Source organism: Chrysoperla carnea, chromosome 4, assembly GCF_905475395.1.
Source record: "Chrysoperla carnea chromosome 4, inChrCarn1.1, whole genome shotgun sequence".
Taxonomy (NCBI): Eukaryota; Metazoa; Arthropoda; class Insecta; order Neuroptera; family Chrysopidae; genus Chrysoperla; species Chrysoperla carnea.
Window position 1 is genome coordinate 5,257,425 of NC_058340.1, and position 72,089 is coordinate 5,329,513.

At 27.5% G+C, this 72,089-nt stretch overlaps 1 protein-coding gene across 1 annotated transcript; it reads right to left on the bottom strand.

Annotated features, from left to right (window-relative positions):
- Positions 1–1,452: 1,452 nt before the first annotated feature.
- LOC123297486 (transcription factor Sox-12-like) lies at positions 1,453–42,107 on the bottom strand. The gene is made up of 2 exons (XM_044879159.1): positions 41,929–42,107; positions 1,453–2,547 (listed from the first exon to the last, which is right to left on the bottom strand). The coding sequence occupies exons 1-2, from the start codon at positions 42,049–42,051 to the stop codon at positions 1,582–1,584; spliced, it is 1,089 nt and encodes a 362-aa protein (XP_044735094.1). The 5' UTR covers positions 42,052–42,107; the 3' UTR covers positions 1,453–1,581.
- Between the last annotated feature and the right edge of the window lie 29,982 nt (positions 42,108–72,089).

A 72,089-nucleotide genomic window follows, 5' to 3' on the forward strand; every position in this document is an offset into this window, starting at 1 on the left:
TTTTTTTGTGGTTTTTTTGTATTACTTACGGTTATTTAGAGAAATCGACGGCAAAATATGGACTGCAATTCTTAAGTAAAATATTTTTTTTTATTAATTATTTAAAATTCTATCGGACATTTTATTTAAAATAAAAATATTTGTTCACCAGAGTAGTGAATCACAGCCTGATTTTGTTTACATTTGTAATTTTTAAAAAAAAAAACTTTTTGCTTTTCATAGAATATTTTGTGAAATGAAAACATATTTTTCTTTTTTTTGGTGGACAAAATATTCTTGAAATTGCAAAGAAATTATTTTGAAATTGGTATTTTGTTAGAATATATAATATTTTTTTTACTGAATCTTTGGGCCCATCTATAAAAAGAGGATTTTTAAACGGATAATTTAGTAAAAATTCAAAACCAAAATATATGGTCTTCTAGGCACTGTACTCTATTATCGATTTGCACACAATTGATGCCTTGATCACATTTGACTTCAAAAGGTTAAAAATATAAAAATCAACCTCTCACCTTGTTATTGACTTGTTCAGATGATATCAGTTGTTTCCCATAATACCGAAGACTACTTTTGTTGCATCCAAGCACCACCAATTCAAGTAAAATGTAATCAAACAACGATTGAATGCAAATGAAGGTAGGACCGACCAATGTATCGTCATTGAAAAAAAAAAACTTAACCAAAAAACAAACAAAAAATACCAAAAATTTCTAGAATATAATTATTACAAAGGGAACAATAAAAAAAAATTAAAAAATTAAATGAGATCAATATTTACGTTGGTTATTTCAAAAAATTTACATTCGTACAACCATATCAAAAAAAAACTAAAAAATAACAATCTTAAATCTTTGAGCTTTTTTTTTTATTAAAACTTTTTTATGGTCCAAAAACTCACCATAGTAAACTCTCTCTGATAACACAAAAATTTAATTTATTTTGTCTTCTTAAATAAGTATAAGGTTTTATAGGTTTTGATAGTGAGACCAAATCCTAAAATAATTTTTAATAGATTGTTCCTAAAATATTAAAATTCATATTTGGAAGGTAATATCAACTTTTCGAACTTTTAGGACTTTGCCTATTTCTAGGTAACTTGTACCTTTTTAAATAGTCTACAGACAATAAAGAATAAATAAAATTGAATTTGAATGTTGTCAGGGAGGATTTACTTTAATGAGCTGTCCAATTATTACTTTTAATATGTTTGTACAAAAATTATCTTCATCTTCAAACTCATTTTTATAATTATGATAAAAAAAAGAACTATTTACATTTTACGTAACAAATTAATTAATTATTTAATTAATATTTAGAAAAGAAACTGTTCATTATTTTATTCTCACAGAGGTAATAATTCAAAATTATGCCCAAAAAACTGAAATGATTATTACTTCATATATAAAACAAAATGAAAATTTGAACATAACAACGTCATTTTAAAAAAATATCACTGGGCAAACAGAGCACATCTTCAACATTTTATCTCACAAATATATTTCTCTTTTTTTCTTTGTACACACTGTAGTAAATAAAGGTAATATATATAATAATAGATATTAGTTTAGTTGCTTAAAGTCAAACATTTATTGTTGATAAATTATTTGCATAACCAATATCTAATAACATGTCAGAGACATCTGGTGTACATGAGAATGAAAAATGTGAACCAGAACTGGACGAGGCAGTTTCAAAATTATCGATATCTGTGAAGGCATCCATATCTAAATTGTAATCGGGTACAAATAGATCATCCAAATTTGTTAAATCGGCGAAAGATGGTAAACCTACTACATCATTACTGGATGGTGGGACAGCTGGTAAACGGACATCATTTAAACTTGGTGGTCGACTCGTCTCATCTTTGATGAGTGTTGGTTCGGTTTTAAGACTACTTAAATGTTGGTCAAAGTCTTGAATACTTGTGTGCATGCTGGGTACTCGATTTAATTCTGTTAATGAATCATCGACAATCATCATCATCGATGTATCATCATAAAAACTGGCACTTTCTGGAGATGCGGGTGTATCACACGATGGACTTGATGGAACTTTAGCTGTAACCGTTGGCATTGGATACGGTGATCCAATACTCGATGGTGTTGTTTTAATATTCTCACTTTTAATACTCAACAAAACTTTACCACGTGTTAAATTTAATTCAGATAATCTACGTACAGTTGTACCATTCTGTTGGCTATTATTGTTCGAATCATTTCGAATAACTATATTTAATTTTGATTTCTTCTGTTTTTTAACCATTGTGGGTGTTGTTTTTGGTACAGGTTTTGTTGTCTTTTTTCTTGGACGATATTTATAATCCGGATATTCTTGCATATGCAATTGTCGTAAACGTTCTGCTTCATCGATAAATGGTTGACGTTCAACTTCTTTGAGCGTCTTCCAACGACGACCTAAACGTTTACTGATTTCTGCATTATGCATATCTGGATGTTGTTCGCAAATCTTCCTACGTTCAATTTGTGACCATACCATAAACGCATTCATTGGACGTTTAATATGGTTTGGATTGTTCTTTTTTGTCTGTAACAAGCAGAGAAAAAAACAAGGTTAGATTTATATGAAATAATACAAATTGGTTCGTAAAAACAATTCATTCACTCACACACATTACCGCAAGGTCAAAAATAGTCTCTTGATTTATGCATTTTAAGGTAAGATTTTATTGCCAGAAATGTTACAATTATTCAGAATAGTTGGGTAAGTTTACCGGATTTTAATAATGAATTAACGGATTGAGACGAATAAAACAAAGAATTGTTTGTTAAGAATTTCTGCGTGCTATCGAATCCTGAACATTGCGAAATAACCTCATAATTTCAAGAAAGCTGCTGTAATATCATATTTTCAACTTTTTAATACGTTACATCTTTTTTCAGAAGTTCAACTCAATTCCTTCATTTTTCGAAAAGTTATCAGAGAAAGTTGAAAATGTGAGGATACAATGGGTTTAGGGTTTACATCAGGGTTAAGCTCCTATATCAAATGCTTTCATGTGAAAAGAGGTCAATACCGCTCATCTTATAGGTTTTGCAAATAATTATTGAGAGGGTAAAGACACAAAGAAATTAAGCAAAAACAAAAAATATACTGAAAGAAAACGAACGACTTGCAAATATGAATGTTCTAGAATGGTTTAATTAGAGTTGAGCCACATGGCTATAAAATAAAATATTATTATCCGATTTAGAAAAAAATAATGATTCCATTGAAAAACATATCTACATATTATTAAATGGTAAGTTAAAATTAAAAAGAGAGAAAGTAAATATGTATATAAATTTTATGATATATTCAAGGTATATTGAAGGACAAGAATAATAAGAACATACAATTGAATAGTAACCATTTCCGTAATAGATTTAATAAAACAGATAACAAAAATTCTGTCATCATTATATGTTATAAAACTATGATATTATTTCTTAGGAAATCGAAAACCCGTTGAAAAATTAACCCGTTAAAATTATTATTGTTTTAAGTGCTTAAGAATTTTAGAAAAAATCAGAAAACACGATATTTTGGAACTATGTTCTTTATCGCACGATATTTGTTTCCTCGTTGAGTAGTGAAAGTTATCAGAAGTTAAAGAAAACAGAGATAATTTAAAGTAAGTACAATGCAAGTTTTATGTACTCACATATTGGATTCATTACTAAACCAGAAGTATGTCGTTTTTAAACTTATACTACAATTGTTTCATACATTAAAAACTAAAAGTAACTATAAAATTAAAATAATCAAACAAGTATTTGAAAAAAAAAATTAATACCTTCAATTTTCAGAAAAATATCTTGTAATTAAAAAAAGTAAGCGCTACATTTACAATGAACCATGGTACGAAAGAAATATAGTTCCTACCGAGTGCCTACGACATATCTCGATTTTTTTTGTAAGCATAGTTTTTAAGGTATATAACTACATTCGACGTTGTACATCGGACAAAACATGAAATAGATATCATTTTTAAGTGTGGTTTAATATGATGTCTGCCTGTCAGTTCATTAACACTCAACACAAGGAGCGGACATGATTTTAATCTTAAATCATCACCATCAGGGTTAAATTTTTTTGTTTTGTTTTAATATTTCAATAATTAATATAATCTTTGTTTAAATTACTTACACACCAATCAAAATAATATTTAAATTAGATGATTTTTTTTTTGTCAGTTGCTTCTGTGATGACGACATTCTCAGATGTCCTTCGAAATTCTCAATAAAAAAAACTTAATTTTCAATTTAATATCGAACGAAACAAGTTCAAAGACACCTGAGGGTTTGAGGGGATTAAATCAATATTTAGGATCTTATCAGTTATCAACTGTAATTTATTTGAAATTTAACTTCAAGATCATAGAAGAACAAAATTAAATTTATTTTGAAAAATGACTAAAAATTTATTTTTTTAAATAAAAATTTCATTATAAGTTATGAAAAACTTTAAACAGACGTATAATTAAAAAATTAACAATTGAATTAATTGGTCTATCGACCTTATAAACTTATAAAGGCTTGTACGCGATGCGATATATATTTTTCTATGCAGTTAGTTGAGCGACCTGGGCCGGTGGTGTTATTTTAATAAAAAACAATATATTATTATTCTGATAAAAATCGTCGCAAGCATCTAATTAACGATCATTACTACACATTTTTCATTTACTAATTTGCCATAAATTATATATTTTTTTTAAAGCTTGTATGTAATAATTGTGTTAATTATTCGATGTGTTCTGTCCAGTATTATCTCAATTTTACGTTTCCGGTTTAAAATCTAAAGAGGTACAAGCACCAAGGCAATTTTAAATTTAGAGTTAAAATAATTTGTACCTTATTTTCAACTTTGATGAAGAATTTTGTTATAACTTCATAAATGTAGGCATGAAATCGAAAGCTAAATAATTAAACAATATTTCAATTTTCGATATTTTGAAAATTACTTTAGATATCGCACAATTTTATTCTTACTTTTTGTCTTATTTTGTAAATTTATTATATAAATCCCACTACCGTGCTCATACATCCTTTATTAATCGGGCACAACGGTTTTAAATAGTTTTTTTTCTAACTTCCACCGACTAGTTTTGGAGAAATCTATTGAAACATATCATCCATCTACCGTTTTACCATAAAAGCAATGCTAATTATTCCTACTTTTGAAGCCATTTGTTTATTTAAATAATTGGACAACCCTCGATAAAATTTTCAGAATTGATTAAGACTTAGCAAAACTCCATATTTTAAAAAAAATTAAGCTTTTATTTCAAATTGCCTTGGTGCTCGAACATCCTTAGAGAGCCCTTATTTGCAAATGGAATAAGAAACACTTTTCATTAGATACCATAATTTTTTATAATAAGATAGACTGATAAATCAGTGATCTCTAGTTATTAGAGAGATCTAAGATTCAGATTAAAGAATGTAAGAGATCAGTATCTTACAAATATGTCTGTATTTCAAATGTAGTCCCTAATAGAATAATATTTGCAGTTAATATGAATGTCAATGCAGATGATACTTTGATTTGATTGGTCGATTTTTCTTTTTATTTTAATGTTTTTTTCCTTCTTCTACAGGGTGGCAAGAAACGATTTCAACTTTAAGACCATCTAATTTTGATCTGATAGAGATTTGGATACATAACTGACTTTCTATTGATATCTCCAACTTGATATAGATTTGTAAATAAATTTTTGAAGTGAAAACTTCTTTAGCGGCGTTGTACACTTTTTTTGTAATGGGTAAAAAATGTTAAACTCGCGTCAGGACACGTGACCTGATCGAAAAAGCGTAAGACTATGTCACAGTCAGTACATCGGCTCTCGTCCGATCACTGAAGTTAAGTAACATTATGTACAGTCAGTACTTGGATGGGTGACCGCTTGAGAACACTGTGTGCGGATGTCTTTTTATTAAAAATATAATTTTTTTTGGTTTTGGTTTTTTTTTAAGTGATCATTCATGAAATTGTCATGTTTGTGTACGATAGCGCAATAAATAAATATTGTTTTCTACCGAATAAATGATAGTACTTTTATACTGATAATTAAAGCAATTCGTGCAAAATTATTCCCTGGCCATTCCAAAATATCAAAAATGCACAACGTTAATATTCAAGTTTTTACTTCTGCTGGTACTCCCGGAGTACAACCCGTCATTTTTTTTTTTGTGAATCTTTGTTGTTTGTAATAAGAGTTGATCTAGAATTGAGAAATGCAAAAAACAGTCCATAAATTTTTCAACGAGTTATGTGTTATATTATTATTGTAGCTTGTAGTAGCTTGTTTATTTCTCATATAAAAACATTGATATTAATTTTATGTAAAATAACAATATCTTGATTTAAAACGATAGTTAATTATGCAAAGCATAATAATATGTAAGTACGTACGCTTACTAAATTACATAAAAAGTACTTTGTAGCATAAAACATCAATTAAAAACTATACAATTTAAAATGGTTCAGTAAATCGACGATAAATTGTTCGTATCAAATTTTGATCATATAACGTAGGCCTAGGTGTAACACACCACACTGAGTACCAAAAAATGATTTTAATTTATGTAAAAGGTTCTTTTTTTTTTTGAATGTACAATATATTTCCAAGAATTAACGACAATGAAAATAAATACAAAAAAAAAGTATTATATTATTATTATTATTACGGGATTTCCGTTTAATTTGTGATTATTTTGTTATTTGTATTGTATTTTTTTTTGTTGAAATGATACAGATCAAATATTTATTATGTGGTTAAAATTCTTGTACTTCTGGGTAAAAAATGTTTTGAAAAATTGGTTCGTATAATTGCAGTAAATACATTGTTTTGCTATCAATTATTTTTGCATTAAATCTTAAGTTATTTGTTTAGTTTGGCCAAAAGTGGTAACACCCAAATGGTTTATTTTGCCATTTTCTGTTCATAGAAAACGAACACGATAGATTTTCGTGCGATCAAGAAATACATCAAAGTTAATAATTTGTTTGATATTTTCAAAAATTTTTGGATTATATGCGTATTAAGGATGTATGAGCATGACAACAATGTTTGATTTAAAGGCTCAAAATTTGTTTGTAGGTAGTCTTTTACTCAAAGAATATGTGGTTAAAATTTCAGCTTAGGTATCCGTGCAAATTTTTAAGAAAAAAGTCATTAAAAATCGATATAAAATACATTGGTTCTTATGGAGGAATCTCAAAAAACGACATATTTTGGCAGTTTTTGATAATTTTCATTTGGAATGAATGAAAACAAATTTAAAAAAAACTTTTTAATAGAAAGTAAACATATTAGCAATCAATTAGAAAAGAAAAAAACTAAGTGTCACCGTCCATATAAGGGATGTAAGAGCAGGGTAGATTAAGGGTTGAAATTATTTTTATCTTATTTTCAACTTTGATGATGAATTTTGTTATAACTTCATGAATGTAGACGAAAAATAAGAATAAAATTTTTCGATATGTATCTTGGTTTTCGAAATATCGAAAGCTAAATAATTAAACAAAATTTTCAATTTTCGATATTTTGAAAATTAAGCCAGATATTGAAAAATTTTACTCTTACTTTTCGTCTTATATCGTCAAGTAATAATATAAATTTATCATCAAAATTGAAAATATCTATTTTTAAATTTATGCCCCCACTACCATGCTCATACATCCTTAAGAGAGAGATAAGCTCCTTGTTAAACAAGGTATAATTTTTTCCCAATACTATACCACACAACTGTTTCTCATACAATACTACAGTTATTTCTCTTACAACCACAAATACTATGGTGGATAGAATGGCATTACAAAATGAAATATTTGTTCGGCTCTTATCAACAACCTACGGAACTTGCATTTATTTTATAAAAAAAAAACAACATGTGAATACGTTTCGTTCACCTTATATAAAGTTTAAATAAAGTAGAGTATTATATTTTTTTTGATTGGATCGCTACGTTGCGTTGCTTACACAACATATAATAAATATGATTCATAATAGTATGCATAATATTGTTTTTTTTTTTTTTTTAATATAAAAACGACGATAACCTAAGAAAGTCATTGAAAAATGTTAAACAATTATTATTTATAATTTTTATTCCCATAAAATATAATTAAATAACAATATTTAATTCATTATATGCAAGTAGTTATATTAAATTTTATGCATATATATATACAGTGTGTCCTATAAGTCTTCGACCACTTTTTAAAAAGTAAGTCAGATATAGAAAAATTTTTCAAGCAAAAGTTGTAAGTATCAAACTTTGGATTGGACTTTGACTTTCAGGGTCAGTTAAGGAGGATCCCTCACCAGTAATAGAAAAAACTAAATTAGTAGAAAATGATCCAAATTTTTAGTATGTTGTAGTTAACGATACATATTATTAAATCAAAAAAAAATTTGGGTATCTTATCGATCAATTAAGAGAGTAATTAATTAATTAAAAATACACTAAATAACATAGCATGATATGAGGATGGTATGTTATTTAGTGTATTTTTAATTAATAAAAACTCTCTTAATTGATCGATAAGATACCCAATTTTTTTTTTTGATTTAATAATATGTATCGTTAACTACAGCATACTAAAAATTTGGATCATTTTCTACTAATTAATTTTTTTCTATTACTGGTGAGGGATCCTCCTTAAAGATTTACTTCTAATAACAGGAATACTTTTTATTTGAAATATTTTTACAAAAGATGAATATTTCCACAGAAATTGAATGTAACTACTAAAACAATTAAGTGTTTGATCCAAATCTTAAATCTGGATCCAAATTTGGAAAGGTTTCCCAAAACGAAGCACCCCAAAACTTTTCTCATGACCAAATACAGTTACAAATTCAATATTCTATACACAAAAGGAATTTTTTTGTATAGATACACTTTTATTCTAAATTTCTGCGAAATCTATTCATAAAATAAATTATTTTTTTATAAGAAACAATTTTCCATTTTAAAATTTTCTTCTATCTCTTACTAATAATGAAATATAAGATGCCCACCTTTGATACGAACAACTTTTGCTTGAAACATTTTTCTGTATTATTATTTGTAGACGAAAGTTTTAACTTCTGAAACATACTGTATATGTATATATTTTAATTATTATTAAGTCCACAGTTCTTAATGAATGCATCATCATATTCGCACCAACATTTTTATTGTATGTACTCCATTTTCACTTTTCAATGAAATAACAAATTCAATTTATTATTAATTTTTTATTGAAATATTTTGATTACACAATTTTTTTTTTGCATTTTAAATTAGTTTTAATCGTCATTCAGCTGTCGTTATCAGACGAGACGTTTTTTTTAACGAGTAAAATCTAAAAGATTACATTATTTAATATAAAATTTTCTGGTTGAATATTTTGAAAACATTTTATACACATTTAACAGATTTAGCAAAAAATAAATCTCGGTTCATTATTTTTGGACCAAAAAATTTTCAGACAAATTATTTTGGTCTATGGTGGCAATTAAATAAGTATTTTTTTTTTAAAATTAGTCTTGTAAACAAACTTCCGCTGCGCCCTTAAATCTTCAGTTATTTCCAATTGTTAAAATTTGAATTAATTTGATTTTTTTGTATTGAGAATCGAAATTTGATTTTTTGTTTTGGGAATTTGACCAACGAATTGCCTTTTTTTATTTATCTTCTAGAATTTTAAGCCTACCATGAAAAATTTTCGGCGAATCTCTTTCGATGTTTAAAATATTGATTTAAATATGGCGTATATGTCGTTCCAGCGAATAGGATTAAGTCTTAATTCGTAGAATTTGTATTCAAACAATTTTACCATCGTGAAATCATTACCATTAATTTCATTATCATCTATAACATCAAATCACTTCAAAAGTTGAAATAATTTAGGACAGATGCTACGATCAATTTTATGAGATATGTAATAAATCGTAGGCTGACAAAGTACGTGACGTAGACACTAGAAACTTGATAGTAACATTTATAATTCTTAAAAATGAAATGTACGGTACTTTAATATAAGAGAATAAAAAGTTTTTTTTTTTTTTCTATTTCTAACTTGATTTAAAAAAACCAAATGAGTTTTTTTTCTTCTAATATTTTAAGTTTCAAGGTTGCTTTATATTATTTTGTAGTTCTAAATATGTATATCTAAAGAATATTAAAACGAATTAAAAATACATTTATAACATTAACTGCCTTATTTTTTATTTTATTATAAGCATAACAACAGTAAGAAAAGAAAATTACTTTACTTCTGCTCTCAGCTCTCAAGCAATTATACCATAAACAAATATTTTAGAAAGAAAAAAATTATACTAGGGGAAGGTGTAGTACCTAGAATCGAAATTTCCATTTATGTTATTCCTCAACACAATGTATTTATTAACGCAAGATAACAATTGTAATATTTAGTGAATACACATAAAACATGGTACAATACGTTTTAGTTTATTGGAAAACAAAGATACATTAACAACCAATCTTCAGCCTACTTACATTTTCATAAAATTCCCCTCATTTTACTACAAATGCTGTCTAGTAAATACCAATCAAAAAACTAAAGAAGAATCATTTCATAAAATATGAAATTTAATGACTCTAGGTACTACATCTGACCCTGTTATAAAACTATATGTAAGAGTCTAAGAAACACAATCTTATGGGTTCTAAACATAATTTAGTTATGTTAGTTATGTCATGAGTCATAAAATTAAAATTATGTATAATTATTAAATACATCACACTTACAACCATTATTAAGTCTAAACACGTCAAATCTCGATAATAGCCGTCAACTTTTTTTGTAAAAGTACTTCAAAATGTTGGTTTCCCTTATAACAAGACACAAGAAAATATATTTCGGTATAATAAACACGCTTTCATACCATAAAATTAAATTAAATTTTAAACCTTTTCTATTCTCGCAAGAACGCTGTCAGCCATTTTGGTGACGTAATACTGGTAAAAACAACATTCGCGTATGTAAATATTATATGTATAAATAAGGTTGATGGGAACCTACAATTACTATGAAAGTTATCAACAAGTTAGTAATATTATTTTTGTCTATATGATGTCAAATCATGGCGACTCGTGTTTTAGGTCACGTGATATACAGATTAAAAAATACGACTTTTAATTTTAAAACTTCAAAGCAAGCTTTTTTTCAAAGTTTAGAAATTCATAATAGAGAAGGAACAACAGAGCGTAAACTAAAATTAAGATGAAACGGTATCCATTTTCAGTCTAGAACGAAGAAGAATAGAATGGAAAAGAAAACGAAGCCATCATTTTATCAGATTGTGAGATGATTTGCGTAAGCAATTGAAAAATTGACAATAAGAACACAATTTAAAAAATAACCATGGCCAATTTAATAGCCCAGAGCGATCAACAGTTTTTTTTATGAAAATAAAATTTTTATGAAACGTGTTATTCGTTTCGTTATGGAAGTCGTTGAAATAATAAAAACAAGTTGAAAACAAAGTAAAAAAATAAAAATCCTCCACAAACACGAATTAAACGTAATTTAGATTTTCAGATAAAGAAGTAAATAGAGAACTTAAAAAAGTTAATGTTTAGGCATCTTTAGGTAAAAGAATATTATTGTAGCTATGTTTTGAGATGGTAGAATATGATAAGCACAATACCTAGTATGTTTAGTGGTTAAGTTTAACTCTATATGCAGTCACCTTCACACCGTTAACAACTTAACGAGCATTAAATCAAATACTCACTCACATTCGTAATAATAATTATGTGAATAGTGGTGAATACAGTAGTTAATTTTTAATCTTTTAAACCTACTGTTTTGTAGTTGGTATGGTGAACTGGGCCAAGGTACCCAGATCTACAACAGTATCCCCCATTTTTATTTTTAAAACATTTTTATGTAATTATTATAATTTATTTTTTCTATTTTTAACCAAATATTTTTTAATATAGTTTAAATATGGTGGGTGATATTTTAAAATACATTTGCAGCTTTAATTCCTTTTGGTATTTCACAAAATTTACTGAAAATTCCAAACTACTTGTACTATAACTTTTAATGATGTATGAGCACCAGGTCAATTTTAGATAAAAGGCTTGATTTTTGTTATTTGATATTGGATTTAGTCTAAATCTTGTCTGAAAATTTTAGGTGGGATTGCCTGATTATTTCAATAAATAAATGACTTTAAAAGTAGGCATATTTAATATTGGTTTTATGGGAAAACGGTAGATGAATGATATGTTTTCATAGATTTCCCAAAAACTAGTCGGTGGAAATTTAAGTTGATTTAATAAATTATTGAGAAAAAAAAAATTATCTATCTAACTTCAAGGCTGATATCGTAAAATTTTATTCTTTTTTTCGTCTGCATTCATGAAGTTATAACAAAATTCCTCATCAAAGTGGAAAATGAGGTACAAATAATCTCAATCTTGCCTTGGCGCTTGTACTACCTTAGATTTAAGTACCTGAAATTTTAAATCGATTGCGAAGACTTTCACATTGAAATCATCCTGAAATCAACCCGCAATAAAGGACAATACAAGTTTTGGAAAATTGTCTCCAATTCAAAAAAATTGAATTAACTATTATTTTTTGATAATTAGAATTCAATTAGACTGTTTATAAAATCAGATCATTAGCGGAATAGATTGATAAAGACTATGATAAGGTGAACGGATATGAAAAAAAAAACATTTGTAAGAAGATACTAAAACAATCTTGATAAAACTTTTTTTTAATAGATTCTAATCTTTTATAATAACATATCCGTATTCATTTAAATTCAATAAAATGTATCTTTGAAAATCTTAAATACTTAATTATATACATAAAATACAGACGGACGAGCGAATGATCTTACACAACAAATCACATATCGTACGTTCAAGAAGTTAGTATTTATTTATTATTAAATAAAAAACTTGTTTTCATCATTTATTTAAAAATTTCTGCTTTAAATTAAAAGTAAAATTATCTTATTTTCAATAGCCAATACATACAGAACATTCACAAAATATTGAAGCGCTACCCTTAGTTTTTTACAAGATTTTTGGTGAAAAATTATTTGTACCTTATTTTCAACTTTGAGAATGAATTTTGTTATAACTTCATACATGTAGACGAAAAATAAGAATACAATTTTTCGATTTCTGCCTTGATTTTCGAAATATCGAAAACTTAATAAATAAACAAAATTTTCAATTTTCGAAATTTGGAAAGTTACTTCAGATATCGAACAATTGTACTCTTATTTTTCATCTTTTATTGAAAAATCAAAAATTGAAAATATATATTTTTTCAAATTTTTGTCCCCAATACCGTGCTCATACATCCTTGATTAGTCGGGCACAAATTATTTTTAATATTTTAAGGTTTTAACTTTAATTAAAATAGTTTTTTTTTTTAAATTTCCACGGGTTAGTCTTTCAGAAAGCTATGAAAACATCATCAACCGTTTTACCATAAAACCAATGTGAAATATGACCTACTTTTGAAGTCAATTATTTATTTAAATAATCAAGCAACCACCCTGTAAAGTTTATATTTCGTCAATGAAAATTGAGGAAATATCAAAATTTTAATAATTTTTTTATTAATTTTATTCTTTTTTATTTCTTTATTAGAATATTCTTTTTCGGTGATAATAAAAGTTTAAAAGTCTAGTAGTAAGCTTTGTGACACCAAATTAAATCGATTTCGCACAAGAGACATTTACAATTTCCATTAAATCTCTAAAAAACATCTTCACAAAATTTTGTTTCGATTTTCCAAAACGTCAAAAATTGAGACATAATTAATGTTGATTATTCAAGGTCTATAGTTAGTATACCCTACTTTGAATATTTTAGAAGCTCCTTGTATTTCACATGATCTACACTGTTTTAAAACATAAAATAAAATTATATTTAATTACTAACTATGTAAATAAGTAATTTATAAGGTTAATGATGTTAATAATGATAATCTAAAAAACAGCATGTCTACACACTCACACACACACACACACAGAACCAGCTCCAAAGCAGAAGAAGACAAACTATAATCATCTATAGTTGGGATGTCACGTTGCGTTAGTTAGTTAGTCTAACTAACAACCAGTTAGTTAGCTTAGCCTACACATAGTACAACACTCATACTAACAGACTCGAGACTGAGACTCATCTCACTGATCAGCTGATTGTGATGTTGTTTTATTACTAAAAAAAAAAACAAGTTTATGTAATCCAGTCCATTATCTGTGTGCTTTCATAATGTCCATATATTATGTTCCATAGCCCATGCTGGATACTGCATGCAGTCTACTGCACTCATTATGTTTACATATGCATTAGTTACTTTACATACCATGTATATACATCCATCCTATCTGTACAAGTTGATCAATCATTTTATTTGGTATAAGCATTCTGTTTACGGTGTACAGTCTATCGAATATTTAATTCGAATTATATTTAATTTCACTTGATTTAATTAACGATAGGTACAACTAAATATACAGAATGTGTTATCAGAAATAGTCAATTTTTTGAAACTTACGAATATACAAGGTGTTCTGTTATTAACTGCAGATCGTCAGCCTACAGAATAAGCTCATAAAGACGAAGAAAAAAGTCATTTACCAATTTTGGATCTGAGCCCTACTTTGGGCGCTACAGGTATGACAAAAATTGATAAATTTGTAAATTCACTGGCTATCATTCGATAACCAGCAGCCAATGATAATCAGTAGATATTAGTATATTTTATTTAATAATATTAAACTAAAGAAGGGATATGAACTGATTTCAATTGGATTATATCATTTTGAAAAAACATTTTAAAAAAGTATTTGATTGGTTTGGTCAAATCCTACTTTTTTTTATTTTTATTATATTTTTCCAAGAAAACATTAGATTCTTAGTAAAAAAAAACAAATTACGTCATAAAAGGCGTTGTTTTTTGGTAAAAAAACAAAATTTTAAATATGTGACTTAGAGAAGAGCTTGAGCAGAATTATGTAAACCAAATGGAATTTACTGAAAGTCGAAATGACGCAAAAATAAGGCGTATATAGAATTTTGGATGGTAAATTATAATTTTTCACAGAGGATCTGTTATTTGCACTTCTGGAATCAAATCAAAGTGGATTTGAATATTAATAAGAACATTAATTTGAATAAAGACAGAACAACCACTTAAATTCATTTATTTTTGTAATTCCTAAGTAAAACATTATACTATGGGAATACGATTATTAATATTTGTTGGAAATGAAATTAAAGAATTATTAAAACTAGCACATCTTTCACAATAAGCAAAAAATTAACATTTTGAATAAACAATACAAAAAAAAAATTGTTATATACTAAAAAAAAATTGTGAAAATTATTCATGTCATCTCATCAGTTAAAAACTTTACCTTAAAAAATTTTATTTAATTTATTTTTAATTATAAACCATCAGATTCGCAAATTTCGATATTGCATAATAACGACCTTGATGCAATGCAACCCCACCATTTTACAAACAAATTGTCTACTATAAATATATTATTTACTCATTAATATTTCAAAAATATAAGTTTATGAAATACACACACACACAAAACCAGGTAATTTACTCAAAAATTTTAACAAATTAACCACAAAGAATTTGTTAATGTAAGTTAATCTGGTGATTGACCTTAATTTTTTTTTTCTTAAAATTTTTATGTTTTATTAACAATATAATTATGATAAAAAATTAATTAAGGTTTTTATTTTTTATTTCTACATTTCGGTTCTTAATAATTATAATTAAAGTTTGCACTGACTATTCAAGTAATATATTTTTGCACATTGTAAGTAATTAATAATATTAATTGCAACACATAAATTTGAATAAGTATATCTTGATGAAGATTAAAATGATTATATATATTTTCCAGTCGACTTATAATCGTCCTCCATTTTTTTAGTGGAATCATCGATTTTTAATTAACTACAAAGCTAGACATTTTGTCTAATAAATGAGTATTACAAATCAGTTCTCCGTCAATTTGTCTCTATAATTTCTAGATTTTGCAATTACCGAACATTTTTACTTCTTAGAGTGGATTAAAATCGAGAAAAACTAATTTTTGTGTTACGCAAAAATTGAAATTTCAATGTTGTAATGAAATTTGTCCGAGTGAAATAATTTTTTTGTAATACTTGTTTTTAAGAAATGTTTTGAGAAAATTCAAAAAAATTTAACTATCAAGGGACGCAAGTTCGAATGAACTGATCGTACCTCCAATAAAGGCTTTTTTTAACCTCCGAACCCAAAAAAAAGGGAGTGTTATAAGTTTGACCGTTATGTGAGTGTGTCTGTCTGTCTGTATGCGGTATCGTAACGTCTAAACGGATGCTATTTTGATTTTTTTTTTTGCTTCGTTTGAAAGTTAATTTAATGGTCAGTATTCTAAGCTATGTTTCATGTGCAAGTTTAGGGTTCCGTACCCGGAACAACTTATGAATAGGCCATGATCTTCAAAATCGGTTCAATTTGGAAAAGGCTTTAAGGAAACCAGGTAACTTAATGAAAAGTGTTCTAAGGTATGTTTCAAGTGCGAGTTTGCGGTTCAGTTGCGAATTTTGTAAATTTCATTTGTGTATTCGTTTATAAAAAAAAATTTCATGAGTTCTTGGGTAAGTTAAGTTAAAATACTAATTAAAATTTTTATATAATTATCTGAATTTCCTGGTGGTACTGCTTGCTGGTTGATAAATGACTTGCTATGTAAAAATGATATTTAAATGTACTCCAATCATATAATTCATTTCAACTTCAAGTTGAGTTTGTTATCAAAGTAAGAACATTCAGCAACCATTTTAGTGAGGTGTGATAATGAATCATTTTAATATTTTTAAAATAAATATTTTGATTTTTTGTTATCACCTTAAAACAAAAACATTTTTTTTTAATGTATGATAATTAAACAACTCAAAGTGATATTTTTAAAGTGATAAGTGCCACCACACATTGTATATTATTGATGATATGTATTTGAGAGAAAGTCCTTTTATCTTCTTTCTGATTTCACCTTTTTAAAATATAAACCTTGTTATTATAATATATTTGAAGAATATTTTAAATCGAGACAAGAAAACAAATTTGAATTTCCATATTTTCAAAAATGTATTTTATGCCCATGTTTCCTTTAATTGTGATATTAAGTTATCTCATCTAGAATTTGAAAGAGCAAATTTCACGACTTTTTTTTCATTAATCTGTATTCAATTTTATCGCAATTACTGCTCGAGATCACATTATCAATGCATATTATACCATGTATATATGAAATATACATAGTATATTAAGTTTCGTCCCAAGTTTGTAACGCTTAAAAATATTGATGCTACGAAAAAAATTTTGGTTTAGGTGTTCATAGAATCACCTAATTAGTCCATTTCCGATTGTCCGTCCGTCCGTCCGTCTGTGGACACGATAACCCAAAAACGAAAAAAGACATCGAGCTGAAATTTTTACAACGTACTCAGGACGTAAGAAGTAAGATCGAGTTCGTAAATGAGCATTATAGGTCAATTGGGTCCGCAGGATCCATCTTGTAAACCGTTAGAAATAGAACAAAAGTTTAAATGTAAAAAATGTTCCTTATCAAAAAATAAACAACTTTTGCTTGAAGCATTTTTTCGTAAATATCACTGTTTACCCGTGAGGGCGCCAATTAAGCGAAAATTTTATAGTATGTACCATACTTGAATATCAGTTATGTATGTGTCACATGTATGTATTTGTTAGATGATAAAGAAATCAACACTGACTATGCATGGTATTTCAACAATTAATTCACTTGTTTTATTTGAAATTCTACCAAGTGATTGATTATTTGCGTCATTTTCTACAAGGTTTTAGAGTGTGATATGATATATGCAATTTGTAAAATCATATTTTTAGTTGTCAAAATTGTAACCTTATCTCTTAGTTCAACGAACTATCTAGAATTGTTTCCAAAGTTATTTTTTTTGGAATAACCTCGAAGATAATGTAATCAGTGTTATTTTTGAAGAGTACTGTACTTTTTTCATTTTAAAAGTGTTATTTCACATGGTTTTTATAAAATAATGTATTTTATTATTTTTAAAAACTCAAAAATAAACTAATCAAAAACAAGTACGTTTTTAGACATAATGACACCTCTCTAGTTCAACAAAAAAATTAAACATCACTACAAAGTATAATATTTAAATAGACCTAAAACATTCATATAAATATTTATATGAAATATTATAGCCTAGAATAGAACGGAGCTAAAATATTGTTTTAATTTTTTAAAACGAATTATTCTGGTTTAACATGAATTATCGACAGAAAATCATTTCCATTACAATTCGATATTTTTAGTATTATTGCCACTAAAGATGGGGTTCATTGTTTAAGGATGTACGAGCATTAAGGCAATGTAAAACAAAAACCCTGTTTTTTTTAATATGAAATTGAACTAGGTCTAAATCAATTCTGAAATTTTTAGGGGGTTGCATGACTAGATTTCAGAAAAACTAGTCGGTGGAAATTTCAAAAAAAACTATTTAAATTAAAGTTAAACCTTAATAAATTATTGGAAACTAAAAAACTCCCTTGTACCTGACAAATTAAGGATGTATAAGCACGGTATTGGGGATACAAATATAAAAAATATTTTTTTTCAATTTTGAGGGTGAATTATGTTATAACTTGACAATATAAGACGAAAAGTTAGAATAAAATTGTTCGATATCTGGAGTATTTTTCAAAATATCTAAAATTAAAAATGTTATTTAATTATTTTGCTTTCGATATTTCGAAAACCAAGGCCGGTATGGAAAATTGTATTCTTATTTTTCGATTACATTCATGAAGTTATAACGAAATTTATCAACAAAATTGAAAATAAGATAGAAATAATTTTCATTGGTGTTGTACTGTTATCATTTATTGGGAAATTAAATCATTTGACTTAGTTTTATTCCTATATTATAAGTAACTAGCGACCCGCCCCGGCTTTGCACAGGTGCAATGCTGATACTAAATACACTACAGAAAAACTGTGAACGTTGTATATAAAAACATAGCGGCCCGCTCTGGCTTCGCACGGGTATAAAATATATAGCCTATGTGATTAAAATCGATCCAGTAGTTTTGATTTATTCATTACTTCCCGTGGCCCGCACGCGTTAAATTTAGAGTAAAACAATCCCCCTTTCCCTATACCATGAAGATTTCCTGCTATCTTTGGAATATCTAAATTCATACACTACATTTTTACTTATTTACTTTTTACATTTTTAACTATTAACCTCAAAAATAGCAGTACTTCTCCACTATTTAATGGATGTTATTATACATATAAACCTTCCTCTTGAATCACTCTATCTATTAAAAAAAACCGCATCAAAATCCGTTGCGTAGTTTCAAAGATTTAAGCATACAAAGGGACATAGGGACATAGGGACAGAGAAAGCGACTTTGTTTTATACTATGTAGTGATACATTTATTCCTTTGTATTTTTAGAGACGAGTTGAACTCAAAAATAAAAGTAGTACACCGTTTAATACTGGACTAAACTGAATATAGGCATTAATAAATATTTAAATTGAATATGTAAGCAACAACATTTGATGTATGTATGTATGTTTCTGTGTATAACAAACACCTTAGAAATTTAAAAAAAAAAAACATAATTATTGACACAGTTGGAAAATTCAGTTATTTTTTTTGTGATTATTCAAACAGACATAAAAATGAGTGACTGGTTCTTTTGATTTTGGTAACAGCAGCAGCTGATATAACTACATGTATCTTTGAAGGTCATAACATTATTGTAACAAATTAGATGGTTTTTTTATATTAATTATACATAGGTGTGTCGAATATATTTTATTATTAATTCGAAAAAAAAAAATTAAACAAAAACTGTTATTTAATCTGCTTCTTACAATGATATTACTTTTTTAAATTAATTTATAATAATTACAAAAAAATAAATAATAATAAAAAAAAATACAACTTTTTTATTAAAATTAGTAATCAATCGTTGTGCTTCTTATACGGAAAAAAATCTACACTTCAAATATTATAGCGAGAGTAAAGTTTTTAGTTGAAGCTTTATGAACACAGATTATTAAAATTGGTAATATTTTAGTTTTAGATACAATAGGGGATCGTACTGAATGGTTTTATTACTTCAGGCGAAGAATTTTCAATGGTCGTGCAGAAAAGTGATGCTAGTTTTTAAAAATCTTTACAAGCATGCAAGATTTGAACGTTTAAAATTCCTAATTAAACAAAGAGGAAGATACCCACTAGTGACGTTATACTTTGTTTTGCTAATAGGGAATGGACAAACTTTGAGTACAATCTTTGATTGCTTATAACTTCTTCGTTTTGAATCAATTTTAATTTCACAATCAAATTTTGTCATGGTTTCAAGTCTAGTTTTACATTTTTATGGGTAATATGACCAATTCGGCATCCGGATTATCCCATATTCACAACAGAATCAGAAAATCCATATGGGATTTACTTAATTTTCCCAATAACATGCAAATACGAGAATTCATTTTATTTCGAATTAAAATAGCAGCAACTTTTTTTTCTGTTTTCTTTCTCTAACGTTATAATGTTTAAACTATATCTCCGTGGGTATATATACTTAATTAAATAAAAATCAATTTGAAACATTAGTTTTTTATGAAAAATAATTTGATTTCAGGTGAGATTTTGAAATTTAATTAATGTATGACATAGGTACAGATGATAGTAATATACCTAGAGAACTAATAACGGTATTCCTATATCTTTACGTTATTTTTTTTTTTTAATTTAAAAATCCAAAATAAAATCTACAAATCATATATATATAAACCTACTTTAAAATCTTGATTTTTGATTAAGTTCTCATCATTGATTTATAAATCAAATTAAAATACGTATTTTCTAATCATTACCAATTTGTTTGTTTAATGAGAAAAGATGGAAGTTCTGCTTTTAACCAGTCACCCAAATCACTAATTAAAGAGAAATGATATAAAATTATCATTCTAATAAATCCAGTAACATGGTTCTATATTGGATAGCCAATAGCATTCTTTTTAACTGTTGTATCTCGTTAAAAAAATAACTTTAAAAGTAATAATATTCAAGTATTTCTAGACCCAATATACGTGTAAAACTGAAAAACGATACCACAAATATTATTATTATAAAAAAATTTTATAATCATTAATCACTCGTTTATACATCTTTTGTAAGAAATTTCAATTCTCATAAACCGTACCAAGAATCGATATGATTTTTTTCATAATTATTAGAATTGCAATACTGACTTGTAAGCTTGGGCTAACTTTTTCAACCAGTCTTAGTCCAGGCTTGTATACCAGTGTTGGGCCTATCAAGACATTGAAGCTTGAACCAATCATGTTGGTTCAAGCGTGAAACGAAGTGAAAAGAAGCTGAACCAGTACTGGCCTGCAAGCTAAGGCCAACTTTTTCAACCAATCTTGATCCAGGCTTGCGTACAGTATTGGCTCAGCCTTGCAGACAAGTAATGGGCCAATCCAGGCAATCAAGCTAGGGCCAATCATGGTAACCAAGTGGGACGAAGTTATCATCTCAGAATTTCACCTACGCTGACCCACTTTTGGATTGCAAGCTTGGGCTAACTTTTTCAAGCAGTCTAGATCCAGGCTTTCAGTGCACTATCAGATATATCTAGGCTATGAAACTTGTGCCAATCATGTTAACCAAGCGTGGGACGAATTTATCATCCCACACAGGGCTTTTAAGTTTCTGTACGGAAAAATGCATAAACGGGCTGAGTGCACCTCCTTCATGCATATACCATGCACTACACCAGCCCATCACAACTATTAATTAACTTATGCGGACGGAATTGATTCCGCCTTAACCAACTGAGCTAATAGGGCGACGTTTTCACTTTTACACGTATGAGTCCTGAAATACCTGAAAAGGGAGAAGAAATATTCTTGGAACAAAAAGAAACTTACCTGAGGCTAGTAAAATTTTTTTGTCCAAGACATTTTCATTTTGATTCAAGATACTTTGTGTCTTTTTAAATGCGAAAAATAGTGAGCCAAGTAAACCATTCTTTCTGCTGTTCTGTGTTGAAAAACTTTTGAACTGGTTGAAATCTTCAATTTTTTTGAATTACGACTCTTGTTGATATTTTTAACCTAGTACAATGACTACAATTAGCTTATAAATGAATAGCTAAGAAAACGTTTCATTTATTTCCAATGAATCCCGTGAATTGTAAATAAATAATGCACATGTTAATTACACGTGGCTGTTTAAGTATTGTTATTATAAAAGCCAACTCTCGTTTGCTTGTTCATAATAATTGTAATTGGTTTTGGTTTTATAATAATAATAATAATAATAATAATAAACTATAGAAATAGATTCAGATTCATGTCATAGACAGTTCTGTTATTTTACAACCAATATTTTAGTTGTGTTATCTTTTCTGATTAAGTTCACAATAAAATTATCTAATTACATTTAACAAGAAATTCTATTTCTTAAAATAATAATAAAATGTCTTCATTTCAAAACATCTGCATTCATTGCAGATTATCGCTTATTATCAAATAAAAATAATAACAAATATTATATCGTTTGAATATTTCTATGAATTTTACACAGCGGAAAAATTACTTTATTTTGAAATATAAATAATATTGACATGTTTGGTTCATTCAGTTGGAAGTTTTAGCCACTTTAAAATAGATGAATTTTTATACCATGTATATATGAAATATACAGAGTATATTAAGTTTAGTCCCAAGTTTGTAACGCTTAAAAATAATGAAGCTAGGAAAAAAATTTTGTCATAGGTGTCCAAAAAATCACCTAATTAGTCCATTTCCGGTTGTCCGTCCGTCCGTCTGTGGACACGATAACTCAAAAACGAAAAAAGATATCGAGATGAAATTTTTACAGCGTACTCAGGACGTAAAAAGTGAGGTCAAGTTCGTAAATGAGCATCATAGGTCAATTGGGTTTTGATATTAACTTAAAAAAATTATAGATAGATTCTTCTACATTTATGACTCATGAGATCATCATAAAATAAATAACTCAAATAATAATAAATAGCTCATAATAGAAAAACTTCTTTTTTTTTTTTTGCTATAAAAACGCAACATACAAAAATAACTGTGTAAGTATTATAATCATAAGTCGTGTATATAAAATTTTTCTAAATGAATGAGAAATATATATAGTTGGAGCAGCAATTGAAAATGGTTTTTTTTTTTTTTTTTTTGTACATAATATGAAAAGTAACTGCTATTTGATGGGAAAATTAAATGTATGTACCATATATATACAATGAGTTTTTTAAATATTCTAAGTAGAAAATTTATTACATCATATTCTTATACTAATATAAATCGGATCGGGAACCGAATTATTAATATTTGAACCATTTTAAACTCTAAACATTAGAAGGTTAGAAGGAGAACTATCACTACATAGTATAAAACAAAGTCGCTTTTTCTGTCCCTATGTCCCTTTGTACGCTTAAATCTTTGAAACTACGCAACGGATTTTGATGCGGATTTTTAATAGATAGAGTGATTCAAGAGGAAGGTTTTTATGTATAATACATCCATATTATAGTAGAGTAAGAGGTTGAAATAGGGGTTGAAAGGGATATGCTTCAAAAACTAAAAAAGTTGTGAATCGATTAAGCTCAAATATTGACACGATATACAACCAGCTTCAAAGATCTATTGTTTTTATCTACTTTTAACCTTCGGAGGGTAGAAAGGTGTAGCGAGAAAGTGGGAAGGAATTATCGAATATTTACAAATATACCTAAGTGGGGTATCAAATAAAAGAGCATGACGTGTACATTACAAAACTGTTATCCCACGCAAGGAAATGTGGAGGGAGGGGTGCAAGTGGGGATGTTGCCCAGCAAAGCGGGTAGTTCACAGCTAGTTGAGAATAAGACAGAAAAGTCGACTAGTACCGGTTTCTTCAGGATGAGCGCTTAATGACCTTTTTTAAAGATAAAGTCCGTCTGTCCAATCATCTGGGTCTCTTCTGTACACTTGGAGGAAGAAGTATATACCAAGAAAAACAGAAGAAGAAAATTCCTATTAACTTTAAAGGTAGAAAAGTCTAATTTCATCGCTTTAATCAAGGTCAAGAGACTCCAAACCTTTCTTAAAGGTCGAGTCCGTTTTTCCAATCACCTCAAAACGAAAAAAATTCCCATTCTTATTACTTCTTTGGCTAGAATATCAGCCCCGCTGGTATTTTCAGAGATATTTAAATTGTTATGAGAAATAAAATTGTCATTACAGTTGGGCAACCTCTAAGATTGTAAAAAATTTCCACAGAACGATCCCTCGAGTGTAATGGAAGTTGTATTTATTATAGTTATTTCAGATGAAACTATCTTCTTGTTTCATGCTTTTTAGAGCGTGATTTTGTTTTAGTCGGGTTTTAGTTTTTGAACTTTATTTTTATATATAACTCTCCAATATTTTTAACTATTTATCGATTACCGGAATTAAAAATCTATGAATACTTGAAAAATAAAACATCCTTCAATATTGTTCCAATTCTCGTTACAACTACATGCATATTATAAACGAAATTGGATATAGAAAACGAAGACGCTCTACGCTACGCTATAATATACCATGATGGTGAAGCTACAAACTGTAATTTAGCTTCGACATAAATTATTTAAACAGACACTACATCTGTCTATCAAACAAACTATACAAACTAAGCGCCTATTTACTGTTTCATGTTACACGCAAACTCCTCCGTCCATCCACAGCCACATATCCATGCCATCCATATTATATATAGGTACCTCTCTCTATACCATATACTTTTTATGAATTACCGTATGTAACAAGATAATTATAGGCTACAATTACAGAATGTAACAAAATTATATTTTTATTCATTTAAAACAACAAACAAAAAATTATTAAAATATCTTAGATCATACTGTACACACGTAGAGCATATAAAACATAATACCATTATATTGACGGGAAAATTGTGCCCCTTGAGAATTGAAATCATGATCAAATGTATGTATTAACTATCATATAGATGGATTTCATGGGGATATATTTGGGTTTAGTTTTCCTTTTTTCTCTTTATATAAAAAATAATAACAAGCAGTTGTGAAAATGATCTTTAGAAGTCAGAGCGATAACTTTCTGATAATAAATTACATTGAAATTTACTTCATACTACTTTCCTTATTATAAAAATAAGAGTCTGACTAAATGTGTTCGATAAAAAATTAGCTGATTTAAAAAAAGATTCACTATTATGTTCTTTTCATTTTCTAGGATATTTACGATTTTTCAATGTTCAAGAATATAATTTCGACTTATTCCAGTTATGTTATTGACAACATCTGCAAATGAAATGATATCGTTACATTTTTTTATTTCGATTTTGAGTTAAAAACAATAACTTGACATCAGAAAATTGAAAAAAAAAAAATATATAAAAATATTATATTTCTCGAATTTTCTAAATCAATTTTTATACTTACTTAAGAAGATGATCCGAACGGTTGTCGTTGTCAAAAAATACATTTGATGTAAATGACGTTAAGGTTGATTAAACTTAGGAATTGTTTTTAATCCCAATAGACAAAAAAATAAATTTTTTTTAAAAGGTTTTATGTATCTCTTAGTAGTTTCTAAGAAATACTAAAATAGATTAGGATTTCGGAAAAACCATTTTAAAAATTGTGCTTTTATTTAAATTAATGTTTTATATTGGCATACATTGTGACTTTTTTTGTAAACTTTGAAAGAGAAACGTACCATCCAATTTTTTAATTCCCAAGTTTCCACGATTTTTACATGTTAAAGAAAAGCATTGAATACGCAAAACTTAAAGAAGAATTTCATGAAGTTTGTAACTCTCGGCAGGTTAAATCGTTTTGTTTTGTCGTAGAAGTCAATTTTTCAATCTTTAATGTTATTTATTTGAACTATTTTATTGTCAAAGACTTTTTCTTGAAACATATACGATTGGCAGTTTCATAGGCAAAAAAGAAATTACCGGTCTATTTACAATTTTTGTATATTTTTTAAATTACCTCTTTTCGATCGAAATAACTTGACAAATCTGTGAATGACTAGGTTTATAATGTACCAGAAGATAACTTGATCGTTCAACATTTTAAGTTGTTTTAGAAAAAAGATGTGATCTTGAATTAGTTTAAAAAAAAATTATTTTTTAAAAGTTTTTTTATTTTGGTTTTCTTTTTAATAAAAATATTAAAAGATAATCTAATAAAAACAGTTTTTTTAAAAGTTTTATACCTCTGCTTAAAAAAACCAACCAAACCATCTTACTTCATTTTTATTTACATTTTTTTTTAATATTACGTGACTTCAAACACTTTATCATTTATTTTTGACATTATTTTTAAATTAAAATGCGTAAAATGAATCAAATTTGATATCGTCCAACATTTCTATTAGTTTTTTGATGTTTTTTTTTTTTTTATTATTATTTTAATATTCTATGACATGATTCAATTTCATTAAAAAAATATTTTTCCTTCCCTAAAATTTTCCGATGCAAGTTATATATAGTTTAGTGGATAATAACTAGACTCATTTCCTCCTATATGATTATGGTAATTTGACAAGAAAACATTTTTTTTCTATTAACTAATAAAAAAATAATAATTATCTTTTTAGTGAAATTATTTTTGACATTTTCAATAATAAAATAACTAAAAATAGGAACGGTTAATGGATTTTGTGAAATGTTTTTGTTTTTATGGGATTGAAATAGATTTATAATAGCATTTGAGAACTCGCACGGAAGCTTCATAGTAGAGCAAAATTTCTACTTTAGTTTTTTTTTTTGGTATTTCTTTCATTCTTCAAGTTTGCGATTAAAACTTTTCTATTCCCGTTAAGGTATTTCCAGCATGGTGACTACTGTAAAACCTACTTATCGACAGAATTTAACCAGAATATTTTTCACAGGCTAAAAAAAATGCCGTTTTTTAAAATTTCAAAATTTTTATCAATTTACGTCAAAATGACGAACTTTAGCATTAATTATCTCGGATTCTAAACGGTTACAATTCCTGAAACTTTCGAGATTTAATAGCGAGTCCAGTTCCTAGCCAGTAAAAAAAATTGATTAAATTCTGTCGAAAAGTAGGTTTTACGGTAGTCACCCTGCTGGACCTTAACCCTTTCAAATCGATTTTAGAATGTTCATGTTCTTTACAGGATTGAAATAGATTTATTTGTTCTCTGGGGAAACTAAAGAATACATGAAAATAAAAATTTTCATTAACTAAATACATACACGGAAATTTTTGCGATGCCTGAGGAATGCAAGTGTTATATGAATTTTCCTCAGACGATTATTTTGCCAGGTATAAGCAAAAAAACAGATTTTGAAAGACAAAAATTTTAAGTTTCGATTAAATGTCTCAACAAATATTCCAAGTTGATGGACTTCAAACTATTCTGCCCTCAGATCCCACAGTTATAAAATTAAATTTTACGACTGATTTACAAATCACATTTTTATTTTAAACATGAAATAACTTATTTTACATAAGAAAATAACAAAACAAGTTAAATCAAAAATAAAAACAATTTAATTTTGCATATTGTTGCAAACACAATCAAGAAATCAAGTACCAACCTGTTTAAACATAATAATTATTTCACAATATTTTACGCATATATTGTTTTCAAGCTGAAGTTACCAATAATATCTTGTTATTACAATCCTCTAATCTTTACACTTAGGTAATAACTGAATAATAATTATCAATTCTTACATCTTTATGTCAATATTACCATTATAAGAAATTAATAATGTTTAAACATCAACTAGAAAAAGTTATTCCAATATTGAAGGGAGAATCGTCTTTCACCTTCTTGGGTCTGGTGTTAACCTGTTTCGAAAACAGTGGAATTTTGTAATTTTGAAAGAAACAATTCTTAAAAATATTGTTTTATTAACGTTATTTCATCGTGAAATGTCAAGTTAAATCATTTCATTTGGACAGAGACAGAGTTATTTAACGTTTTAACTGAGATAACATTTTATTTTAACAAAGACTTTCATTTTATGAAAGTAGTCTCATTTTTTAATATGTCATGCGTTTTTGGAGGGATCTTGCTTTTTCTATTCAACTGGAAACGCTTTTTCGATTGATAAATGGAAGAAACCTGGTGGTCTAAATGAAAATTGCTCAAAAAGGGGTCCATTTCTCATTTTAATTAATAGGAATTTTTATTACCAGTTGACGATTTTTCTGATTTGAATTTGAATATTTTGATTGGCCTTTAAAAATGGTAAGTAAAAGCATTGCCATCTGGTAGTTTAAATTGGAACCACTGAAATCGGGTCCATTGCTTGTTTTAATTAGTACGAATTATTATCGCCAATTTTCGGGTTGCAACTCAATAATAAGGAAAATTTCTCAGGCATCGTATATTGGTCATAGTCACCAATTAGCAATATTTGCACGTCACGTTTGTGAGACCTGAGTCGTTAAAAATATACGTTTTAAAAGATAAAATCTCGAAGATATCAAACAATTAATGATATTCCAACTTAATCATTTTATAAACTCTGTATACTCTTTAAAAATAATAAAATGTTTAACCTTTTTAATTCTAGTTTAAGGTTACTCAGTTACTTAGTAGTAAGTAATTAACATAAAATTATTACTTAAATGACTTTATCTTCATATTAAATCTTACAAAATTTGTACACAATTGGTGGTATTTGTTGTTGAATAAATAAATAAAAAAAAATACGCACATAATTATTGTTGTAAAATTTTAAATTAATATTTTTTTATTATTTTTAAATAAAAATTACAAATTTATATTTAATTAATTTTATAGGTATTTATTTACTACTTGAGTTCAACACAAATGTCCTTTTTATATGGTTTACAAACACTTATCGGTTTTTAAATAATATTTTATCTACAATTATTAACGTTTCAATGAAATTTTAGCATATTCATTGAAAGTTAATTTTAGTTCTTAAGGTGGTTCTACAGAGAAATAGTTAAGTAGGAATAGGAAATAAACTTGAATACGTTTTTTAAACATTTTTGGATTCTTACAACCAATTTCTTCAGTGTCAGCTAATCGAAAACTGAAATGATCTTAATTTACAAATCAATTCAGATAAAGAAAAACTAACCCTTACTTTAGAAAATACCTAATTTTAAAAAAAACATATCTATCCTTATTATACCATGTATATATGAAATATACATAGTATATTAAGTTTCGTCCCAAGTTTGTAACGCTTAAAAATATTGATGCTACGAAAAAAATTTTGGAATAGGTGTTCATAGAATCACCTAATTAATCCATTTCCGGTTGTCCGTCCGTCCGTCCGTCCGTCCGTCTGCGGACACGATAACTCAAAAACGAAAAAAGATATCGAGCTGAAATTTTTACAGCGTACTCAGGACGTAAAAAGATAGGTCAAGTTCGTAAATGAGCATCATAGGTCAATTGGGTCTTGGGTCAGTAGGACCCATCTTGTAAACCGTTAGATAGAACAAAAGTTTAAATGTAAAAAATGTTCCTTATAAAAAAAAAAAAACTTTTGTTTGAAACATTTTTTCATAAACATCATTGTTTACCCGTGAGGGTGCCAATTAGGCGGAAATTTTACAATATGTACTATACTTGATTATCAGTTATGTATGTGTCACATGTTTGTTTGTGTAATGTGACAGAGTAATCAACACTGTCTATACATGGTATTTCAACAATTAACTCAGTCAATTGTTTGTTTTCACTTGTTGAGTCTAATTTTGATAGCTGGTAGCTACTTTCCAAGAAAATAAAGAAATTCTAACTAAATTTCTCAATTTTTTGCTCTCAATTTCTCAAAGTACATCCAAAACTGAGAAATGACAATTAAGGGAAGTTCATTGAACACATTTTTAACAAGTGAAAACAAACAATTGACTAAATTGTTGAAATACCCTGTATAGACAATGTTGTTTACGCAATCGTTTGTTTTCTACGTCATGTAAATATTCCCGTATAATATTATATAACTTGCGCCCTCACGCAAACAGTGGTGTTTACGACAAAATGTTTCAAACAAAAGTTGTTTATTTTTTTAAAAGGAATATGTTTTACATTTAAACTTTTGTTCTATCTCTGACAGTTAACAAGAAGACCCAATTGACCTATTTTGGTCAATTATTGCTCGACCTCACTTTTTATGTCCTGAGCACGCTAAAAATTTCAGCTTGATACCTTTTATTATTTTTGAGTTATCGTCATGTTACAAACTTGGGACTAAACTTAGTATACCTTGATATATTTCATATATACATGATATAAAAATATTTTTCTGTGACTCTTCTTTTCGAAAGTATACTTCACGGGGTATGTAAATAATACATTAAAATAGTCCAACCTGTATAATGTAGGTTAACATCTTTCTTGTCGCTTTCAAAACAGTGGGTGGAATATTTTAACAAGCCATTATGTACGCATTATGTATGTAACATAATTGTATTCACATTTTGTATAATAGGTTGAGTTCAACTTCGTTACCAAAAAAAAAAACCATTAATTTTGATTTCGTTTATATATGATTCATTTTAAATATCAATTTTTTTTTTTAATATTAAAAATTTGTTTTATTCATTCGTATAGTATCGACTCTACCAAAGCGATGTTATTATTGCAACATCATTATTTTTATTTTTTTGATATATTCGTTTTTTGCAATTATTTATAAAAAATACTATTAGTTACAGAACGAACAAATATATATCCGTCATTCGCCACCAAAATACCATTCGTCATTATTTTTTATTCTAATTTTTATAACTTTTTATTATTGGTGAACTTTCTCATTCTCTGTGCTCCGTCAATACAAAAAATATGATTTATAATTTAATACTAAGCTGTTATCTGCGACTTCAAATGCGTGGAATATATTTCTATAAGAACCCGATCAGCTTAGTTTTTGTACAAATGATTATTTTGATAGTACATTTGTTATCTCAAAAGTCACATATGGTCACGTGTGCGCGTCTTTAAATATTCAAGGTCGCGAAAATCAGTTTTTTGAAACTATGTCGTTTCCCGTGCCTTCAATCGTATTACGATTTAATCTAAGCGTTGTAGAGTTGAAATTGTAATTCTCTACAAATTTTATCTGATTTTTATTTTTTTTATGCGTTGGACCGTTTTTTTCATTAGACGGCGAAGAAAATGGAGCGATCAGCTACCTTAGTTCAGGGTCAATATTTATAAATATAAGGTATTTAATAATTATTCATTAAATACTACTTATAATTAATTAAATTATAATATTTATTAAATAAAAATAAATAATTATTAAATTTCTATTAAATAAATAATTTATTCACTATTTATAAATAGTGATCCAGCACTAAAGTATTATATACGCCCTCTGTTTCAAAAACGGTTCAAAGTACATAAAAAACTTTCAAGCAAAATTTGTAGAAAATTTTATCCTCTACAACTTTTATAATAAATGGAAATATTATTGAAGGCAAAGGAAACGAGATATTATCAAAAAAAAAATAATTTTTGTGACCTTTGACCCTGAAAATCTAAGTACGCGAACGCGTGACCACATGTGGTTTTTGAGACAAGATTAGTTCTTTTCATGATTTCTTTCTTGGGAAAATTATTAAACCAATAAAAAGGGTAAAATAAATTAGGTAAGTAATACAGTTTGTATATGTTCTGCAGTTACATCGATGTAAAGAACGACATAGCAGTGCCATCTGTTGAGTTTTTTTATGTACTATCATATAGTCTGTAATCTGTTTTATACACACAATTACAGCAGATGTGTAGATGATGTATACAAAATTATTTTCATTTATGTTATTTTCTTACGAACTTAAACTTGGACTTAATTATAATTTAGAATAACGCTAGGTAAAAATAAATAATAAATTACTTTGTAAAAATTGAATAACACCTTTGACAATTTTGATGAATTGTCCTGCAATTTGCCCCGACGAGCAACGTTGTGACCTCCATGATTGCGTAATTCGATAAAGGTCGCCATATTTTGAACAATATATTTTAAATAATTTGAAGTTTAAAATATGTTTCAAATTTTTTTTTATATTAAACATATTTAAAAGAATTTTTTTTAATGAAAACACGATAGTCTTTCTACCTAATTTACCAATTTTAACGAAAACTTTTAAGAAAACTAAATTTAAGTCAGGAAAATTTCGCACTGATGAAAGTTTTCGTTAAATTTTACTTTATTTTAACTTAATCATATCAATTTTTGCATTCAATATGAACTTTCATACTTTTATCTCTTACATTTAATCATAATCAATAATTTAATGATTTAAATAAATTATCTTAATTTTGAATTTTACGTATTATTTAATACAAATGAAAAATTTGCACACACAATTTCTAAATATTAAAATAAAAATTTTACTATCAAAATGACCTGAATAGATTAAATTCTAATTAAAAATTTTATCTGAACGAATATATAATAATTACAAAATATTAATAAAATTTGAGCAAAAAACTTGAAATCAATATGATATGCATTGTCAAAAAAAAAAAAAATTAAAAATTAAAAATAAAATACATTATAAAACTAAAGTATGTAGGTTACGGGCCAATTTGAGAATCAAAGCGTATAAGAAATGGTTATTGTAGCACATACAAAAAATTATAACCTTTCAAAATGGAATAATAATTTCCATGATAAACTGATTTTAAAACAATTAATTTTAACAATAAATAATCACCATAATAATATTAAATTTAAACAAAAGGCTACTTCATTTTCAATAAATATGGTACAGAAGTGATATGGTTGATACAGGAGGTATGGGAAAATATGCAAAAAATTATTTGATTCTATCTTACATTCATCGAATATGTTCAGCCGAAACAAACTTCTGGCTGTAGTTTTATTGAACTAAGATACAAGAGTCGGAAAACACTTCCTCAGTTTTTCGTACCTGCGTAAGAAATTTCGATTGAAGCCACATTTGACGTTTTATTTATATTATTAAGGAATCTTCAAATTTTTAATTTGCACAATTCCACTTTTTATTTTAAAAATTTACAATATTATGACATGTTTTGGTCTGTATAACCATTTTCAAACAGTCTCTCGGTCTTTGTTTGAGTTATACAAAACGAAACATGTCATAATATTGTAAATATCATAATGTATAATTAATATTTCATTAATTTAGGCAGTTATAGGAAGTTATTTTCATAATCTGAGAAGTTGCACATGTGGACCATAAGGGTCGCACCAACATGAAAAGCTTGTTTCTATTGGTGTTGCGCAGACTTTTGAGACACCTTACTAAGCACTCTGTATTCACATATATACAGATATTTGAATTACATAATTACAATGTTTGATATTGTATACATTCAATCTATAGGTATATTATTTTGTATCGCTTTATATTTTTTTTTATACGTTTTGTATATCAGTATCAGTACAGATCATTAAATGTATTTTATATAATTTTGATTATTTGTTCGAACAATGAACTTCAGTCAGATATGGTGTACCTTTACCAATACCAACCAATACCATTATTCTATATACACGACCTGTGTTAGTATTATAAACGAACACGACCAACTCGGGGTCGTTCAATTCAATATATAAATGTGCTTATATACCTATATTGTATGTAAGCTTACCTCTAACGTCCGATTACATATTACATGACTGTACAAAAAATATATACTTCTGAGCAGCGAAGCTCTATCAATTAGGTTATATTTTTTCTTCTCGTGGTGTTACCCGCGGTTAAAAGAGATTTTAAGAGTTTTTTTACTGTGTAAATTAATCAAGTCTTTTGAGAAAACACAGAAAGCATGCTTTTTCCAGGATCAAAATTAGCCTATATCATGTTCTGAACCCTTAACTACCACTGCCTGTGCAAATAATCATGTCAATCTTTTTCTCTACGAAAAATTAAAACAAATCTATCCCACGGGAACCATGCATTTTACTAGGATAAAAATCCCATGAGCATTTTCTGACTAAAATCTATCTCTGTGCCAAATTTCATCAAAATCCGTTCAGTAATTTTTGCGTGAAAGAGCAAATAATCCATGCAACCAAACTTTCACGATTATAATATACATCAGATTTTTCAATATAAGATTGTTTTTGGTGAAGTAAGATTTTTGTTTTTCTTTTAAACATCTGGACAAAAGGGTAGATAAGAGTATAGATAAGGGTAGATAAGAGTGGATACAACCAAAACGACTTTTTTCAACATAATCCCAATTTGCATATTAATTGTTAACCCTATAACTCATTTTGACAGAATTAAGGATTAAGCAGCCTTAAAAGCCATGACATATATAAAAGGTATTTTCTATATTCGTAATAATTTGTAAGTCTCTAAATCATATGGTGGGACTACACGCTTGTCCCTCCAAAAGTCATAAAAACGTTGAAAAAAAGGTTTCCTCCGCGAATCCCTTTCAAATTGATAGAATCGAACCCCGGTTTGTAACTAAGATACCCGCCACCTAAGATGCAATCCTACATGTCAAGTTTCAGCTTTCTTGAATTCGAAAGGATGGTAAGAGATGTTTAAAAGGGGTTATAAAATGGATTTAAAATGCATAAAACTCTTGTGTTAACCTTCGATACATTACACAAGTCTATACTTTTGGAGAGAATATGACTAAAAACAAACGAATATAATAGAGTTAAGTGTGTTATTTATTTATATATTTTTTTGTAATTTCGAGTTTAATAATTCGAAACCATTTTAGCTAATGGTTATGAGTATTTAAATGCATGTATAATTTGTATATACTTTACACACAAAGTGGAATATTTGTTTTAGCAATCAATGGTATTCGATTTCTAACCCCAGCCAACTTTTAAAAGAATAAAATCGTACTTTTTTTAATAAAAAATTTTATCTTTATAATAAAACCACTACAGAATTATCATTGTAACAACACACTACTTTATTAATATAATTATATGGATGAACATATAAATCTATGGATTGTTTTACATTGTAAATTTAATATTATTTTGAAACAAATTTAAATAAGTAATTATGTTAATTTACTTTTAAACATTAAGTGAAAACGAAGAATTGACAGAGTTAATTGTTGAAATACCATGCCTAGACAGTGTTGATTACTCAATCATATTACACATACATACATGCCACACATACATAACTGATATTCACAATATAATACATACTACACAATTTACGCCTAATTATCGCCCTCACGGGTAAACAGTGGTGTTAACGAAAAAATGTTTCAAACAAAAGTTGTCTATTTTTTGATTTTTTTACATTTAAACTTTTGTTCTATCTCTAACGGTTTACAAGATGGGTCCAATTGACCTATGTTGCTCATTTACGAACTCGAACTGACTTTTTACGTCCTGAGTACGCTGTAAAAATTTAAGCTTGATATCTTTTTTCGTTTTTGAGTTATCGTGTTCACAGACGGGCGGGCGGAAGGAAATGGACTTATTAGGTGATTTTATGAACACCTATACCAAAATTTTGTGCGTAGCATCAATATTTTTAAGCGTAACAAAGTTGGGACTAAACTTAGTATACCTTGCATGGTATAAAAATATTATTTATGCCATTTCGTTTCACTATTTCCAATGGAATAAGATTAGTTACTTAATTGTTATTTTTCAATAATTTTAATTTTACATTTACTATATCATTTACATGTAAACAATTGAAGATAAATCATAACATGCTCATACGTGCTTGGTACCAATACAGAAAATGTTTTGACCTGATCGTTTGAGCCAGAAAATTTTTTTTTTTTTTTAATTCAAAAAATTATTAATTATTAACAATTTTATATATGAGGGCCTTAATTTAAAATTAAAAAAAAGATAAGCATTCTATAATCATAATTAATGAAATACCTTCCTCAAAAAAGTCCATAATTTTCGTAATAGTCAAAATATTTTTTTAATTATTTTAAAAACATTTTTTTAATGATTAATTTTTTTTTTCTTTTAAATAAATAATCTGTTTGGTGCTAGTTTTGTACATAATACGATGACCATAACCGCAAAGATTTCATATCAAAATTAATTGTTTGTAGGTAATAAAATGATGAATTTAGAGTAATAATGATTAAAAGTATTTTAAATCCCACAAATCTAAATTAATTTACAAATTATAATAAAAATTAATTTATTTATGTGTTATAATGATCTTCATCATCATTTTTTTGTAAATATTTAGATAATTTTTTTTTTTTTAGTTAATAATAAAATGACTATAAACTTTTTTTTTTTTAATTCACTTCCGTTTCTGTTAAGGTAGTGTGGTTTCTCAAGGTATTTTAATTTTTCTTGGTAGCAAATAAAAAAATGTATATAAAACTTTTGTCGCATTTGTGGTTCAGTGGATAAAATAAAAACTTTAGTTGTTTTTTTTTTATAAACTTAATCTGATTAAATTTTCTATGAAAAATTAATTTATCGAATTTGAAATGATTTAATTATATGAAAAGTTTTTTTTTTGGGGTTATGTATATATGTATATATTTATTTATTTTTTTTTTTTTGGTAAATATTTAATTGCAACTTGATAAAATTTAATACACGCAAGGAATAAAACTTTACTTTTTAGTTAGAATATTTAAAATGTTACTAGAATATAAATATTCAATGTATTTGCTGTTTTAAATTGAAAATAATAAGTTTTTCATTTTCTTAACCATAAAATTGCACATTCAATTCTTATATCTGTATAATTATCCATTTAATGTGTAAATTATTAATGGAATATATAAAATTTTAGTGAGACTAAACTATGTACTTATAAGAAAATATCCTTACGTACAAAAAATTTTATTTTAATTAACTGATAATAATTTAACAATCAATAAGCATATTTTACAATTAAAAAAGAAACATGTTTTTCCATTTCAAGTTATTTACACATTTTACTCATTCGCAAACTCACCCGAGTCCCGACAGTATGTGAAAATAGGTTAAGTCCGCAGGAATTTAGCTAATCGAATTCCCTCAGAGATTGAGAAAATAACACAATTTTCTTAAAATTGAATATTGCATTTTTAATTTTTCAAGAATTTTTATTTCGAAAACTAAGCGTCTAGAGAAAAAATCACAAGAGTACTTTTTTGCTTAAAACAGATCAAAAATATATTTAAAAAAATTTATTTTGAATTAATTCAAAATTTTGTGGTTTGTTTTTATATTAAGACCATTTTTGTTCAAATTGAATGAAGTTAGATTTTTAGAATCAATTTCTGACTGAATTATTTTACACAAAATAGTTTACGTTTTTATAACGAACAACTACCAATTTTAAAGTGTTCGTCTAATGTAGCTATGAATAAAAGTGAGGTTTTAATTGTAACTGAAAACTTAGATCGAATTCAATACCTGTTTAAGATGTGTTCCTTTGAAATTAACATTTTTCATTTCAAGCATTATTCTCGATTAAACTAATTTTTCGAGTTTCACGTATATATCAAATTAAAAAAGACACCCTTTTCTAGTTTGATTTTTTTTTCCAAAAACATATTTTGAGTCGAAGAATTTAAAAAAATCCGAAAATTATTGTGCAAATAAATAAAAATACTTTTTTGATAGTTTTGATATATGTTAAATTATAATTTTAGTAAAAAAAAATACAGCTAAAAAAGATAAATATTATCATCTTTGCGTAGGACTGTCGAGTAAATACAATAAACTAATAAAAAAATACTGTATAAAATGAAATTTAATATACAAGTATAAAATTTTAACTGAAAATAATAGAAAAGACTTATCTGTTCTTTGACTATTGGCAGTGTTATCAGACGTCAAAATTTCAAAAAATAAACCAGTGCAGACAACGAGGCGACATAAAATATTGTATTACAACGCAATAGAAACTTAAGGTATTTCGATACCAAAAATATGATCAAAAAAATGTAAAATTTTATTTATCAATTAATTATCCTTTTATACGTCTTTTGTGAAAAATAAAGTCAGTGTTTTTACCAAAAAAAAAAGATTTTTTAATTTTTATGCTTCTTAATTTTGGTATGATTATAAACCTTAAAACTTGAGAAATATTATTGATAAAAGTTTTTATGTAAACGGTAAAACATTTAAAAAGCACTTATTGGCTAAAATACCAAGGGCTCTTTTTAATAATTAATTTCTCGTAAACCGTACAGAGAATCGATTTGAAATTTATACAGAAGGCGTATATATAAATACTCATTAATTGACACACAAATTTTTTTAAAACCACTTTCGTTTTGGTATCGAAACGATTTAAAAATAAACAATTTTGAGTAAAAAAATTCTTAGATCCAAATTATTTATTTTGTTAATTTTTTTTTTTAATCTTTCGCAATGTTTTGATATTCGCTAGACTTTCAAAGTATTAGAGTGTAGACAACGAGACGACTTGAAAAATATTGTTTTATAAAAACACAAATATTTTGTAATTTATTTCCAAAATACCAAAAAATTAAACTAAATTCTTGGCAACACATATGTATCTAATTATTATAAACACATGATGGATAACTTTTTGAATAAATTAATAAAAATTTTACACAATAAATTGAACTTTTTTAAATACTTAGTGACCCTTAAGAGTTGAGACTAATGAACGAACGTAACCCCTTGAACCAAATTTTTTAAAATTTACCGAAATCACAAAAAAACTATATGCTACTAAAAAAACATAAATTAAATTCCAATATAAAAAAAGGAATAAAATAATTATTGAAGAATTTTTTAAACTCAACCAACAATAATGATGAAATTCTTAGAAATGATTCTAAAAAATTATCAACAGTAGTTTTATAATGACGGACACAATATTTCATATATTTTTTATCTGACTATTTCTCCATAGAAATGAATTCTTTCTTTTTTTTTATACTGTAATTTTGTAATGTTGTAAGAACAATAAATGTTATAATTGTCATAAAATAAAACTAAGTACACAGAGAGTCTGTGTGTTATGTAGCAATTAATTGATTGTTGATGTGGGGACATGGGCACAGAACATAGTGAAATGAACATAGAATAGGTTGGTAATTCATCATTTAACTAAGTTGTTCAACTGCTTTACGTTCAAGGTTATTTATTGAACATTTGTTGTAAATTGTAATAGGTATTATTAATTTAATCAATTTTATTTTATATAATTTTAATTTATTGGAAACCTATTGAAAACTTGATAATACAATCATCTACAATTCTACACAGTAATTTAAAATTACAATTTATTAATAAATCCATTGAAATAATTAATAGTTTTTTCGTAATATTATTGAAAAACTTTCAAATTTATGTGCATTAAAAAAAAATTAAAGAAAATTTCATATTTTCATAAAATATCAACAAAAAAAATGAAACCTGATGAAAATTGAGTTCCATAATCATAAAATTTCTTTGAAAATAAATAAAAATGATGAATTAATTTTAACGTTCCTGGTTATTATAAAAAACATTTTTCGTAAAAAATATTAAAACATTTGGGTTTGTATCCGACTAAATCAAATTTATGTGCATTACAAAAAATAAAGTAAAAATATTTCATATTTTCAAAAAATATCAAAGAAAATGAAACCTCATGAAAATTCAATTGTATAATCATCGAATTTCTTTGAAAAGAAAAAAAAATCATGGATTAATTTTAACGTTACCCGTTTTTAGAAATAATATTTTTTATTAAAAATATTAGAAAAGGTGAACCAATTCAAGTTTGAGAAAAGTCGATTAAAATTTTCAGGTTATAATTTCAAATTTACAAAAAAAAAATAAGAAAATAAAAAAGAACCGTGTTGAAAATTCATTACAATCAATCATGATTTTTGTTAATATGTAATAAAAATTGTTAAATTAATCATGACATAGTTTTAGGATGAAATCAATTTACAAAATTAATCGATAATGAATTTATGACCTAAATATTGAATTTTATAGGAAAATATTTTTCGTTACACTTATTACTTTTAAGTCGATCAAATCAAATTAATATGCGTTACAAAATAAATTATTAAAAAAAAAATTACAATTTAAGAATTTTGTCTTATAAAAAACTTTCAAAATTCTCCAGCTAAGGAAATTAAAATTAAGATTAGCCTTCGCCCAAGAAATTTGTATACCAATTTTCCGAATTATTTTAGTATTATTAAGTATATGGTTCATAGTAGCTAGTTTTCATGATTTTATAAAAATTAAAGTATATGAAAATGGTAAATATGCCAACCCATAAATCACAAGGTGGATGCCATCACCGGGTAAACGCAAGGGCTAAAAAGCCATTTTTATCAAAAATGATTTAAGTAAACGTTTATCATAATAATTTGCAGAAAATACTAAAATTATTATCACTGTTGCACATAAATTATAAAATTATTCATAAGTTTTGAGAATTCTTCCAAATTATCGCGTACACTACACTAGATAAACAATTATGATTGGTAATTATGAGGGAAATCTTCTTGTTTTCTACGAAATTTCCTAGATTAATTAAAACTATATTTTTCTAGCATTTCTCTTAAAAATTTCTCAATGTGAAATTACAGTTTATTGAGGTAGTTATAATTTAATGCGCTACCTTATCAAAATTTTGTTTAGAAAATTCCATAATACTTATTTAATTCATACCGATATGCCATGAATTGTAATAAAATATTTTAATTAAACGATACAATTTAAAGAAATATGTAGTTTTTATAATTATTTTTTAATTTAAATTACGCCGATTTCATTCTATCAAGAAAATGATTTAAAATTTCCATTTGTAATGAATTATCAAGGACATCACTTTGTATAACACGTGAAAATTATCTATAAATTTAATTTTTTTTTTTGTACTAATTACAATGCAATTTTCAATTTTATTAGTAACTATGGGAAATATTATTTTAATTAATCAACTAATTTATTCAAATTTACCAATCTTTTTTTTTTGGAATTTTTAAATTTTCTAACAACTCATTTTAAGGTAATACGATCGCACCAAGACAAGTTTAGACTTGTGGTTGAAATTATTTGTACCTTATTTTCAACTTTGATAATGAATTTTGTTATAACTTCATGAATGTAGACGAAAAATAAGAATAAAATTTTTCGATATCTGCCTTGATTTTCGATATCTGCCTTCAAATAAAACTTTTAACCAAAATTTCCCTGTCATCCTTAAGTTGACGTAGAAATAAATACTTAATTGAAAGTTTTCCGGAAAATTTGAAAATACTTTCTTTGAAAATGCAAAATATAATTTTTTTTGGATAAAACATATAAATTTTATTTTGGTCAAATTAAAAGTTGTAAAATGTAACGAAAAATGTTTACTAACATGCAACAACTTCACGCGTCTTCATAAATTTAGTTAATGCTTCGAAGCAACAGTTTTAATAAATTAGAGTCATCAATCTTTTTATTTTCACCCCCTAATCGACATCACGCGAATATTTTGATTTCAAGTTATTCAATATTCAATTTTTTATTTTTTTTAATCAATTTTTATTTCCATTTTAATTAAGTGGCAACGAGCAAAAAAAAAAACTTTTCTACTCTGATCTACAGCCAAGAAATGAAACGAAATGTGAAAAAAGTTTAAGTAAACAGAATCAGCTGATACAGAAGTTTGTATACAAACTGATAAAAATAGAAATGAAATAACTGTCAATAGTGTAAATAAAATTAAAAATTTATTTTGTAAATAAAAAAAAATATTTATGTTTATAAAAACCTCTCAATTTTTGTGAATAAATCCATTTTTTGGTAAAAAAATTCAAAAAAAATAAAACCACTTATAAAAAAATTTTCACACTTCACACAAATTTTAAATTATTGGGGATGAAAAGACATACCTGAGTAGCATCAGAGTATGGTGTTGCTGAATTTTTGTCAATAAGTTGTGATCCAAACATGGGTAGACCAGATGAGGTCGGACTATCTGATCTATTCGCGTCAATGTTTTGTTGTGGAACCATTATGGAACAATATTTAAAAATTTCACCACTTCACTCACGAAAAATCGTTTATTTTTTATTTAAAAAAATTTCTCCCAAGTTTTTTTTTCGAAATTACCAAAAAAAAAATTATTTTACCATAATAGGTAAAAAAAAATTAAATTGTTCACATAAATTTAAAAAATAATAATTTTCACAAAATTTTTCACTTTAATTTTTCTTTTAGTGTATGCACACTTTGATTAAAATTTTGATGATCCAAATAAATGCGTAGCATAGAGCGTAGATAATTAACGAAGAGTAACAATCATTATTAATAATATGATGTTTCTCTTCTAAGCTAAATAACTAATAATTTCCTTTTTTAGGAAATACTTTCTAACTGCTGTCAATTGAACAACTGACAAGATGATGTTTGTGTTGTGTGTATTCTATCCCCAAAACTCAGCTGTTCAATCCCCCCACTACTTTGCATACATAGCACGCATGGTAGTAGCACGCACATGCGCTACGGCCATTGTTACAATACACATGTATAGAGTATTATTTTACTTTTTTTACAACAATATGTGTGTGTTGTGTGTATTCAACAATCAACAGTAACTTCATGCAACATGCGATAACAGACAGCTTGTGTTTATCTCAACAAGTGATACAAAACAGTTCACAATTTATTAACATGCAGATTTTTATTTATTTTTTTTCAAATATTATGAATATTATTCAATCATTTACATTTTTTTTTTGTAATTGCATTAAATATTTTTAATTCTGTATATAATTAATAATATTTTATAAGAGATCTTTTTAAAATTTTTATTAAATAATTAATATAAATTTTTTTGAATTTGGTAGAATGCTCCAAAGTTTCTTAATTTCGGCAAAGAGGACAAAATGTATTCTTATACAATTTAACTTTAAATTCTACTAAACTCAATATAAATTAATTAAAATTAAATCTGAGAAATTTAAATGAAATTGTTTCCTTTATCAAAATTTGTAATTAAATATTCGATTTTACGAAAATTAGTAACAAATTCGTAGTGCAGGAGTTGCGTTAGCTAAGCGAATTCCCCCAGAACACACTTTTTTTTTTAAATCCAATATTGCATATTTAATTTTTTAAGAATTTTTATTTTGAAAACTAAGCGTCTAGAGAAAAAATCACATGAGTACTTTTTTGCTTAAAACTGGTAAAAAAATACAAAATAAATTTTTATTTAGAAAAAAATTCAAAATTTTGTAATTCGCTAATAGATACCTAACAGATGATAAAATTAAAATCATGCTTTTTCTCGAAATAGTCTTATATCGTTTTAATGTTTAGTAATATTTATTTATTTAATCGATTAAGTTAGAAATTTCGATGTACCTGTATTTAAAGCAAACGTTAAAATCTCTTCTTTTAATATTTTGTGTAGTATTAAAGAATAACGTAACAAAATCAGTCATCATGAATCTTTAAACTCTTCCATAGAATTAACCCACTTTTGAAATCTAAATAATTTCATAGGAAATGAACCAATTTTTAATGAATGATGAGTAATTTTAAAAAATTTTCCCAAACTTCTGGGAATTGTGAAATTTAGTTAATATTGAAAATATTAACAAAAATCCGCAAGTTAATTTTTTTTAATTAAACAATAAGTATGCACCTATTTTTTTCTTAAAAATTTAGTTTAATAAAAGTCAATAGGATGTGAAATTTTCATGTATTTGAACTTAATGTTCTTGATAACTTTTTGGAAATGAAATTGATTATAATTTGATTTCTATTTATTAAGAATCAAATCAAAATTTTATTTGATTTAAAAATAAAAATTGCTAATTCATGTTTCATGCCGATTAATTATAAAAACAAAATTTTAAAGCGAATGGATAATTGCAACTCGTTGTGTAATTGAAATATCTTAGAATTCGAATAATTGTTTTCCAAGTAATTATTAAGAAACCACAAAAAAAAAAAAATTATTCACCTATTAGGCATCTATTTCAAATTTCGTTGCCAAAACTACCTGTGGATCTGTCTTGATTCTTGGCTAATGGTGATGATGAAAAGTGACAAAAGTGCATACAATAAAAGAAAACAATAAAATTATTTTTGCTTGAAAGTAAAATTTTTGCAAATATGCAAATTTTAAAGCAATTATACCAGAATTTTAATTTTATTGAAAAAAAATGTCAAATAGTTAGGGTTTTGTTAATTAGGGATTTTCAAAAAATAGAAAATTTTATTTAATTATTTAGCTTTCGATATTTCGAAACCCAAGGCAGATATCGAAAAATTTTACCCTTATTTTTCATCAACATCAATCATCATGAATTTCCAACCCTAAATCTAAAATTTCCTTGGTGCTTGGTGTATTATCCATATTCTTATTTTTGATGATTTCTCGGTGAATAATTGCAAAGTTTGTATATAGGTAAAATTCTATTTAGTAGTATTTACCGAGAAAAAACTTTTATTGGATTTAAAAACATTTAAGAACAATTTTTACTTGATTTTAAAGCTAATTCCACTCTAGATTGAAAAAAATTTGGAGCAAATTAAGAGCAAAGGTTGAAAATTATGAAATCAACATAGCCGATCAGATTCTTCAGCTCAGGTTATTTTTAATTGAATCCGCTCAGATTTATTTTTAAATACTTTTGTTTCTAATTATATAAAAGTTTCGGCAAATTTTTTAGTAGAATAATTTTTTTTTTTTTTTAAAGCTAATTAATAAATTATTTTGCGGTTAACAATTAAAAACTAGGAATTTCTTGATTCTAATGGTTTAAACAAAAAGTTACAAGAATCAAATTGAAAAAAAAGGGTTTTTAGGTCCAAACAAGTTTGATTACATCCAATTGATCGAGTGTTGAACTTGCATAATAACAAACAGCTGCGCTGCGTGTTTTAATACTAAACACTACTTGTTACTTCGACATAAAACAATCCACTACCTAACTATACAGATACTATAAAAGTTCTCCCACCTTACATACAATATGAGTGTGAGATATAAAATACGTAGTTCCTAAAAATACCGCAATGAAGTTGGTGGCAGCAACTGTCAAATGTGTATTTATAAGGACATTGTAAAACAGTACTACAGTAGTATTGACTGCATTCGATTTTAAGTAATTATAACTTGTTAGTCATCACTTATATACCATGTATATATGAAATATACATAGTATATTAAGTTTAGTCCCAAGTTTGAAACGCTTAAAAATATTGATGCTAGGAAAAAAATTTTGTCATAGGTGTTCATAAAATCACCTAATTAGTCCATTTCCGGTTGTCCGTCCGTCCGTCCGTCTGTGGACACGATAACTCAAAAATGAAAAAAGATATCGGGCTGAAACTTTTACAGCGTACTCAGGACGTAAAAAGTGAGGTCAAGTTCGTAAATGAGCATGTGCTATACTTGATTATCGGTTATGTATGTGTCACATGTTTGTATGTGTAATGTGATAAAGAAATCAACACTGACTTTGCATGGTATTTCAACAATTAACTCAGTCAATTGTTTGTTTTCACTTCTTTGCATTATATATTAAGTCTTCATAATCATTTTTTTATTCCGTCAAAAGAAAATTCAGGATAGGTATTTTAATAATATTAGGCAAAGTTGACATGATAGGCATTGAACGTACGTACGTTTTGGTTTTATGATAAGCAGAAGCAAATATTATTAACAACAATATCAATTTATAACAGATAAAGTATTGAAGTGTATTTACAATGAAACAGTTGAATAAATATATCATTGAATTATAATATAAATATAGGCAGTTTATATTACGCATTAGTCAATTTTCTGCCTAAGTGTTTTTAATTATACATTTTTTATGGATGTTAAATTCAATTTCCACATATGAAAATTTGTTAAAACACTAAATAATTAGTGCGAGTTGATTTTTGTTTTGTTTTTTTTTTTTTTAAAACGAAAAGTTAGAACTAGGTAGAATATTATAAAAATTTACAACAAATTCAAAATTTGCATCCCAAATTGCAATTTAAAGATTGTTGTAATTTGTAAATAAAATTAATCAAATTAATTAAAAAGTGCATTTTTTAATAAGTCTTTTTTTATAATTATTCGAATTTAGCAAAACATGTTTGTATAACTTATACTTGTACAATTTGAAACTTTGCTTCAGCTTTCTTCTTCTACTCTTAAATTTGCAGGTATGGAAGGTTGAAAACAACCTGCATTATTTTAGTGACTGAACCTATTTAAATAAAAAAAATACTCCTGTAATTTAATGCAGAGAAAAATTTTCTGTAGTCTCTGTAAGTGTAAATGTTATTATTATATATAGATGATTAATTATTCAATGCATTTTTATGAATAAACATTCCGAGTGTAACACGGTGTTGTTATATGTTATGTGTAAAGTAAATATTTGAAAGCACACATTATTCTATTTTTCAAAAAAAGACATTTTAATATAATTTTATCACTGCTAAAAATAGAATTTTTTCATGATAAAGAATCTAAAAGTATTTATGACTTTTTTATAAGAGTGAAATAAATCATTTGAAATTAAAAAAAATATAAAATGACATTTATATTGTGATGTCAAAAAATTGCAATGAATTCTGAAAATTATATACAGTATAATCAAAAGTACACAGACATCACAGACTTTTTGACAAAATTTAAAAAAAATGTAACATACAGGGTGGATTAATCTATAATGGCTAATAGCTCGTTTTATAGTTCGGCAATAAAAAAATAATCAATCAATAATTGCTGAGGTCAATGGGGGCCTTATTTTGACAACAGATTTTTTGGATTCCTTTAATATCCAGTTTAGATTCTACAGAGTAAGAGATAGAATAATACTTTAAATTAGAAAGTTGATCCTCATTAAAAACTAACAATTTTGTTTCAGACATTTTTTCGAAAAATGTTAAAAATATGTCATTATTGCATTTAATCGAAAGCAAATACGCTTAAAGTTTATCGATAATTGTAAGTCCAAGTCATGGACACAGGCGAATGTGCTCTATTAACATACCCTTGACAATTTTGGTAAAAGTATTGCAGTGCAGTCCGCCACCAAATTAGCAAAGAGTAACATTCACTAGCTAATTCTTACTGATGATGACTACTTGGTAGTCGAAAATACGTATTTTAAAAATACAAAAAACTGATCTAGGAAATTGGGGCAAAAATCGAAATTTATTACTAATTTTATGTAAGGTCGCTTTTTAACAAATTATTAGCGACCGCAGAAATTTATACATTATTGACATGTTTCATTAATGTACAATTATATTATTATCTTTAATAATTTTGAAAAAGGCCTAGAAAATGTTCGGGTTTATTAAGGATTTCTTTGGCTTCTGTAAATCCTTCTTTAATTCTTTCATGTTGATATCCTTGGCATTCTGAGAGTACATGTATCACCGACATTGAATAGTTGCAGTGTTGACACAGGTCTGAATTATTTTTAGTGAAAATGAAGAATTCGTTCAATTACAATACATTTATTCAACAAGAGTTCCTCGATACAACTAGTGTCCTCTATACTTGGATATGTTAAGCTACTGCTTATATATTGTTATATATTTTCCCTCTGTTATTAAATACAAGAAATATAAAGACTTGTTATTTGTTACATATATGTCTATATATAATTTTGGTAACGCATGAATTTTATTTAACGCATTTAATAAAACATATTTTATTACCTTTTCGCGGGATTCATTCCGCAGTCCACGAACAAACAAGTGTGTTAAAAGTAATTTTTAATAGATTTTAAAAAAAATCGCGGCACCTACAACTTATGATAAATATTTCTAGTTTACAACGTTCTCTACACATTTTTCAATGCCGTGAAATCATTATTCTGAAGTATTCTGAAGATGAACAATGAAAAAATGGAAAATTAACAGGATTTTCGAAAAATAAAAGTAACCAGGGCAGGTAGAATATGAGTACCTATAACATATCCAACCTATAACACCTCTTACATATTTCAAATCGATAGAGTAAAGGGTGTAATCGCAGTGCTTGAAATTTAAGTGTAACTTTAACCATTCTTATCTGGAAAATCGCTTTTCTTTATAAACATTCCTTTCCACCAACGAATCTTTAAGAGGGGTCTTAAAATATTATAATGTTTCACGCCAATTAAATATTGATTTTAAGCCATTGAAAAATGTGTATAGAACCGTCTTAATATAGCTTTCAAATTTTATTTCATCCTTAGTCGTGGAAACGAAGCACAGAGGTTCGAAAATTTGAACAATAAGACGGAATTGAATGCTATTTTGTGCTCGATTCATTAGAGCGTTATAAAATTTTGTGACCTAAATTGATTTACAATAAGTTAAAAATATGCAATTTGCATAAATAATATGCATTTTATAATTGCATTTTAAATTAACCGTAAATATATTAAATTCACAATTCGGTGAATAGTGATGAAAAGGATTCCAAACTTGTTACTCGGGGGTTTTTATGTTCGCTCTACGCAATTGAGACAAAATTGATCTACGAGAAACCTGGGGCCCAGGGTGAACGGTATCCCTGTCGTCTAATAGAGCTTCCGGGAAATTCGTTATATAATCAATCCAAACTCGTTACTCGAGGGTTTTTGGGGTCACTGAACCCGAATATTATTCTCCGAAGTACCCCGAGCACCAGGTACCTGGTACCTGGTGTCCGATTCTGCCGCAATATTCGTGTTCAACGACCCCAAAAACCCTCGAGTAACGAGCTTAGACCGATTCGTAATATCGAATTTAACGAAAACTCCAGCAGACCTTGGGGATACCGCTTACCTTAGGCACCAGGGAGGGATATTCAAACCTGTTTAGTAGGATTCTATTTCTTAAATAACTAGCAGTGATGAAGAACAATTGATAATTTTAAATATATGTAAATTAAAAAGCTTGATACAATAATAATTATTAATTAACTAACATACACAACCAATCATAATTATTAATCTAAAATAAAAGTCCTCAATACAATCCAATATTTTTCTATTTATTAATTGATTAATGAAGTTAAATATATGAATAAAATATTTCCTTGACATATTCAAATCTATGTCTATGGTTGGTTGGTACCTCCTTCTATTTATGATTATAAACTACTGTAAAAGTATACAACGTAATTACAGACTTAAAAAAAAATCGACAGTTTATATATAAAAAAAAAACGGTGGAAAATACTATTATTAATAAAATTGCAAATTTCTATTTAATTATTAACGATGAACATAATAAATAATGTTTCTTTTTTTTTATTGGAAGGACAATATGAATGATGTCAGCGCTTAGTTAGCTACTTGCTAACAAGCATACAAAATGTAAATAATAACACATTACGTTCGTTCTTTTCTAAGTAAGTGTTACTGCTACCATTTTAGGGGGGTACAGAATGATTTATTTGCTGTTGGAAACATATATACTTGTAAATGTGCAAGAATATAGGTTCTTACAAAGACTTTTAAACTTGCTACATCATCATTTAAGGATGTATGAGCAAGGTAGTGGGAGCACAAATTTAAAAAATATATATTTTCAATTTTGATGATAAATTTATATTATAACTTGACAATATAAGACGAAAAATAAGAATAAAATTTTTCAATATCTGGCGTTATTTTCGAAATATTGAAAATTGAAAATTTTGTTTAATTATTCAGCTTTCGATATTTCGAAACCCAAGGCACATATCGAAAAATTTTATTCTTATTTTTCGTCTACATTCATGAAGTTATAACAAAATTCATCATCAAAGTTGAAAATAAGATAAAAATAACTCTTACATCCCTTATATGGACGGAGACACTTAGTTTTTTTCTTTTCTAATTCATTGCTAATATGTTTACTTTCTATTAAGAAGTTTTTTTTAAATTTGTTTTCATTCATTCCAAATGAAAATTATCAAAAACTTCCAAAATATGTGGTTTTTGAGATTCCTCCATAAGAGCCAATGTATTTTATATCGATTTTTAATGACTTTTTTCTTAAAAATTTGCACGGATACCTAAGCTGAAATTTTAACCACATATTCTTTGAGTAAAAATCTGCCTATACAAAAATTGCATTCGAATCCGTCGGACATGGCAATGATTCATGGCGGAACTCTGTCTACGCTTCAGTTCAACTCACATGGCTTTGTTTTCTTTTGGACGAGCACATATGTCCCATCTATAGTAGATCACTTTAAATCAAATTATATCTTATAAAAATTAAATATTTAAAAAAAATTGCGATTTAATTAATTTTAACAAATATTTCATTTAATTCCAAGTAATAATATAATTATATTTTTAATTTATAACGTAATTGAAAAATATGAGGTATAGAGCACGATAAATCCACATTTTAAACACTGCTTGAGCTATGACTTCTATCAGTGAGTGAGTCATTTTAATAATAATTATTATTACCTACTCTGGGTATATATAGTTACTTTATAATAAATATATACTTTTACATAGAATTCATATATTTATACGCTTCGTTTCGTTTAATATTTATATAAAAAATTTTAAATAAAATTATCAAAAAAAAGAGAAGTTAAAATATTATTAACAAGTGAAAACAAACAATTGACTGAGTTAAATGTTGAAATACCATGTAAAGACAGAGTTGATTACTCTGTCACATTAGACATATACATGTCACACAAACATAAGTGATAATCCCATATTAATACTGTCTATAAAATTTGCATCTAATGTGTGCCCTCGTGAGTAAACAGTGATGTATACAAAAAAATATTCCAAACAAAAGTTGTTTATTTTTTTATAAGGAAGATTTTTTATATTTAAACTTTTGCTCTATATCTAACGGTTTACAAGATGGGTCCTACGGATCCAAGACCCAATTGACCTATGTTGCTTATTTACGAACTCGACCTTAGTTTTTATGTCCTATATGTCCTAGGTGCTCTGTAAAAATGTCAGCTTGATATCTTTCGTTTTAGACTAATGGACTAATTAGATGATTCTATGAACACGTATACCAAAATTTTTTACGTAGCCTCAATATTTTTAAGCGTTACAAACTTGGGACTAAACTTAATATACGTTGTATATTTCATATATACATGGTATAAAAATACTGTGATTCAAACACGTCAAAACAAAGTTACAAAATTATTTTAAATATTCTAAAGTAGGTTTCTTGCAAAAAATTCTGTAATTCTCATGAATCATCAAATCAATACTAATTTAAAATCACAAAAAACAAGTTGTCTTGCAACTAATTCTTGATTAGACACAGGCAGCGGCAGTGTGAACAATTTATAATTAATGGAAGTGCAGAATTGATCACATTGTCGTCGCTAGGATAAGAACGAAGTAACCGACTCCACCCACATCAAAAATGTAATTGTAAATATGTTTGTAATGGAATAAATAAAGATTAACAAATAATGATGTGGGTGGCCTCTGTGATTAGGCATGCGTCACAAAAACGGAGGTTAAACCCCCATTATTATTATTTCAAAATCGAATTGACTTATGTTGCTCATTTACGAACTCAAAGCGTTATAAACTTGGGACAAAAATTAGTATACCTTGATAAATATTTCATATATACAGTTTAATATATTTTATATGTATAAAAGTTCTTATAGTAAGTTCTAGAAAAATCAAATTTCTATTCTATCGGTTATTGATCGAAAATTTCCAAATTGTTTTCTCTATAAAATCTTGTTTGTTAGAGAAAGTGACTGAAGACTTTGAAAGTGGTTGAGAATTTCTCAAGTGACTGAATACATTTGTCGTTTTTTCGGTTTGAAAACAGTAGATTTCTGTCAGAAAGTTGAAAAAACCCTTCTACGTAATAAAACTAATAATATACTTTTCCATGTGCATAACATATTAGCATATTCACGTGTACGGTAGCGGTATTTCCTAATTGATGACATATTATTCATAGTGATGCAGTTAAAAAAACCAATGTCATAAAATCTTGAATAGTTATAATTGACAGACATTTATACCTGATCTAAAAAAATTTAATATTGTGCAATACCTGATAATTCTAAAAATATACCTTAAAATTATTAATAGGTCATTGATCTATAATTTAAGAATTGAAACATCATTATTTGATAGAAAATAAAAATGATGAAATATTTTGTAATAAATTTGTTCAGAAAATATAAACATTTCATAATAATTCTCATGATAAAAATTAATAAATGCTTTAAAATTTGCACTTATTTTTAACACTCTGATATAAATTTATTTAAAACAAGTGAAAACAAACAATTGACTGAGGTAATTGTTGAAATACCATGTAAAGACAGTGTTGATGTTGCAATCGTTTGTTTTTTGACGTCGCATAAGTAAAAAAGATGTCCACTCTTAGGTAGTCAGACATTCATAGCTGATATTCGCATATAATTGAATTATGTCTTAAATACAACAAATTTGCACCTACTTTGCGCCCTCGTGAGTAAACAGTGATGTATACAAAAAAATGTTTCAAACAAAAGTTAATTATTTTTTTATAAGGAACATTTTTTATATTTAAACTTTTCTTCTAGCTCTAACGGATTAAAAGATGGGTACCACGAGTTCAAGGCCCAATTGACTTATGTTAAGCTAATTGATTTATACTAAGCACGCTATAAAAACTTTAGCTTGATATCTGTTTTAGTTTTTGAGTTTTCGTGCTTACGGACAGACAACCGGAAATGGACTCATTAGGTGATTTTATGACCAACCATACCAAAATTTTGTTGGTACCATCAATATTTATAAGCGTTACAAACTGGGGACTAATCTTAATATTTTTTTCAATAAATAAACGCAGAATTTTGTAGTAAATAGTCGTGATATTTAAAGTTTAAAGAATTTACTAACAAGTGGCCACAGCACGCAAAATTTTGTATGACAAAAGATTTGATATATCTTATCACGTGATAAGATATATTAACCATGAAGAAAAATTTTTTAAATAATACGGCGAAAGAAATATTTTTTTGAAAATACACTTTTTACCATGTATATACTATTTAAATCACAATGCTAATGATCCACATTTTAAAATTTGGAAGAATAAAAAAATGTAGGGTAAAGTATGAAGGTCAATTTTCTGGTTAAATATTCTTAGATTTGAATGAATTCACTTTTGAAATTGTCTGTAATGTTTGTGATGTGAATTTTCTTAACTAGAAAATAATCATATGGCTATTCAGATAAGCTAAGGGAGTCATTTTCTAGAACTCATCTTGCAAACCGTTATAGAAAGATCAAAAGTTTGAATATAAAAAAAATTCCTATAAAAAAATTTTTTGTTGGAAACATTTTCTGATAAATACGCTTGTTTTCTCGTGAAGATGCAAAATTAGGGAAAAATTTTAGTGTACATTTTTTTCTCCAGAACTATATAGACAGAGAATTGAAAAAATAACGCTAGTTTAATCTTGTGGTAAAAAAGATTAGATCTTCACAAATGATTTTAATATAATTGAACATATATTAAATAATTGAACACATATAAGTAAAAATACAATATTACTAGCAATGACAGAAATTTACACACCTGTCATTCGCATGATAGATAGGTAAGAGTCAAATTGTTATTTGAAAAAAAATTATTTGAACAAGATTTTTAACATGGCTTGGATTAACTTGATTATGTTTTCGGATTTCTTGACTTTGAAAAACTCAACTTTTATAGGACAATATTTTTTCATAGATTATTTTTTCCCAGGGATTTTCAAGAGTCGCAAGTTAACTATCCGACTTATACCTTTCGATAGTTCGTATTACCAACCTTCCTCAACTATTCATTTCGTATTCATTCGATGATATTATAATAAAAGAATAGGTATATAATATTCTTTTATTATTTAATTTTTTTTATTTAATACTGCATAATCACGAAATTACACCATTTTCATAGAAGAATGCGATTATGTCACTTCATAACTATATTAAATTACAAAAAAACATGTAAAACGTTGTACTATGTGTGGGTAACAACGGGTGTTTCATATAAAATACTATTTTCTGACTAAGACTTAAATGTAAAAGGAATTGAATTCGAAAGACTGGGTCAAAGTAGTACGGCGTTTTTTTTTTGGCTAAATTATCATGGTTGGTTGCAATATGGTTGCAACTTCAAGACCTTAGGATCAACTACTTGTGTCCTTATCCTTAAACTTTTTTATACTTGAATTCCAATTTTAAGCATGAATATTTTTATCAATAAGGTTCACATAACGCACTATAAAGAACTAATCACTTTGCCCGGATTTTTAATTTTTAATTGAAAAATTTCATGAGCTCATTTAAAATTTTTATTACTGGGATGACTATACTGAGCGCATTAAAAAATATTTTAAATAAAAGTCGCAAATTTTATGTTCTACAAATTTTATGCTCTACAGATGTTAACATCATTGAAACAATAGTAATCGAGAAAATCCCGTAAAACTGATTTTTTTGACGTTTGACCTTGAATAACAAGATTTTATGTGATTTTTAAGGCAACTTTCAGGACCTCAAAATTAAGCTATATATGAAAATAAAACTTATTATGTCTTGTAGGTTTATCTCTTACCTAGACTGGGTTAAATGAGATTACACGATTTATTTCGATAAGAGATTTTTTAAATTTTTTCATAACATATTTTTTATAAAATATTCATTTTTAGAGTACTTACTTAACCCTTTAAAACTCACTGCAAATTATTTCAGAGAAACTCCTGTACCCATCTTGCATATTTTCTATGACAATAATATTAAATTAAAAGTATAAAAAGACACCCGACATAAAATCAGGTCTGATTGATTCGTTTGTGGTATCGTAGTTTCTACAGGGGTGAATCGATTTTGATTTTTTGCTGTTTGAAAGGTAAGAAAATCTACTCAGCCGTTTGAAGATCACCGCCTATTTTCTAGAGGTTTCGGTAACAGAACCCAAAACTCGTACTTGAAATATAGCTAAGAAAATACTATCAATCAATTACCTTTAAAAATCGATTCACCGGCTTAGAAGCTATAATGCCACAGGCAGACACACACATACGTAGATACGCAGACAGGTTAAACTTACAAATTTCTTTATATCAGCAGATTAAAAAAAACAAAAAATATAACAACAAAAACGGCAACCACTTTTTCTTAATATTATCGGATGGAGCTCGTAATGCGAGATGAGGTTTGTCTAAGGTATGTAAAGTGTGAAGAGAGAACCTCTTGAAACAGCAGTTCAGGCCACGAGTTTTTGTTAGTTATTGGTTTATTGTACTTGATTTTATATAGTGTCCATTTGATAATATTAAGTTCAGGGATCGAAGTTTTGCTTAGAAAGTTTCGTGCATCTGTTTAATATCAGGAGATCGGGTTGGTATGAAATAACCTTTCTCTTACCTTTCAAAGTTTCAAAGAAAAGCTCGTTTAATTTAGATTGAACTAAATTGATACCTGTCGCGTCATGTTAGTGAACTTGACAAACAAATCAATAAATTTCATGTACATGAGTGTTCGTTGAACGCCAGGTATTTAATAAACTTACCTGAAATATTTCTTGTTATTAGTAAAATATTATATTATATGTAGTTTAACAAATTATTAATATATTAAACAAAAAATGATCATTATAAAAATATTCCAAGTATGCGAGAGTGTCATTTAATTTTCCATCGGAAAACCTATTAATGGTCTACAAGCTATACAACTACAAGTATAACAACTAGACTTACTAAATAAATGAATAATAGCTAAAGAATTTCAGCTGTTATAGTTTCGCGTGCATAGATAAGTGAATTGTATGGACTTTAACAACATACAATAATATGGATATTGTATACTTTTTGAAAGGGTTGAGGGTAGGTATATATATACTAGTTATTATTTCGTTTACAGTGTGTAACAGGAATTATTGCTGAAAATACATTCCAACAAGTGAAATTTACAAAATTTAAAAAAAAAACCAAGAAATTTCTCGTATATGGAACCCTAAACTCGCACTTGAAACGTGTCTAAGAACAATCTCTACTAAATTACCGCTTTCCTTTAAGCCTTCTCCAAACTGATCCGATTTGGAGAATCATCGGCTATTTTTTAGTTGTTCTGGGTACAGAACCCTAAACTCACACTTGAAACATAGCCAAGAACACTTCTCATTAAATTACCTTTCAAATGAAACAAAAAAAATTAAAATCGGTTTTTCATCCCTTCATATTGAGGGGATACTCAATTTTGGAGAGAGGTTGAAAATCTATATGTAGTTGTATGTTGTTTGTCCAGGAACTGCCTTTTGGAGGTGACAACTATACCCAACCACCACCGTTTTTATTTTTGAATGTCAAGACTGCGTAATTTAATGGAAAAAAATGCCAATGCAATAAAAAGTATTTTAAAAGAAGCACCTTAGGTTAGGTTATATTGGCTGTCCGTGAAGGACACACTTAGGCCATAGATCTCATTGTGATACCATATATGTGGTTTACCACCTTTCCGTAATAATTTTTTGTATCATCTCCTCAATTTCAGAGGCTAAGTGCACCTCCTTCATGCATATACCATGCTCTACACGAGCCCATCACAACTATTAATTAAATTAATATTGTTATGCCGGCATCGAACCCGCTACCCTGCATACCGCGGACGAATTTGGTTACGTCTTAATCAACTGAGCTAGTAGGGCGATGCCAAGAAGCTTCTTAAGAGTGGAACATATCAGCTTAGGAGTTTTGTTTTTAAATTTTGATTTAAAATTCACAAAATACACATTCAATAAATAATAATGCATTCTTTTCGATTTTGAGAAATTTTTTTCTTTTGCAAACTATTTTAAACTATTCGATTTCTTTTTTGTATTAAAAGGTACTTAGTTGAAACATCTTATGAATTTATGTAGATACCAATTTTTATAAAAAAGTTTCTGCACCCAGTTTTCTTGTGCGTTATTTCTGTAACATCTTATACAATTCCTATATAATATGTAAAATCTTCAACAATATTCTTGGTTTGTAATGAAAGGAAATTGAACATGCACTCCAATTTCCACTTATTTTCCTCATAAATTTTTCAGTAGCTATTTGCTATACTTGTATTACAAAAGTATTGAAAACATTTTATAGTTTAATACTTATATCTAGCTAAGGTATATATAAAAGAAATATTATTTTAATTTTTTTTGTTTTGTTATTTTTATATAGAAATTTCAAATGAAACGATGATGTTTCACGAAATTATTTGAGTTGACTTGGTATATGAAAAGGTGAAATAAATATTTAAATTTGTTTGTGTTTTATCACATTCAGACATCGCTACAAAAATTGTTTTTTAGAATAATTTAAAATTCTTTTAAATTGAGTTTAATAAAATGATTTAATTTAATTTATTGATTTTATAAAATATGTCGGTATAATATCAATCGAATTATTTACCTCACTAATATCTAAGGTCAATATTGAAACTCATTATATACTATTAGGATAATACACCATTTAGGATAATTAATAAAAGACAAATGTATACAATAGTATAAATAATTTAAAAAATATAAAACCCGACTGCGTTAAAGTAGTCTGACACTCACGTGTCTTATCAACTTGCCAACTAAGCAATTTGTATGACGTACACTGAAAAAAAAATTAAAGTAATGACTACCTCATCCCAAAGTTGGCCGTTTCATATTGAAATAAAGTAAAAATACTTTCAAAAAATTGCCTAACGATTGGAACAAAAGTTCAGCTAAATATTTGTGTTTAGAATAGAATGGAATTGAATTTAAAATATGAATTCATTGATACAAAATCACAAAAGTTAAATAAACAAAATTAGCTCTATTAGCTCAGTTGATTAAGGAGTAACCAATTTCGTCCGCGGTATGCTTAGGGTAGCGGGTTCAATTCCCGCAGTCGCAACAATATTAATTTAATTAATAGTTGTGATGGTCTGATGTAGTGCATGGTATATGCATGAAGGAGGAGCACTAAGCCTCAGAAATTGAAAAGCTGATAAATGAAACTATCAGCGGAAAGGTGGTAAAACACATATATGGTATCGCAATGGGCTCTATAGTCTAAGTGTGTCCTTCGTGGACAGCCAATATAACCTAACCTAACCTAGGTTACTTTATATATGGTCCACCAAATAAAAGCGAACTTCTAAAAGTCATTATTTGACAAATGTCTGTAATAATTCGCATCCCACTGGGTTACCTGGATCAAATTTTGATTGAATTCCGCATTGAATCCGATTAGGTATTACTCGACTGTGTAAGTTTATAATTAAATACTTATTCAGAAAGTTTTTCAGTTTATCCAAACAGCTGATATATTGAAAAAACGAATTAAAGAATTTATTCGTTAAAATTGCTACTACATTTTCAAAAAAAACCAAGAATATTTCGAAAACCGAGCAATTTGAGTGACGTAAACCTCAATTAAAGTCACTTTTATTTTGATAGTAGAACCTGAAAATAAAATAATATACATGATGTTACATTTAAAAAAAACATCTATGATTCGTTTCGTGTTTTTTGGATATCCTGTTTATTACGAAAACAATTTTAAAATTTACAGCCAATAAACATCTTCATCGTACCCAGAAACAAAATTTTCTAAAAGCCGAAAGTATCTATAATCTTTCATATCGATTAAAGTTAATAACACTGTATAAAAATAAGTCAGTATAAAATAATTCGTGAGTTTAATTGGGTTTACAACTATAATTTTGTCTTTTATAAAATGATATCGAAAAAAAGTTTTTTTTCTTATATTTTTTAGTTAGTAATAATTAAAACGAATTTTATATTAATAATAAAGATATCGTAATTAAAAGGTAAATAATTTTATAGTTTTATTATTTTTTTTTAATCATATTTTATCGTTTTAATTCAGTGAAGCTCGTTAAATAACAATGTATTTAGAAATATATAATTTAAAACAAAGTTTTTCCGAATGCGAATAAAATAATATTATTTCTTATGCCCTTAATTGTGCGGATTTTTGAAAAAAAAAATAGTTTTTTTTTTTTTTTAATTGCGGGTACTAATCAATAGTCCGAACACCTAGGTAGAAACTAAATAATTTAGGCTAGAAACAAAACTAGAATAGAAAACTTAAAAAAAATTACATTCTAAAAAACTTTCAAAATATGTCATAGTTTACGGTACCGGATACACAAGAAGTGCGTCTACTTAATTCAGGATAAGAGTGACAGGCATTGTTTTCACTTCGCTTTATTACTAAAATCCTATATTTGTTGGTGTATCGAGAGCATGGACTATTACAAGATTTTATTTAGTTTCACTTGTTCCGTCGTTTGTAATCAATTCTTGCTAGTTAAATTTGACCCACTTCCCGGTTTTCGATTAAGATCAAATTAGCATGCATATGTAAATCGAATGATTTTTTGATAAATATGATCTTATTTTTTCATCGCTTCCACCAAGCTTTATAATTTAAAGTTTACAAAAATACTTAAAGGGATAAAATTGTTCTAAAAATAGAAAATAATTTTTCTATGAGTCACTCTTACACAACTATTTGTAAAATCTTAAGGAGATCCGAATTATTCATGCCATTTTAAATTGAGCTCTTCCACCTTTTACAAATAGTCGTGTATGACCGATAAAATTATTAAATACTTTGTATAGCATGTATATAAAATATACCAAGGTATACTAAGTTTAGTCCCAAGTTTGTAACGCTTAAAAATATTGATACTATGAACAAAATTTTGGTATAGGTGTTCATGAAATCACCTTATTAGTCCATTTCTGGTTGTCTGTCATCTCGATAACTCGAAAACGAAAAGAGATATCAAGTTGAAATTTTTATAGCGTGCTTAGGACGTAAAAAGTGAGGTCAAATTCGTAAATGAGCAACATAGGTCAATTGAGTCTTGGGTCCGTAGGACCAATGTTGCAAACCGTTGGAGATTAAATGTTTAAATGCTAAAAATGTTTAAAAAAATTTTAAATGTAAAAAATGTTCCTTATCAAAAAATAATCAACTTGTGTTCCAAACATTTTTTTGTAAACACTCTCTCTACATGGTATTTCAACAACTAACTCAGTCAATTGTTTGTTTTCACTTTCATAATAAGATTGTCTCTAAAAAAGTATTTTTTATTAAAATTTTTCTAAAATTGGATATCTATATAAACATCATATTAATTTAGTAATATTTTGTGTAATATATTATTCCGTTCTCCACCTGTAAATGGACTATTCTATTTGTAACTATTCTACATGTTTAATTTATTGATTTATAATATGTATGTATGTATAGGTACTTTACGAAAATATTGGTGTGGGTTCAAATACTCTATTTTATGCACTTTTTTATATTTTTTATTTAATACTTGAAAGCATTACATATCCATTTTAACCTTTAACTGTTCACGTTTTTATAAAAATAAATAATATCATGAGATATTTAGTATAGCTATTAAAAAGTAGGTAGCTGATATCTCTAAAATTACAAAAACATGGGTACTAGTCCGTGGAACAACATCCATTTTGTTAACAAATCAGGATTATAACGTCATATTTAGGTATCGAATTTACAAAGTGCAACGGGGAATTTGTCAGACACTATGACCACTTAATGACAATAATAATTATTAACAAGTGAAAACAAACAATTGACTGAGTTAATTGTTTAAATACCATTCATAGTCAGTGTTGATTTCTTTATCACATTACACATACAAACATGTGACACATACATAACTAATAATCAAGTATAGTTCATATTATAAAATTTCCGCCTAATTGGCGCCCTCACGGGTAAACAGTGATGTTTACGAAAAAATGTTTCAAACAAAAGTTGTTTAATTTTTGATAAGGAACATTTTTTATATTTAAACTTTTGTTCTATCTCTAACGGTTTACAAGATGGGTCTTATGGACTCAAGACCCAATTGACCTATGATGCTCATTTACGAACTTGACCTCACTTTTTACGTCCTGAGTACGCTGTAAAATATTTCAGCTCGATATCTTTTTTTGTTTTTGAGTTATCGTGTCCACAGACGGACGGACGGACGGACAGACAACCGGAAATGGACTAATTAGGTGATTTAGTGAACACCTATGACAAAATTTTTTCCTAGCATCATTATTTTTAAGCGTTACAAACTTGGGACTAAACTTAATATACTAAGTATATTTCATATATACATGGTATAAACATTCCAGCGAAATTGAACTAGGTTAGGCTAGGTAAGAATGGCTGTCCTGGGCTGGGACACACTTAGACCATAGGGTCCGTTGTGACACCGAAAAAGGGTTAGTACAACCCCGGTCACTACTCCATGAACCATTTGGAGCTGTTTAAGAACAGCAGAAGTGCTTTGACGTCGACGGACTTTAGGCCGGAGAGGTCGTCAAAGAGAGGCTGACTCAAGTAAGTCCATCTCCTCATGGCAAGAGCAGGGCAGTGACAGAGATGATGAGACATTGTCTCCTGTTCCTCGCCACTGTCACCTGTAGTAGTCGTGATACACTGTCAGGCCCAGGCGTTCAAAACAGAACTATTTATGTGTGTAAAAACAAAAATACTTAGGGCATGTTCGAGATGGTAGGCAAGCTCAAGTAGTCATAGTCATACTGACAAAGTTCCTGCTACGTTTTTTCAGATCGACCCATATCTTAAACATGTTTTTATGACGCTTATTTGAAAACACAGCATTTTCGAAAAAAGTCGTAGAAGAAAGTTTGGTAGACTCGCCAAAGGGAAGCCACTCACGAAGTTCCAAGTAGGTATGTATTAATCATTTAATAAAATCGGTGCTGTCCCGCGGACTATATGTCATCTAGTAAAATATTCACCTGATGATACGAACTACATATTAGTTTTTATTCCATTATCACAGACTGGTGATACTCTACAATCTACATAGACAGTGGGTATCGAAATGAAAAGTTTTATTAAGTTTAATGAATAAAAAGTTTCCACGACGAAAGTCCGCATGTAGGTATATTATTACAATCCGAATCACTTCTCGCGAAGTAGCAAAAAGTTGAACGAGAAACGAGAATGTGGGGAGGATGCTTTTGGTTTCTTGCTTGACCTTCACCTCTCTGTCTGAAAATCTATTATGCGTGTTTTCTGAATGGGAGTTGCAAAAAATAATTTAAAATTAAAGGTTTTTTTATATTCTTAAAACTATCAACCATTTAAAAGAATTTTGAAAGTCACTACACATATCTGAATTTGGAATATTGTTAAATATAGAATTAAACTGTGCGATTGATATGGAATGCACAAAAGCTGAATTTTTTTTAAAAGTATTTAAAAAATTAATATAAAAGATCACCTTTACCTACTTTTACCCATTTAAAATCAATTATAAACAAATTTAGATAAAATCAACAAACAATATTTCCCTTGAGAGTAAGTATAGAATAGAACCCCACACATACAAACACAAATCCAAAATCATTTGTTGAACTTCGTGGCTATAGTCGTTATTGAGTTGAGCACAAAACGGTGAGTGTATAAAAAACCATCATCTAGGTGATGGTATGCACCATATTACATGTTTTAATTTAGTTTAACCTGCCCGGGTGTCTGTAATTAAATCTTGCAAGTAAATTTGACCTACCCGTTTCCGATTTAGCTGAAATCTTTTATACATATTTAAATCGGACGACAATGCATTTTTATATTTTCCTATCAGTTCACTGTATTATTTGATATACAGACGTTTTTTAGTTTTAAAATAAAAAATACTTCTTAGGATCATTATTTTATTTTATTTAAAAGTGGAAATTAATTTTCCTTATGAGTCATTCACACGTTCCAAATCATCCGTGATATTTTAAATCGAGCGTGTCGACCTTTTAGGTCCAAATTTAGAGCGTCTCAAGCTTTAAAAATAGAGATGTATGAAAATTATTACGTACTTTTTTGTACAATAAAAGCTAATCCCTAAAAGTTTTTGTTTACTGTTTTTTTCTAAATGTTTCTGTGATGTACGAATAAGTATAGTAAAAGGGGTAGCGAAACGAATTTAACCAAAGCCTGCACTTTATCTTGCTAAAATGAGCTTTTGCACATTTAATTAGTATGCTCCCATAGGTTCCTTTTAGGAAGTAAAATAATGCCACGGAGTAATTAAGTAAATTCACAGGTTGGTTCCAAAAATGTTTTTATCAGACGTTTTGGATCAGTTTAGAGGGTTTTCCAAAATTAATACCCAAAGTAATGGTAATGATATTTTTTTGGATATTCAAGAACGAATAGCGTTTCATGAATAAGTATCAAACAACTTTATGTGAACTATTTTGTTACCTATATATTCTAATTCTCATCTTTCTCGTTTAAAAGTCGCTAAAATCATAAATCAATCAAACATGAGAAAAAAACAATTATTTAAATTTAATAAATTGAAGAAAAATAACATTAGTAGCGGTGCGGCGCCACATCAAAGTAAATATGTAACCAATTCCATTTGGTTTAAGCTTGGTAGAAATATCTACAAAAAATAAAAAAAAAAACGAAACAGACTCAATGACACACACAAGTAAACGAGTTCTTTACATATGTTTAGTCTGCGATTCTAAGAATTGCCGCTCTGCGTTTGTTTAATAAATACACACTACGCTCTGTAAAGTTTACACTAAGTCACAAAATTCAATAATAATAAATAATTTCTTCCGTACAAGTTGTATTGTTGTGATTTTTTTTTTTGGATTTTTTTAACTAAAGTATTTTAAGGTTCACTGAGATATTAAATAAAAAGATTCTGTTAAAAAATGTATACAACAAATTAAGTTTAAAATAAGCAGAAAATTTCATTTAATATAATTTATGAGCAAAGGATCCCGCAATGTTAGATAGGAAAATGGCTTTCTGTGCAACTTTTTCTAACTAGAAGCTCGAAAACTACCCGTTTAAAATTTTTGTAGCCAGGAGACTTTTTAATCAGAACGACCTGAAGAACATTTTGGGGGCAGTTTGAAAAGGTTTCATAGAATATAATGCTTCCTTTCTTCCTCGTTTGATTGAAAGTTTTGGTATATAATATTCTGGTCTCCATGTAACGGAGTGATGTATTTGGATTTTAAGCTACGGAATCCAGAAAAGAAGAACGAAATAAAAGTACGAAAATTAAAATGATGTGAAGTATAGATAATAGTGTGGATAGATGTTAGCACTCTTGTTAGCATTACCACCTTTTTCATGTTATTATATAAAATTAATTGAAAGTAAATAGTATATGTGCAAAATACGACCACAAATTAAACCAATTGCCTTTTTCTGTAAATCAGTGATGCCCAAATTGTTTCAAGACACAGTTTAAGTATTAGTATTATGACTCAAAATCACGCATTCTCTAATTATTTTTAAACAGTTTAAAAGAAATCGAAAAATTCCTCAGTTTTGTTTGCACCAAGTATCATTTTTGGAAATTTTATATTTTAGTTATAGCGATATTGTGTAAGAAATTTATAGTAAATGGAACTTAATATTTTTTTTCATTTCCTTCATAGTTAAAATTAGATTATAGTTAAAACTCTCAAAAATTCTAAGTCTTCTCTCTCATTCATCATAACGCATCCATTTACAGGCTAGCAAGGCCCTCCCGTTCTCTATTTATATATAAACTAGCGGCCCCGACGGACGTTGTCCCGTAAAAACGTAACTCCAATTCATGAATACCTATACTACGTTTAGCCTGTCCGCTAAACCCCAATTTAACTCCTATTTATTGGAGTGGCCTGACCTTCGACCTTTGGCCTGACCTTTGATAGTAGAGCTCGCTGCGCTCGCATATGGCTCTAATAAATGCCTATTGACAATACCTGAATACTATTAAAAATACATAGTACACATAGTATACATAATGTGATATGATTTATATGCGCTCCCACCATTTAATGAAATTTCATTTTTTTGGTACGGAGCCCTCAAAAACAGTTGTAGTGGACCGAATGGTAAATCTAAACCATTCTCCAATCCCCTTGAACTCACACAAAAAATTTCATCATAATCGGTCCAGCCGTCTAGGAGGAGTTCAGTCACATACACACACACACAAGAAATATATATATTAAGATTCTTAGGATCTAAAACCATTTATAAATGATGTTTACATTACCTTGCAAAAATTTGAACTTTAACACGGTTTTGATAGCTTAGATGAAATTTTTTGGACTTTAACTTTTAAGGCAAAAAAAACGGGGAAAAAATTTTTTTCGGAAGTGTCTTATCAACTAATATCAATTACAAAAACAAATCATTAATTTTAAAATATTCGAGTTTTTCCCATCTTATTTATGAAAAAAGTACTATGGCACTATGTCAAAACAAGTACAAATTATTAATTCTAAAATTTTTGTAGTTTTTACCATATTTTCTTTTATTTTTCAACGAAGTACATGGTCACAATGTCAATTTTCAATTATTACATAGACAAATCATTAATTTGAATATTTTTGAGTTTTTTATTAGGTAGGCATTTAAGACATTTAATATTCATTAAACCCGTTCAATTAGTTTATGAATATTGATAACATGAAATACTAATTAAAGTGATTACCAACATAAAAAACGTTTATCTTTGAATTAAAAAACAATTCGTATAAAATGTTATATGTATTGATTGATCATGACATATTTCAACATGAGTGTATTAATGTTCGGTGAAGCTCTAGTAGAGCTTGCAGTCGGAACATTTATACATATTTACACACACACACACAGCTATAGTATGTGTAGTCAGTCATTCATATGTCCTGTGCTTTAGGATGAAAAAAAAATGGAATTAACTAATCATCGTTAAAGCTTTTTATAATATATGCGTTCGTTTGTGAACGGTTCGTTATGTTATCGTTATTATTGTACAACACATTCAAAGGTGTAGTAGAGTTCCCAAAATTAAAGAGATACACCTAAGTAAGAAATGCCAGATTTGGCTATATAATCGTGTTTTGATTGCCAATAGGAAATTTCGAATTCGATTATGAGTTCAAGCGTAAGATAAGTGCACTTACGTAAATCATAGGGGGTTACCCAAAAGTTTTGACACTATATTTTTTTATTCATTCATTCAATTAGGAGTTGTTTAAAGACCTTAAATCTGATTTTACGTATTCGGGAAATTAATCCTCTTACCGCCATTTAGTTATTCGTGTTCATAGTCAAAAATTTTATTCGTTAGTTTGTTTTTGTTTCAGTTTTTGTATCTAATCTAATTTAATTTAATAAGAAACATTTTTTACACCCAAACTTTTGTTTTACCTCTATCGGCTTAAAAGATGGGTTCTACGGACCTCAGAACCAATTTTTCCTAATTTGCGCACTCATTTTCGAACTCTACCTCACTTGTTATTTCCTTAAAACACTATGAAAATTTCAACTTTATCAAGCGCGGATCCAGCCCTCAAAAAAGGTCATGGGCAGGGCACAGCAGCCGAAATGATCGATATAGTATTCCTACTATTTGGCGCTCGTACTACTTTAACATGATGTCAATATTTTATAACATTTGTTGTAAATGTGCATGTCCATATCGATAAAATTATATTAAATGATACGGAATCGAGACTTGTTTAGTTATGGATGATGGAACAGTTACAAACTGAATGTGAATATTTAATACTTTATAATTTGACATGAAATAATTTTTTCATAATCAGTAAATTTGTTTTCAATTAAAATAATGGTACCTATAAAAAAAAATATATTAACGTTAATAAAAAATCCTTTTCATTTTAGCGAATTAAAAAAACATAAATTTTTACATAAATCATTTTATTATATTATAATTATTTTATATTATTATAATTAAGTTAAGTTGCACATTTTTTTCCTAGTAAAATTTATTGCCTATACTGGCAAATATTTCGATAATTTATCAAAGTATTTTTTACATGACTTTTTAAAATACATTCATCATTTGTAGGTATGTTTTAAAATAGTAGATGTAATCATATTAAAATCTTTCCGATAAAAAGTTAATATTTTGACTCTGAAAATAGAAATCAAACTTTAAAATTAGAAAAAATACATAAATTTCGATTTTTCACGATCAATTTTTTGGTATGTGGGTATGAAAAAATATTCTTAGCAACTTCGTCTACTAATTTTTTTCGGTGTCTGTAACGCTAAGGGGAACTACTATTAGATAAACAGTCCAACAGAAGCTCTACACAAGGTTTGTACACAAAATCAATTTTTATAACTAATCTTATCTGATATAATTAAAAGAATTTTTTGGAAAACCTTAAAAAAGAAAAAAAAAACATTTTAATATGGAAATGACATAGTCGGTTGAAAATGCAAATTTTTATGATTTCTTTGAATATAACAACACCTACAATAAAATAATTATCTAGAATTGTGGAAATGAATTTGAAAAGAATAAATTATACGCGGTATGCGCGTGTTATAACATATTTGATATAATTATTTTAATAACAGCACACCGTCTGTACAAACAAATGTATTAATCGCAACAGTTTTATTTTTTGTTATCAAATAATAATCTTATTTATTGTTTATAAAATTTCTAGGAAACACGTTTAATTATTAAAAAAAAATATATGTACCTTTGGATAAAAAAAAAAAACCAGAATAAAACAAACCTTATTAATATTTACGTAATGAATATTTCGAATACCACTACTGTTTGTTTTTATTTTATAAATAATAATTAAAAATTATTTTATTATAATCTGTTTTTAGAGAATACTTCAATTCCATTTGTGAACCAATCGAAATATATACGTTTGAAGCAGAGACTGCTAAAAGCATTAAATTCGTTTAAAAAAGACATACTTCTGACTTAGTAGTCAACCCAATATGCGTACTATCGTAGTATTCGTTTAAAAAAGACATACTTCTGACTTAGTAGTCAACCCAATATGCGAGTACATTACCTTTAGTTTGATTAGGATATTTATTATGACATAAAATAAACATTGCGTTGTACTTACTTTAAATTATCTCTGTTATCTTCAACTTCTGATAACTATTCCAACTCAATTTTTTAAATGATAAAACATAAAATTTTGACAAAAAATACAAATTGACAGTTATAAAAATATTTTTGCATGTTCTCCAAATTCATGACAACCTGAATCGATTCAGAAAGTTTTACTTTCCTAGGTAACTTGGATGTCTATTTTTGATATCTGTTGCAGTTTTTTTTGGTTTTAACTCCCAACCAGTAAACAAATATAGTGCAATAAGGAACATAGCTCCAAAAATTAGGTGTATATATAAAAATGGTAAAATTATGTTGATAAAGCACCAAGAGTTGAGTGATATAAATTAACGAAGAATTGAAAATTACTAGTACCCATTCCAATGTACTAAAAAGTAGGGAAACTAGAAACTTGAGAAATAGGAATAATTTTAGATCATGATAAATCTTGGGTAGGTTCATAAGAAAAGTAATTTTGATTAATCTATTATGTCTGAATTTACCTTTAAAAATTTTTTTACGTATGTGCCCTTATATCCTCTGCTATTATCTAAATGGTAGGAAGTAGATGCATAAGTGATGAGTCAGAGATCCAATTCTCGTATACAATATAAAACTACATACATACATAATAAAGGTATTATAAAATCAACTAACATTGACTACATAACTTATATTTCGAAATTGTTATATAATTATTTATATTGTATTGATCATGTGATTGATAAAGTGATGATTCATTTTATTAATCATATACCTTACGTGGAATACTTTGATCCTTGAAATTTTTGACAAGTAATTTTAAACAAAATATACTTATATGTCAAATTACTTACACAGGGGTTAATTAACTACAATCGAGTGTCCAAAAAGTCTAGAGAATAAACAAAATACCATGTGGTTAATGGTATTCTCCGAATTAAAGAAAGTAAGCATAGGCGTGCCGCAAGGGTCCACCCTTGGCCCTTTGTTTTTCATATTGTACATAAATGATTTTATAGGACTGAAACGTACGTAGGGCTTTACTCTTTGCTGTCGATGTGGTTATTCCGTATGCAGATATAGATGAGATTAACTTGTCCTTATCGGTGGATAAGTTTTTCAAACCCCCACCTGGCAGGAAATATTCCACGTAGAAATTCGCGGAATCTTGCAAGGCGACTTGGGGTATTACCTACAATCATATTTAAGGTTCAACAGACCGTAACCATGGCCATCAGTTAATCATATGGCCAGCTTTCTAACTAATTTTATAAAAAATTTTCCAATTATATAACTGCTTTTAAATCTATAAGAAATTCATTATTGCAAAATTGAGAAAATATAAATAAAAAAATATTCATAGGCGATTCTGTGTGAATTTTTGATACTCCGGAAATTAAAACGTCCAAATAAATTCATAAACCTTGACTTTTTCATATGTTATTGAAAATATATCATTCTTTTTGAGGTGCGATTATTGATCAATTATGTGGTTTTTCTTATAAAACATTTAAGTGATGCATCATCTAATATGGATTTACTTTCTAAGAAACTTACCTACCAAGACATCGAGCAGTCTAGGCAGCTACAGTTTTGATGACTGCTATTTAAAAATCCACTGTCTGTATTTTTCTTTACAATTATGTTCGTGGCTTTGTTTTGTTCAAAAGTTCATTTTTCATTTATAAAATTTCCTGGAAAATATTTTTAACTATTTTTGTGAAATACAGAATTAATGGTCGTAAAAATACGTGTGATGTCTAGAAAAGTGTGCTTGAAGTGTTCTTCATAAAAACATAAAAAATTGCAAAAATGATAAATAATTAAAGATGAAAAAAAAGGTATTACGTTCTATATCCCTGCAATAATATTAGATGGGGCCATGTAATGATAATTATTTGCCACACATAAGAACTCAAACCCTAATTATGTACACTCAAAATAAACATAAATGCGTTAAAAAGAACAATATGGCATTGAAGTACTTACTAAGAGGATCATTGTACCCAAATTGTAAACGACTTTCCCACACCTCTATATAAGTACCTCTGCAACGACATTAATATTTATATTATAAATATTGTGTGTATTATTAGTTTTCGGTACAAAATCGGCATAAATAATATTTAAACAATCGTAAAGATGACAGATATTAAAATATATTGATAATATAATTAAATTGTATGATGAGATTTTAACATTCTGTTAATGTCTGTCCATTCGTACACATAAAAAGATGTTTAACTATTATTAGGTAGGTATAACTCACTCATTTGTTTGTACATCTTTATATCGGGTATTTTAAAATTAAGTTCTTTCCCATTGTTCTTATTTTATGGGGTCTCTCTTTGCGAAGAAAAAACTCAACGTTTTTTGGAAAAGTTTTATTATTTATGACAACAAAAAATCGATATATGCAATATTGCAATATGCAAGTATTAAAGAGTGTAACTAAATTAGTTTGTTTTCGATTAAAAAAATACGTTGACATTGATAGCGTTAAAAAGCGGTTTCCCGTATAGTATATCGCTCTCAGTGGTCACAAAAAAAAAACAATCGAGCAAAATTAGTTATAATAAAAAAAATTGCACTTGTCTCTGTAAAAAAAAACAGATTTTTTGGTCAAAACTTAATTAAAAAAGTGGAATATGATCCCTTCGTTAAAGAAATTTTTTGTGACATTGCTGGAAATTGGGACACCTACTATATTATCAATGTTTGTGTTACAATATGAGAAAGCTACTTGTTCGCAGGGGTTTTTGGAAATTTACCCCCTTCTCCCCTTAAAGATCACTTCCGGGGATAGAATATAAAATTCATTATGCAGATAGTAACCGCTGAATTTTATTTTATTCAATAGCTGAAACTTTTCTCAGTAACCTCCAATAGGTCTAAAGGCAGTCTCCGACAGCGTATTATTACTGTTTCAATTAACAACTAGAATTTTGTTGCAATATTGGTATTCACAAAAGTTTTTTCGTATTATATTAACCTGCAGGCGTAGATTTCATTTGGTTTTGTAGAATTCCTTTACTTGAAGCACTTTCCCACGTTCATGACTTTCCCCCTTGTATCTACTTACAATAATGTTGTGTTTGGACGAGGGACACATTCCGACTGAAAACATAGTGGAGATTTAGGATACAGAACGGTACTGTGAACGGTTTTCATTTCGAAGACAATCCTGTAGGAATAATGAAAAAGCCCTATCTAGAAACTTTTATACTATGTATATATGGAATTTATTATAGTATATTAAGTTTAGTACCAAGTTTATAACGCTTAAAAATACTGATGCTACGAGCAAACTTTTGGTACAGGTATGCGTAAAATCACTAATTAGTCCATTTCCGGTTGTCTCTCCGTCATTTGTGGAAACGATAACTCAAAAACAAAAAAAATCAAGCTGAAATTTTATAGCGTGCACAGGTCGTAAAAAGTGAGGCTAAGTTCGTAGATGAGCAACATAGGTCAATTGGGTCTTGGGTCCATAGTCTTTGGACCCATCTTGTTAACCGTTAGAGATAGAACATAAGTTTAAATGTAAAAAATGTTCCTTATAAAAAAATTAACAACTTTTGTTGAAATATGTTATTGTAAACATCACTGTTCATCCACGAGGGCGCAAATTTTATAAAATTTTTTATATGAGAATAGCAGTTATGAATATGTGGCTATCTAAGAGTGGTTAACTTTCTGTACTTACGTGACGTCAAAAAACAAACGATTGCCTCATCAACACTGTCTATACATGGTATTTCAACAATTTACTCAATCAATTGTCTGTTCTGAAAAAATGGTCAAACCTTTCAAAGTCACCGAATTTTAGATCGATATAAAGCATAACTTTTTGAAGACCTTGTAAGCCGATGTATAATAAATATATTTTATTAATTTATTTTTAATATGTAAATAAACCATTTAAAGAAGATTCGAAATTCGAAACCACAGAATATTAAAACCGCAACAAACCTGAACAAATAATAATCAGCCGATAATGTGAATCACCTCACCTCATTCAAATGAATCATCTCAAATAATGTTCATTTTTTTTTTTTCTATTTAGCTCCATATATGTAAAATTTTTTATGTTGTATGTGTATGTGAAATTTTAGACCTAGTCCGGCAGCTATATGTTTAGTCTATAATCGCACGTTTCAATCTTTTATATTGATTTTTTAACCGACTTCCAACAAAAA

Coding starts and splice junctions, on each gene's coding strand:
- LOC123297486 (XM_044879159.1), bottom strand. CDS start 42,051: ATGGTTCCACAACAAAACATTGACGCGAATAGATCAGATAGTCCGACC. Junction 2,548..41,928: donor CATACTCTGATGCTACTCAG/GTATGTCTTTTC, acceptor TGCTTGTTACAG/ACAAAAAAGAACAATCCAAA.